Source organism: Mustela nivalis (assembly GCF_964662115.1).
Source record: "Mustela nivalis genome assembly, chromosome: 5".
NCBI classification, from domain to species: domain Eukaryota; kingdom Metazoa; phylum Chordata; class Mammalia; order Carnivora; family Mustelidae; genus Mustela; species Mustela nivalis.
The window spans coordinates 36,322,157-36,394,245 of record NC_139024.1 but is presented as its reverse complement, the minus strand read 5'-3'; the positions used below and the strand labels follow the sequence as shown (position 1 = coordinate 36,394,245).

Genomic DNA, 72,089 nt, shown 5'->3' with positions numbered 1-72,089 from the left:
AGCATAATTACTTGTCACTATAAAGAATTATGAAAATCTTGGTGACAAAGGAAGGAATTTTCGTTGAAATTTAGAGTTTTTAAATGTCACATTTAGTGATTTCACTTCCTACAAGTACACATCCTGCAGTCTGGGGTGAATGCATCTGCGATGATTGCACATGTGTGGGTCCATGAACTCCATGAGAACTCTACCTTAGGAATGCATGATGAAGTACTGAAACATCACCAGGTGATCAACCAATGGCAGTATGATTCATGGTTAATTTTTCACCTTGGTCAGACACCTTTAAAATTAGTGAAACCCTCTCTTATAATTAGTTTCTATGAATAGTAACTTTCTATTAGAGAAGAGTTTTCCCTTGAAATATTACTTTACATTCATTAAAAAACATTCTCCTATCTTTTCAAAGACTAATGCCTGGAACTAGATTTGCCTTTAAAAATATGTTCCTTTCAGCACAAATATTTTCTGTCCCTAGTAAATGCTCAATAATAAAGTTTACCCTTCACTGATTTATTCCTTATTTATGTATGTGGTATAAATTATACATGCAATTATTGTATATATAATGATTTCTTTTGCTAACTATTTCCATTTTGTTTGACATTTATTGTACTTAATCAACAATACATCCATAATCAATGTCTTTTATGGCATTAATTTATTGTATAAAGAAATTACCATATAAAATCATGCAGACAAGAAATAAAGTTAACATCTGTTATCTTTCCCCTTACATTTTATTAGAATGTATGCTTTCTAATTATGGCAAACAAATTTAGCTAGCTACATAGTTTCCTAACTGAAAGATTTTGTTTCTTTTTGTTTTTTCTGAATTAGCACTATTTCCCTTTTATAATAAAATGTAACAATCAATTATTTTTTACAATGATAATTTTTTTCTAATTTATTAAAAAAAAAGACAGGAATCTAAGTTTGCCAACCTAAAAGGAAAGCTATTTGTGCATAGGAAAGCATTCACATATGACATAGCTTTTAATAATTACATTATCCAAATAGTTTTGTCTTATGATTCTTTTTTGCACTTTTAATATATATTTTCATATTTTGTGGATGACTTCATGATTTTAATAGTTGCCTAATATTCTATGAATTCAGGGCAATCTAAACCTAATTATTAATTTGTTTGGGGATATTTAGGTTACTTTAATCTACTTAGTTATAAAATTTATGTTTCCTTCATTGCATATATCAATGAAGCAAATTTATTCAAGCAATAGTCTTCATTACCTTTGAAAAATAATATTTATTTTTCTGAGATAAATTCCAGAGAGTAACATACTTAATGTGAGCACAATCATTGAAAATATTTTGTTACAGATTTTCAAGCAATGAATAATCTATTTTATCAAATTCAGTAGTTTACTGGTATGGAATGAGATAATAAATCTATTTATTTTCCTAAATAATTCTTATTAAAAATATATCCCCAACCTGTTCATTTTTCTTATTATTGTTACACAGAAAGTTTGAAGTATAATCAGATCAGTGCATTTCTGTGTGATTTTTTACATCTCTAAAAAGTTTCAAGTTATAATTATATGAACTGATAAATATTCTATTTTCTTTATACTGTGTTTTGTATATTTTTATATGTCATTAGGATTCTATATTAATATTTTAATCCTTTGTTTTAATTGTTTCTAGGCAGATAATATCACATTATATATTCACAAAAGAGTATTGCTTCATAGAACTGTCAGGTTTTAATTTTACTCTGCTTAAGAAATTCAAAGAAAGTATCTTTTTCTTCCCCCTATCAAGGGATACCTGAATGGCTCAGTCCATTAGGCGATAACTATAAATACATATATTATATGATATATAGTTTACAACTATATAAAGTCATATACAAAACCTAATGATATGTAATTAATAATATAATGTATATTGTATTTTATAATTATGCAATAATTAAATTAAAATATAAATATACTTAATATATTTCAAACTCTTAATGGTTTTTCTGTTTAATATTTTTACTTTTACCAGCATAAATAGCTATTTACAATGTCAAAATAATTTAATATTTGTAAATATAAATTGTCATGTTAATCAAAGCTATTTATAGGATATAAATGTTCCCAACTTTATATGTGATGCTATTTTGATTTCTGTGCTCATGAATAATACAGTTTTTATAACTGTTTTCAGTAATTTTTCTTTTTTTTAAGGATTTTATTTATTTATTCATGAGTGACAGAGAGAGAGAGGAAGAGAGAGAGATTGGCAGAGGGAGAAGCAGACTCCCCACTGAGCAGGGAGCCTGATGCAGGACTTGATCCAAGGGTCCCAGGATCATGGCCTGAGCCAAAGGCAGATGCTTAACCATCTAAGCCATCTAGGCACCCAGTAATTTATTTATTATAATCAATACATGTTTTGAGATTTAGGAAGTTCATTTACATTTTTACTAAAATCCTTTGTAATTTTTAGATTTCATAATCCCCAATTGTAGGAATACAATTTTCTTTGCATCGGTGCTATGGAGGAGAATAACATAAATTGAGGAAGAATTATAAGGCATGTATAAATAAATACACAAGTTTCAAATTTGTTGGTGATTTAGAAAGCTTCTTTTTTTTTTCCTTTTTTAGTATTAAACTCAGTAAGAAAACAAAGTCAGTTTTCAAGTAAAGGGAGAAGTCAACTTTAATTGGAGTTCAGATATAACAACGGTGGATTCTAAGGCTAGGGGAAAATGTCAAAATCAGAAATCATAAGTCCAAGTCAGAAAATATACAGATGAATTTAAATTCTATTCTGTGTGAAATATGGGGCCATCCATATCTGGCTGAAACTCATGGATTCTGACATTTTTATTTTTTGATAATAGAATACAAGCCAGTAATACTTGAATTATCTTTATTCATCTTTGACTCCTTTTGTCTTCTAACCACATATAATATTCTCCATCCCCAAATTTCTAACTCCATTTTATTGATCCTGATTATGTTTGCAATAATCTACATTTATTGAAATCACATAATAAAATAATAAAATAAAAGTAATCATACACACAAATAAAATAATAAAATAAAAGTAATCATACTTTGAAGAATAGATGATAGATAAGGTAAGTCAAAACCAGAACAACTAGTAGAGAGCGCACACTTGTCTCTCTCCATTTTCTAAATAAATCATTTAGCAAAGTGTAGAAAACTCTCCCCATTACACATATATTCCACTATAACTCAGTTAGATATAAGCATTAATTTTGCAAGAAGTACAGTATTCCTATCATTCTGATACATTAAAAGAACCAGATATGTGTATTGCATCACTCTTACACCAGAAAAAACTCTACAAAAACAAGTGATAGTACTTTATAAAGGATCTTCTCAAAGAATATAAAACTAAAATAAGAAAAATGCTAGTCTCATAACTGAAATAATAAAAATAATGTGTTCTTAAAACCCACTCACACTCTTGGGAGTTTTAAAATTTAGGATATTTAGTAAGTTAAAAGATGGCAAGTTTATAATTTTACTCTAGAAGATATTTAAAAACAGGATATAATTTCAGTGTTCATAAAAGTTACATATAAATATTTGCATTGCAGTCTATTTTTAAATTTGAATGCCATACAAGTTAATGTAAAACTTTCAATCATGAGGGCAAAAAATAATGTACTTAAGAACTATCCTCAGTCCACAAAACAAAAGATTTGGAGAAAAATCACTGAAACAATATAGCCTAAAGCAAAAGCATAAAGCAATAAGACAAAGTTAATCCCAAATATTTAGTTTGACAATAAATATAAATGGTTTATATTTAAGTATAAACTTCTCCATTAGAGGGCAAGTACCCTCAGATTGGGTTAAAGCAATAATAATAGCAAATAAAGGCAAATTTCTATGCATCATAGAATGCATAGAAATAATGCAATGAGTGAAATGTAAATGCCAAAACAAAAAAGCAGGATCTTGAATATTAATATCAAATAGAATGAGAGGCAAAGTAGAAGTTTTACATTTGACTTTATATCACCAAACATATATACTTGATAAAGATGATAAAGATTGCTGCTACAAATGACATTACACTGAAAATAAAAAACAAAGTTGATTACAAATAAAATCAATTTTGGGTAGATCTGATGGACACTGATGAAACCTATAGAGGGTTGTTTAACATTTAAGGCATATAACAGATTTTATTTTTAAATTTACTTGTGTGCCTTGGAAACAGAGAATATATTTATTTTGCAAATGTTAGTCCAGTGAACAATTACAATGACTGATCATATTTTGAGAAACAATTTTAATTACAAAACATTAGAAATTCTACACAGCACATTTCTGACCACATGGAATATGACAAATTATCACAATTAAAAAAATTTAAAAAATAGAAACAAATTTGAATATACAAATCATGAAATAAAACTCCCATAATAAGAAAAATACATACAAAAAATTGTATGTAGAATGTGATTCAAACAATTACTGGCATCACAGAATGTCAGAATTTATGAGATTCAGTTTTAAAACTGATTAGAGAAAAAGATCATTGTTATATATATTTTATTATTAATATAAATTAAAATAAATGAGCTGGTTATTTAACTTAGTTGGATAAATGACAATATAGAAAGACTAAAGGAAATGGGAAGAAAATTTTCATATGACTAATTACTTGTGTTCAACTTTGACACCAATCTCTCTAACAACTGATAGATGGGTTTACCCAGAATTAGTATTTTTTTTAACTCTGACTTTAAGGAGAAAAAGATTGCTTTAAAAATAGACAAAAAGTCACAATATATTAGCAGTCTGAGCTGATTGTATTGATTTAACCAGGAGTTTAATTTGCCATGTAGGGGACTGAATTAATTCCATTTTGTCTCTCTTCCTCATTTTCTTCATTATTGTCTGTTTCTTTCTTCTTCCTCATTTTCATACATATGTCCTTATAGAAATTATAATTCCTCTAACATTCTTCTCACAGTTATGGAGTCATCCTTCCCAATGACCAACATTAATTTACAGTGTTTACTAATGAAGTGTGCCACTATCATTGCTAAATCCTAGCTTCAGTGGTTTCATGGATAAAATTTATTCTTCTTTAGGTTTCCTCTTTATATGCTGGACTTTATTGCTATGTTATGCTGTGCCTGGCTCCTCTCATGTTCATTTTTGAAAGTCATTTTTGAAATTTATACCACTTTGAAAAAAATTTACTTCCCATTATGCATTGAGTACTTTAGTGTGAGGCAATGTGGAAAGTAAATCCAGAAATGGAAAAAAAATAAAAAGAAAAACAAAAACAAACCAAACAAACAAACAAAACATGTCCTTGACCTCATGAAGCTGTAAGTCTAGTACAAGGTAGCCTGAATTTTCTTGTTTATAAAACTCACAGGGTATTTGCAAAAAATGCAGATTTTTATCAATAATCTTTAAAGATTCTAAATTTCAAGACGTAGTCATTTTTTACTAGGCTCAGAAGTTTTTATTTTTAACAAATAAAATACCAGGTGATAGTTAGAAGCAAGCAAGTTTGGAAAATCCATGTCCTTTGATTTTAGTCATTGATTATTTAACCTGAAATATACATGTATATTCTCCTGATATTCTAGGAATAATCTGCTTGGATTATCTGCTCAGGGGGTCAATGACCTATGTAGCACATCTTCTCTTTTTTAAATCATATTGATCACACTGAGGAATAACTGAGCTGATCAATCCAGCTTCTAAATTCCCCACTATGATGCTTCTCAGGGCACTTTACTGGAAAAAAGTGAACTTTTAGGTAACCTAGTGGTCTGGGGCAGAAATAAATACTTCCCAAAAGAACCTCAATTTAAAGAACTAGAATTTGGAAGAAGAAATTTTTCTTTATTTATTGTTTTCTTATTGATGTGATAATTTATTTTTAGGAATTTATTTCCACTTTTATAAGGCTTTTACTCTTAGCCATTTATTATCATTTGCTCCTTAATGATTCAGCTGCATTGGAATGAGCAGGGAAATTAAAGTTATAATACTAAAACTAAAACAGTCCCAGAGTCTCATACTCCAAAATTCTCACTCAGTAGGCATGGTTCGGGAAATAGTCAAATATTGTAGATGAACACTCTCTAATTCATTGATTCTAATGCATAGGCATAAGAAACACTTTTAGGTAGCCAGCGATTTCTCTGAATGAGTACACTTTCTCTTCAGCTGAGAAGAGATCTAGTCACATTGTGTAAGGAAAAACATAACTTTAGAAAAATGATTACGCTGGTTTAGATGCAAGTATTTTATATGTATGTTCCTCGGGCTGATAATTTTCATATGGACCATATATGTCTGTATGTATATACATATAAATATATGCAAATGTAAATATATACACACTCTCTGTACAAATAATGCCTACAATATAAATTGAGGGCTAAGACTGACCCTCTCCTCTGGTTCACTTTCCCTACTATGATTAAAGAACAGTGGTAAATAGTTTGTATCACTCATCAGGAAAATGGAATACTATTGAGGAAACATAGTAATGGGAAATGGAAAATGGAGGAAACAAATGAACAAGAAAAACAATATCCAATCCTCATCTTTTACAATTGTCCTGATAAAATAGTAAGATCACTCTTAAATCAATCATACCACACCACACATTATTATTCTAAAGTTCTCTGACACATGTATCCATATACCAAGCTCACAGTTAACATTTTGGACCTTCATTCTCAAATATTAGCAGAGTAAACATCAGATTCTCTAGTATAAAAGATAGAGAATAATATAACCACACCAATTCAGGCAAACAACAGAAGTAGAAACGACTGTTGAAAATTAAAATAACAGAGAAAGCAAAATTTACATACACACATAATGATATTACATCTATGCAATAAAAACAAGTTTTTATTACAGAAAAGAAATAAATAACCAGATAACAACAGAAACTCTCCCAGGTGTTAAAAGTACAAGAGCAGAAACTGAAAATTGAATAGAATGTTTAAAAGAAGAAATCAAGAAAATCTCCAGAAAAAGAAAACAGAAACAGAATGTCAGAGGAAGTAAGAAAAGTAAGTCAATGATTTATCCTATTAAATTAGGAGCTCTGGGGTTAAAAGAGCAGCTTGTTTGTGTGTGTCTACACGTCATAGATGGAGACAGAGGAAAGGGAGAGAGAATGAGTGAGAGAGTCTGAATGGGGGAAAAACCAGAAGCCCCATATAACAGAGCCAACAGAGAGAAAAGAGAACACAGAAGAGAGGTAATCTTTAATGAAATAATTCCATGACATTTTCAGGACTGAAGAGCATGATTTTACATACTATAGAAAGCTGAAATAATGCCCAGGAAAAACGGATTTTTTTTAAAAGCCCCACATCAAGGTGCATTTTTTTTTTTTTAATTTTCAAAAGATGGGGGAGAAAAAGAAGATCCTAAAACCTTTCCAAGATGGAGGATGGGGGTGGGGGTGGGGGGGTGGGGGGGTGGTATACAAAGAAAATACTTAAGCTATGTGAAAGACAAATTCTCACTGTATCCATTTGCTTTTGAACAGCTTTTCACACTGTACCTCTTCACTGATTCTCATTATAATATATCTTATTTCACCTAAAGAGTACAATAAAGAAACAAGGTCAGGGTGAGTGAGGGTGGGGTATGTGGATGAGGCACTACAGACTTTTTTGCTTTACCTTTGCTTTTCTCTAAGACACTCTGAATAATGCTTTATCTTTAATCCTAAAATGAACTGACCATTTTAGGATTCAGTTCTCATTTTGGCTTTGAAGTTTCCTTCCCGACTCTAATTGCCTTTGATGGTAGGGTAAGACTCTTGCACAGAAGAATTTATATACTTAGGTTAATATAGCATAAATTACAAAAAGAAAAAGAAAAAAAAAAAAAACCTTTTGCTTGAAGCAGCATTTTAAACTGTAAGGACACATCATATTGACACACACTCAATAATAACATTTAACAGCTTTTAACTAAGCTGATAAGTGTTCTTTTTCCCCACCCCCTCTTGGAGACAGCTGCCCCTTCCTGCTCATGTACTGTTTTTTTGCTGATAGACTGATGTCTTTATTTAGGGAGTTATAAAGAATTGCTTCTAGTCATCAGCAGTTTCAAAAACTAGCCATTGAAGGAGGGATAAAGCCTATTCAGAAGATGGATGACAGCTTTTCATTTGAGGATCATACAGAAGGATATTTCCTTCTATAAAAATAGATTCTACAGTGTAGCTCGAGACTTACATTTTGCAAGGGATAGCCACTCTAAAAAACAACACAAAATTGGAGACTAAAAGACAGAGACATTCTTTCTTTTCATGTAAAATGGACCACACAGGACAAACTTGCTTCAAATCAAGTTCTACGATTTAAAACACAAAAGAGGTTTCTGAAAATTGTGCTTACCATAATCACATTTTTCTAGAGTATTATATTTGAGGAAAAGTGACTAAGTTATATAAATAAGCATGTTGTTTTCTAGGACCAAATTCTGTCTAGCATCATTGTTTAGAAAACACAGTTTATAATGGAGTAAAAGGAAAAAGAAGCACATCACATTTATGAAGGCACAGAGTGTTGCTTTACGTTATTTTCTCTTATTTAAGAAGATGACAAAATTCTCAATTAGTAAAGCAGGAAGTACATAAATGCCATCAAGAATGATTAAAAATTTTGAAACCTGGGTAATGATAGTTTTCTCATCAGTTTCTTAGCAATTGGCTAATGGTCCCATTTTCTCTCAACCTGAAAATCTAAAGAGAAGAGGGAGTTAATGAATAAACTTCAGTGTTCTTAGGAACTCTCTAAAATGTATGCACAGTTTGGTGTGTCTATGTATGGAAACCTTTACTTGCTACTGATTATATTTCTATACAGGTTCTTATCAGCAGTCTATTGATATTATTGAAGTTTTTCTGTGATATCCACTTCTGAATCACCTCTCTCTTAAATCCTACATAAATCTAAGCTAATTCAAGTCCATCATGTGATTTGAATAGTGAAAACTATCTTCCCTTCCCAAGTTGTAGAAAAACATTACCTTGGTATTTCTGCTCTTAGATTCCACAAACCAAAAGCTGGAGATGCTACTCTATTTTTTTTTCTTTTCACTTATCACATCTACCAATAATAAAATGTTTTATTCTACGTGATAGGATACTGTTATAAGTCCCTTATCTTTTTATTATGTTTAAAATTTTAATTGACAGGGGCACCTGGGTGGCTCAGTGGGTTAAAGCCTCTGCCTTCAGCTCAGGTCATGATCCCAGAGTCCTGAGATGGAGCCACATCAGGCTCTCTGCTCAGCAGGAGGTCGGCTTCTCTTCCTCTCTCTCTCTCTGCCTGCCTCTCTGCCTACTTGTCATCTCTGTCTGTGAAATAAATAAATAAAAATCTTTTAAAAAATTTAATTTACATATAGTTGATATATATTAGTTTCAGGTGTACAATATAGTGATTTGACAGGGGTTTTTTTAAAGATGTTATTTATCTTATTTGAGAGAGAGAGCATGAGCTAGAGAGAGCAGGAGCAGGGGGGAGAGGCAGAGGGAGAAGCAGACTCCCTATTGAGCAGGCAGCCTCACACGGGGCTGGATCCCAGAACCCCAAGATCATGACGGAGCTGAAGGCAGATGCTTAACTGACTGAGCTACCCAGATGTTCCTGATAATTATATACACTACAAAACGCTTACCACAAGAACTATAGTTACTCCATCACCACACAGCTATTAGAATAGTAATCACTGTAATTCCCATGACTTATTTCTTTTACAAGTGGAAGTTTACCTCTTAATCTCCTTCATTTATTTTACCTATATCACCACCTACCTCCCTTTTGGCAGCCACTGGTTTATTTGCTATATTTGGGTCTGTTCACCTTTGTTGTTGTTTGTTTGTTCATTTGTTTTTGTTTTTTACATTCCACATATAAGTGAAATCATATGGCAATTTGTCTTTCCCTTTCTGAATTCTGTCATTAGGATAATATAGTCTAGGCTCGACCATGTTGTCATAAATGGCAAATTTTATTCCTTTTTTGGTTGAGTAATATTTCATCATGTAGATAAGCCATATCTTCTTTATCCATTCCTCCATCAATTGATACTTAAGATTGCTTCCATAGCTTGGATATTGTAAGCAACACTGAAATAAGCATAGGGGAGCATATACATTTTCTTTCTTTCTTTCTTTCTTTCTTTTTTTTTTTTTAAAGATTATACTCATTTTATTTGACAGAGAGAGATCACAAGTAGGCAGAGAGGCAGGCAGAGAGAGAGAGAGGAGGAAGCAGGCTCCCTGCTGAGCAGAGAGCCCAATGCGGGGCTCGATCCCAGGACCCTGGGATCATGACCTGAGTCGAAGGCAAAGGCTTTATTTAACCCACTGAGCCACCCAGGCGCCCCGAGCATATACATTTTCTAATTAGAGTTTATCTTTTCCTTAGGTAAATACCCAGAAGAGGAATTACTGGATGGTATGGTACTTCTATTTTCAGTTTTTGGAGGGATCTCCATATTATTTTCTGTAGGGGTTGCACCAATTTATATTCCCACTGTTATCTTTTAATGTAAAAGATGATTTTAAAGTTCCTTATCTTTTAATGTAAAAAGAGTGCGTATTTTTACCCTTAAACACCTTAGAATATTTTCATTCTAAGACTACAGTTCTGCTACAGTAGCCACCAATTTTGCCCACCAAACCAAACTGGCAAGAAATGTGACATTATTTTTCAAGAATGAAATTCAGTGTGCTAGTTCAAGTCTTCATTCCATCAGGTATCTAAAACCTGGCTCTGTTGATTCAGGATACCCCAGGCCCATGCTCCCACCCGCTTTCATAGAGCTCTATCTATATCCAGATAGCCTTTGCTACCTCCAAGACATTGGGTAGAATGCTTTTATATTAAACTGTATCATCTCTGGATGCTGACATTCATAAAACCCCCTTGTCCTTATCTAGTCTTCAGGATTGCTGATGTGTTGTTCCTTGTTTCTAAAGGTTTTCTAGGTCTAGCTCTCTTTCAATCACTTCTAAAGCACACTGAAGGTTGTCTAGAATTCTTTCAGAATGCTTGAGGCTCTTTATTATCTTTGTAATATCACACTCCAGCACATAGGGAATCAGGGTTGTAGATAAAATTATCAGGCTTTCTGGCCCATTGTCATTCGAGGACATGGGAAACTTGAGTTTTGGCCATATCTCCAAATTTAGCTAAAAGTAGAGTGCAGGTTCTTTCCACCATTAGGCAGAACTTCAAAACTACCTGAGATTACTTTGGGAGGAAAACTTCAAAACTATTTTAATACTACATCCAGATACTGGATTTTGAACATCGAAAGCCAAGGACTTAATTTATTTAACTGTAAGAACATCTTGAAAGACAGAAGACTTATATGTTATTGACTAGAATAGGTGAAGGTCATAGGTTTAGAGAAATGCAGATAAAGGAAAATCTACATCAGTAAATATGTCAATATATTATCCTACCACATAATTCCCATTTTTTTTTTTTTTAAATAGAGGGACAGAGAGCACATGCGCAGTGGGGTGGGATACAAAGAGAGAGAATCTCAAGCAGGCTCTATGCCTGGTCCAGCATGGAATGCAACATGCGACTCAATCTCAGGATCCTGGGATCACGACCTGAGCCAAAATCAAGAGTCAGATGCTTAACTGATTGAGCCACCCAGGCGCCCCCACATAATTCACATTTTTAGTTAAACACAACAATTGTAGTGTTTTTTAAAAATTGCCCTTCAAAAAAAAAAAATTGCCCCTTCCTACTTAATTGGAAAAAATTCATTAGCTAAACATTGAACATTATAGCACATAAAAAATTAGTTTTAAGTGGTGGTTCAGTACTTTGATTAATGAGTTATCTAGTAAGCATTTAAAAAAAAACTCACAAAATTTCACTTCCCACTTCTGCAAAATAGGGATAATAATGTCTAAATATTAAAAGTCAGAAAGATTATGGGGAGCCTGGGTGGCTCAGTGGGTTAAAGCCTCTGCCTTCGGCTCAGGTCATGATCCCAGGGTCCTGGGATGGAGCCCCACGTCTGGCTCTCTGCTCAGCAGGGAGCCTGCTTCCCCTACCCTCTCTCTCTGCCTGCCTCTCTGCCTACTTGTGATCTCTATCTGTCAAATGGATGAAATCTTAAAAAAAAAAAAAAGTCAGAAAGATTAAATGTTAGCATAAATGTAAAGAATTTTGGCAACCTTGGTATCTGGCAACTATGTCGGCTAGTGTAGCACACTCATACATTTGTAGGAGGCCCCTATGTAAGCATTTGACAGAGGCCAACAGGAAGTAGCTACAAACAAAATGACTTTGTGCTGAGGAGTGGAAGTGTCTTCCTGATAGCATTCAAACTAGAAATTATTCAAGTAAATTCCTGTCACCACATCAACACAGTGAACTTTCTACATAAAAGGAATTTGGAAGAGTAGAAATAATTTCATACTTTAAAAAGATCTGTTCTCCCTAGATTAGAATTTTTAAATTTTGCTTTAGCCTACACATTTAGGCATTAGCTAATAAGAATAGAAGAGTAGTAAAAGTGCCTTTGATAAATCTGAATATTTTTACTACTGAATTCTGAGAAATCATAGAGAACTGATAACTCTTGGTGATCCACATGTTAGGACTCAGGTATTGAGAAGGAGAGACGAGAGTACGGAACTTAAAGCTATTTAGACTGTGGATGCAGATCAGCTCACAAGACCAACAGGCTATTACAGGGTATTTCTGGCTTATATGAGCCAGAAAGAAGCCATTTAAGCAAGATCTTAGGAAGAGTGGACACTAGATGGGGTTTAACAGATGTAGACAGAATGGAGGCATCCAGGGGCAAAGCAGAAGACCATGGGCATGTAGTCAGGGAGTATACGGCATGTTTGAAGAATTCAGCAGTGATATGCTACTAAATGTTTAATAAATGGCTCTTTGAAGGAAAAAAATCAAATTGGATTTGTGGCACTTAAAATTTCCATGGTACAAATACCCTTATTATGGCTATGTTAAGTTAAAAATGTTTAATAGCTAGATTGCAAAATTATTGAAAATGTGTCACATATGTTTGGCTCTTCACACCAATCATGGAAAGGAATCATATCTAGGTGAACCATGTGGTGAGTCCTACTAGAAATGCAAGTGAGAAATATATTAAATTTCAGGCTAATGAATTCAGACTAATGAATTTGCTCTTCATTCTGTAGGAAATAATGACCTGTAGTAGGCTTTGAGGGGTATGATGTGTTCAGACCAGACTATTCATAGGCTTTATAATGTTAGAATGAGGTTAATGAATTATAAACTAAAAGCTAAAATAGAGCCATATATTTTAGATTGCCAGAGGAAGTACACACTGAATGTATAAATGTATTTAATGGGAAATAAATTCCTTTCATCATTTTCCTTTTCCTTTTCCCTCTAGTGATGTCTCTTTGAAATAAAATCTTGTATTAAAATAGATATTTTACCCTATTCTCTCTTTCCTTTAACTCTCTGTTAAACTCACTTTTTAAGAGATTGCACTTGCCTTGGCATACTGCAACTTCCCCATTTATGAAAATGGAAGAAACATAAAAATGCTGTTATTTTGCTTGGCTCTGTATCAATTAATAAACCTATTTTTAGGTAATAGTTCTAATATAGTTCTTGCTATACTTCCCAAAACATATCTCTATAAACATCCCTGAACTCATGTCAAACGTCTCTGTGGTAGGGGGGTGGTGGGAAGGGGAAAAAAAAAAATTGGAAGCAACTATGCAAAGGAAGAAAACCGCAATCAGAGAGGTACCTCTCCAGAGAGTTGTGTTTAAAGCCCTCATTAAGGAGACCCACTTCTTAACCTCCAAGATATGAAAGTCCCCATAGATAAGTGTTAGCTGTTTGATATTTATATTTATTTATGTCTTGTTTCTTATTTGGCCCAAATTAATGTAAGCTCTTGAGAGCTTAAGTAAATTTTTGTACTTTTTAGGAATTTTCCTGGATTCTATGTGCTGTGACAAATGATGGGTCTGAAATCTATTTTATTAGTATCTCTAATGATCTTACTCTGAGTTTAAGCAACTTTCATTAAAATGTTCAACTCATCAAGTCATGATAAGTAATTTAAAAACTTCACTTCTTTTCTTGATGAAAGACATGTAAAGTGTAATTGTATGCTATTGTGGTAGATAGCATTTGGTATGATTACTCCTGACACTTTGCTTATCACAGTACAATCTTCAGATAAATAAAATAACAACTCACTTCCCTTCGCAACAAAGAATATACTCAGAGATAACAATGATTGGGGAATTTTGAAACTCTACTAAATTCATATGTTAATGAACAGCTGTGATGTTTCCCAGACACATTACTAAAGAGAAGACAATTCCCAGGTTTCTGTATAATCTAAAAACTTTTACAAAGACTCAAACTAAGAGCTGAGAGCAAAAATATCAACAGATTTCACAATATGTCCATGTACCTTTGTGGTTCCAAGTTGTCATTCTGCTTAATTAAGGTCTAAGTATCATATTGGTATTTTTATTTGTTTATACTCTTTCACCTATATACAAAAGTTGATGCCTTCAAACACACAACACTGCTCAGGTTGTTCCAATTGTTTCCTTTGGCTCTCCAGAAACATTAATGGCAAAACTGAGGATGCATTACAATAATTATGCAAATAGATTTATAAGATAATTACACCCATTTGCTTTCTCTCTCCCTCAATATAGCATGGAGGTCTAACTATATACCAACTGATGTAATTAGTAAGTAGATACAAAGATGATTGAGAGTCCTCAAAGAGCTCTCAGTCAGATACGTACTTTCAAAAACATATTCCCTGCCATCGCAGATTTTAGAAGTTAGTTGGAGAGGCAAGACATATGTACATGAAATGTAAAATAACCATAAAAATTTGAAATTAGATACATTCTTATATTTCTTCTGTGACTAAGTCCTCTTGGAAATAACACTGAGGATTTATGATTTTCTACCTTTTAGTATAGATTATCATAAAGAAGTGATTTAGAAGGAAATATTGTGCTTTCATATCAGGATAGAGTATGGTAACCTGGTTTACTTTATTTCTAGCTGGTCTAAGTGCTAATATGGTTTGTAAAGGTTTGTTCACTCTGACATTCACACTGATAGGAGATTTTCAGTGGAAAGCAATTCAGATACTTCTCATTGTCTGTTCAGTCTGCTGTGCCATGAATATGTGAATTCATCCAAATAATATTATGTTAATCAAGTCTACCAAATGGTAGGTGCCATGAGAAATAGAATTCTGTCTCAAAAATTATATGTATCCACTAGTATTTGATTAAAAAAGATATTTCAAAGAGAGTAATAAATTTATATTTACTGTAGTTTGTATCTATACTCAACTTCTAGAACTTGGGACATTTCTCAACAAACCATATCTACAGTCTTGTCAAGGAATAACTTTATTACTTAATTTGAGCATCAGATTATATATACCCTTTATTTTATTAATTTAGTTTTTGGGGGGTCACAATCAGTGTTAGCTACTTCACTCTATTATTGCATATAGGGCAGGGATGATATCTAACAGATTTGGGGGGATATACTACCTTTCACAAGCTTAAATTTCATGGTAGAACTTCTTCAACCATTTGTTCTGTTGAATCTTCCTCTATCTGTTGGTTTTCCTCTCCTTTCTTTGTTTTCAACTTCTCTATATACTAATTGCTTCTCTAAGGTAACAAATGTGTTAAAGAGTCTATCATATTAAAGAATTCTCCCTTAATCCTGGCTTCCTCCCTGCCTCCTGCACACTTTAAGTTCACATTCCTCTTCTGCCTAAAACAAGTACTTCTAAGGAATATTTGACCCCCTCTGAGCAATTAGTTTATAGAGTCAGAACTGGGAAACCCCCTAGTGGAATTCTAATTGCCCAATTCAATATTTTCCATTTCATTCTTTAATTTGACTTCTTTTTAAAAACTTTTTATTTTAAATCCCTTTAGTTAACATATAGTGTTATTTAATTTGACTTCTGTGACATTTAAATATGTTTATCATTTTTTGAAACCAGCATATCTGAGTCTTTATTCTAATTACCTTCTGACCTTTAAATTCTCCTTCCTTTTCTTCACTAATTCCATCTCTTTGCTTATTTCTTAATCTGATATCTCCCAGGTGCAGTGCTTGGTCTTCCTCTTGGCAGTACTCTCCACTCAAGTGCCTTCAATCACCACCCAAATGAGGGAATCTAAATTTAAAGTGCGTATCAGAACACAGGGAGACATTTGCAAAATAGGATCTGTGTCCCTCTCCCACAAATCTGTCAGTAGATTTGGATTGGGTCCATGGTCTCTGTAAATGGGGGGGGGGTGAAACCAAGTGATTCTGATGTATGCTTCTATTTGAGAAGCCCTGATGAATATGGTTTTAGGTATTTAGGCTCCAAACCCATAGATCTAACTGCCTGCTGAACATATTCACTGTAAGCAACCAGAGATAATTCCAACTTGTCTTAGACTTAAAAAGAAATCATCTTCTCTTCTAATACAAAATCACTGAATCTTTTAAATTCCTTAACTTTGTCATTAGCATTATCATCTATGTAATAACCCAAGGCAGAAACATGGAGATATAATTGATTCTTTATTTTAATCAATCTTATAGGTAGTCTTTCCTCTCCATTCCTAATGTCATCTTTGTTTGCAATTTTCCCTTTGTATGAATGCCATCATTTCTCATTTTATATATATATGTATATATATACATATATATATAATATATTATATATAAATATATTTTTCAGAATTCACCTCAAACTCAATTTTCTAATAATATCTAACTTGTCTTTTTACATCATACCCTGCCCTCTTTTTCCTAAAATAATATTCTTGTTTGTAATTCTCATTGTTCTCAACATTATTTCTATCACTTTGCTTAAAATTTTGAAAATATCTATAGGACTATCTTTATAATAGGCTGAATGTGCCTTGATGCAGGAACCATTAGCTTTTATGATTTCTATTGATTAGCAGGATATCAAACCTACTCTAGAGACTTAAACAAATGTTTGATATGTATATGTGTGCATGTTGTGTGCATGCATTTAATATTCACATGGATATAACTAAAGATTCAAGGTTGTTTTTATAATCCATCATTTACACATTATTTATAGTTTTCTATACTTCTTTAAAAAGGCTGGGTTTTGAAACAGAATATATATATATATATATATATATATATATATATACTGAGATTGATGTATTATTTCTAGTTAATATATAACACACTGAAGTATAAGGAAGATTTACAACTTATTCAATTCCACATGGTACATCATTAGTAAAGTCAGAATGCTATCTATAAGACTTCTTATATCGTGCTATTTCAAATGTAAGAATAATGTCACAAATAACAGGAGTACCAAGATAGTTACCACTAGTTTAAATGTGAGATTTGGAAGAATTTTCAATAGACTCCAATAAGGTTGTGAGTGTCTCCATTTAAATTCTGCTTGAGTATTTAAAACCATTTAAAACCACCTGTTTGTGCATTCAATTTCTCATGTTGCACACATAAATGTGAGTTTTTGCAAGCAAAAACAGATGCACTCCTAAAATGTGTCAGCACATTTTCCAAAGCCTACTGAAAATGTGTCCTCATATGTCTCCAGACTTTGTTATAACTTACATCAGTGAGCTGTATAAATTGGTTTCTTGAATATCCATTAATGCAAATTACCAGGCCAAGAAAACACCACACAAGGACCTGTAAAATCACAAAATATAACATCTTTCCTAGGAAGGCACCAAAGAAAACAAAGTTATGCTGGAATTTTTTTTAATCCTCTAGGGAATCTTGGAGGTAAAGATAGCTTATTAGAATATATGCATATATATATATAGAGAGAGAGAATATATGCATAGTATATATGCATATATTCTAAGTCATAGATAGTACTACCTTTTTTGTCCCTCAGACACTCACGTATTTGATGATGCTGGGTGAGATGAAGAAAGAGCAACTACAGTTTTATTGTAAAAATAGAAAATGTGTTCCCCCATATCTTATTATAAGTAGACTGCAATGCAGAAAAAGGAGAAAATTGAAGTATAGAGGGAGGATGTTATATTTTGAGCAAAATATCCATTAGAACGTATTGCAGAATTTCCAATTATGATAAAAAAAATGTAAAGACAGTTAATCTGTAAAATATCACTCATGTTTCTTCAGTTGGTCATTCTTAGATAAGATCCATTAGTCTGTTCTTACCCAAATCATTACTAGAATGAAAAAGTGGTACTCAATTCCCACAAAGTTCACAAATTTAAGATAACTGAATACACCTCCCAGTATTAAGTGGCAAGTCGGAACATACCACTTGTGTCACTCTCTTTAAATCCCTGCTCTACCAAACTCCTAGAAAAATGTATCATATGCATCCCTCTTTGATTTTCTTCATTTTTTTTCACTACATCTTTGCATTCTATTTTTAAAACATATGTTTCAATGTCTTATTTCACCCTTTTCTTTTTCTCAAATGTGGTACCTGCGCTGGTTAATTTTATGTGTCAACTTGACTGGGTTCCATGGTGCCCAAATGCTTGGTTAAACATTTGTAGGTACCCATAAAGGTGTTTCCAGATGAGATTCACATTTGAATTGGTAGAAAACAGCAGATTATCCTCCTCAGTATGGCTGGACCTCATCCAATCAGTTGATGGCCTGAAGAGAATAAAAAAGCTGAGTAAGAAAGAATTCTCTCTTACTGCCTGATTATATATGAGCTGAGACACTGGTCTTTTCTTGTGTTGTACTTAGATACAAACTAGAAGGAGAGGCTCTTCTGGGTTTCCAGCTTGGCAACCGCAGTTCTTTGGACTTCTTAGTTTCCAAAATTATGTGAGCTACTTCCTTATAATAATTTGGATGGATAGATAGATAGATAATATATAGGCTATTGGTTCTGTTTCTCTAGAGAACCTTTACTAATATAGCAGCCTATAATATTTCTGACTTTACCTTTATCTTTCCCCACTGCCTTCTATCACATAGTCATGTGATATACAACTGACTAGGTCACCATATGGTGAATATATTGTTGAAATAAAAATTAAGGACTTATTCAGTTGTATAGCACATGTGTGACAACAGTTGTGACAACAACTATATAAAGATATGTATATATGTTGCATATATGTATATATACATATGTATATATACATATATGATAAGCTGTATATATGCATGTGTACACATATATGTATATACACATATATGTATATGTGTATATATATTCAAAGTATATATTTTTTGCATCTGCTAAGTAAAAATATTTTAGAATGAATATAAATAGTTTAGTTATCCATTTCTCCATGTGGACAAATATCTTGCCCCTAAGTCTTTGCTACAAAAAATGATACTGTGATCATACCTTTGAATCTGGGTCCTCAAATGTATTTCTAGAGCATTATCTAAAGAATAAAAGTGATGTGTCAAATTTATTTACACACTTCCTTTTTATAAAAGCTGCCAAATTGTTTTAAAAACTACTATAATTTATTATCCCATCAATTGTGCATGAGTGTTTCCATTTCCCCAAATCCTTGACTGCCTTGATATTTTTAATTGCCTACAGTTAAATAGAGCCAAAGTGAAATTTCCTTATTCAATTTCCATGTTTTCTTCTGATTTTAGTTAGTTTATGTATCTTTTCATAGGCTTGATAATAATTAGCAAAAAAAGCCTTGACATTATAACCAGAATAGGACAGTACAAAGACCCAAATATTTTAGGACAATTTCAAAATAAATCATTTACCAGTGTGGTAGCCAGAATAATTGCCTTTCAAAAGAGAGCTACATCCTAATCCCTGAAATGGGTGAACATTAACCTATATTTTAAAAAGGGGGAGAGGTAAGTCTTATTTTATATGGAAAAAAATATGTAATTAAGTTAAGGATTTTGAGGTGGAATAGTATCCATTCTGGATGGATTATCCATGAGCTGTAGTGAACACTGTATTGATTTCCCATGGCTGCTGTAACAAATTATCACTAAATTGGTGCCTTAAAAAAAACAGGTTTTTTTGGTTTTTTGTTTTTTAGAGAGAGTGTGCATACAAGTGTGTGCCCACATGCACGAGTGATGAAAAGAGGCAGAGGAAGAGGGAGAGCTCGAGAGAGAATCTTAAGAAGATTCCATGCCCAGCATGAAGCCCAATGAAGAGCTTGATCTCCTAACCCTGAGATCATAATCTGAACTGAAATCAAGAGTTGGATGCTTAACCAACTGAGCTGCTCAGTTGCCTCAAAACAACAGAAATTTATTCCTTTATAGTTCTGGAAGACAGAAAGCTAAAATTGGTATCACTGGGCCAAAATCACTGGCAAGGTCTTGCTCCCTCTGGAGGCTGTAAGGGAGAATCTGTTCCTTCCCTTTTCCAGATTCTGCAGGCTGGTGGCATTCTTTGGCCTGTGTCTTTTTTGTGTAAGTGTATGGGTTTTTTTGTTTGTTTGTTTGTTTGTTTTGTTTTGTTTTGTTTTGTTTTGTTTGAGGCCATTTCTTTCCAATTATTGGGGTATGGGTGGAAATCAAAAACAACCTTCAGATTTTCCAAATGCCTTACAGTGAACATAGTTTTTTTCCTTTGTGGATGCATCTAGAGTTTAAATGGATGGGCTGGTTCCTGTAGCATCAAGATTTTTTTTAGATTCTTTTGAGTTCAAGTAGTCATCAGAGGAATAACAATTTATAGGATGTCTCTTGGGTTTCCAGAGTCCCCACTAATAACTCTTCAAAGTGAATTTGCTTCTTCAGGTCTCAGTGTAATATCCCAGTGGTAAGTTCCAGATGTCCCAGTGGTAAATGATGATGATTCAAGTCCCTCTCACAGGACTATGCATGGATCCATTAAATTGTGTCTGTGAAGCATAGAGTAATATCTAAGTGAGGTCCTCTGAGTCTGGCATTTTATAATCCTACTTTGTGCATGTGTTCAGATTCACTGAGAAAATATTCCTTATTTATTTTTGAAGCAGCTTATTAAAATTCTTAATATTCTGTTGTGACTTCTACATTTTTAAGATTAATTTGGCCAATTATTGATATATTTGCATTATTGTGTTCTCTAATCTTCAAACATGGCATACCTCTCAAGCTATTTAGTTGTAATTTTATGCCCTTTAGAAAATTTAAAAGTTCTTTCTGTAATAATTTAGATATTGATTCTTTCATTCCTACATTTTATTTTTTTATATCCTGCCATATAAACAGGAACATCCAATAATGGATTGAACAATGTTAGTGTATAGTAGTGCAGATGTGGTTCAAGAACTTCAGAGCAAAAAGAAAGCAAAATGAAGTATATTCAGAAAAGCAAAAGAAACACAACAATAACAATTACTTGATGGGTAAGTCAAATCAATCATTCAAAAAAAAAAAAATATGGACGTATCATTCAGATGGACTAACGGTGCCTGTCTTCTTTCTCCAGTTTCTACATATCAGCTGATATTTTCATTCCAACCTAGTATATCTCCCAACTTTAAGATCCTTACAGAATGCTCTGTTAATGCAAAACAGTTTATTTTGGCTGCTGCCAAGATACTAACATACACTGGCTCTATATTATTTCAAGCTCCAATCCTTTGTTCAAGCCTAGAATCTAATTCTTTTGTCTCATCATCTCTACAAATATGACTCTGACTTACAAAGAAATAAAAGGCCTTTGTGGTTAAGAAAAAAAATTAATCAATTAACAAACATACAGACAAGGAAAAATAAAGAGTTCCTAAATAGTTATAAGTATTTTGAAAAATGGACCAAAGAGAGTTAGGGATTGACTCTACCACATATTAAGTCATAGTTTACAAAGTACAGTAATTCGATAGGATGGCATCAACGCAGAGATATTCTTATAGACCAATGAAAACTACTGATTTCTCAGAAAAATATATACCTTTTTTAGGACTTGGAAATGATAATTACTATCACAAGTCAGTAGGAAAAGAGACTAATGAACAACTGGTATGGGAAAGTCAGCTCACCAGCAGATCAAAATAAAGTTGTTGCCTACTTCTTACCATGTTTAAATAATCTCTAGATGGATTAAAGACCTAAATGTGTCAGAAAAACTGTATGACCTTATGCATACATGTGTTGTTGAAAGACAAAAAAAAAAAATGATGCACTTAACTGCATCAAAATTAAAGATTTATCAGTCTTTCCTCCACATTGAGGGCGAGGATGAATCTCATCAAGGACCTTGACCCTACTCATATCAGTCACCAACAGAAGCCCAAATCAACTCACATTACTTGATCTTAATCTTAATAAAGTTCCACACTTTACCCTCATTTCACCCTCTCTCATGTTTTCCAATCTTCTGAAACCTTGTCTCTTTATCATCTAGATCCCATGGTCAATAATCAACAAATCCCCTCCATCCTCAATCTCTGTGTCTTTTTGTTGTAGTTGAAAGCTAACTTTCACAGGATTCTGCTTCCCCAGAAGCCCTCTTGGGTGGGAGTGGTTTTGCTTCCAGATCTTTTGTACTAATGGGCTGCAACAGCCTTAAGCACAGAATATGTTCATTCATTCAATATTTATTGAATATAATTATTGAATACATCTGCCTCACATTTTCTTACCTAACTTTAATAAGTATCTTTAACTATTTAACCTATAACATTCTTTTGTACATTAAAATGCCAAATTATATTAATAAATTATAATTGTTTTTAGCAAGGAGTCAAAGCCAGTAGTACATGATTTATAAATGTGTCCTCATTGTTTTAGGCTGATTATTATAGAATAATGACTATCAACATGGCATCCAGAGGGAACCATGGGAACTGTTAGAAATGCGGAATCTTAGGCTCCACTACAGACCCACAGCATCAGCAATCTGTGTTTTCACAAACCCTCCTGGTGGCAATTAAATTTTGAGAATCACTAGAACATAGATTGATAATCACAAGATAGACAGATGTCGGGATTCTTATGCAGGTGCTTTACTGAAGGGAGTGTTTTGAAGGGAAAACTGCAGAGAAATGAAGGAAAGCATGTTGGCTAAGGTATGGATTCAGCTCAAGTCTAGCAACAATCTAAACCTCTGGGGAAACCTGCCTGGTCAATGAGTCCTAATTTGAGACAAATCTATAAAACTTGTTAATCCTAAATCATTATGGTTTTCCTAGAGTAAAGGTGTAGCCTTAAGGCCTTTTTGCATAAGATGGCTCTAGAAGGCCCAAAGAAATTCTCAGACTGTGGCCTTCAACACTCACAGAACTTTGGATTAGATGGACTGTTCAGAGTTCTTATACTAAGAAGGACATGCATGGAGCACAAATCTGTATTTTATACCACGTTTTATTTCAAATTCCTCAGAGAGAAAGTATTTAGGTTTTTATGCATACTTTCCTTTGGAAAACAATAAAAGAATATTTCATCCACAGACAAAATTCAAAGATAAAAACTTCCAGTGCCTTCAAGATAATTTTAATTAGCCCTTCAGTCAGGTGCATAATTTACAGTCTTTCTCAACATTTTCTTTAATTCTTGCCAATCCATTTTATCCTCAGTCTGAAAACTAAAAGGTTTTTAATTTTTTTAATTTAAAATATTTTTATGAAATGACCTCTTGACCACATAATGAATCTATCCTCTTATCTATTAATTCCTTCAAATCCTGGGTATTTTAAATTGCTCAAGCCCTATTTGGTCTGGACGATTATGCTGTTTCTTGTGATTTTACTCCTAAAAGTTGATAGTATGTTCATTTTAGAATCATGAATTAAGCCATAATCCTAAATAAATTGCTCAATAATAATTTAAGCTTCTGGAGGTCTGATTAAGAATGCTAAGGGATTATAAAAAGTGTATGATGACCAAGTATAGGGGGACAAAAGGCAATGTCTTTAAAACTTTTTTTTAAGTACCCATACTTGGGAATTAATAATATTAAATATTTTTCACACTTTCTCTTTCAGAAAGAAAATGCAGATGCAAAGCAAGTTCTAAATAACTATTTAGGCACTATTGAAGCCATTTTATAAATAAGCATAGGCATATTATAATGTCCTGTATTAATTTTAAAAATAGCTCCCAAAAGAACTAAAAGACTTTAAATTGCCATTTCTAATGATGTAGAGAACCAGAAATTAAATAAATTCTCCTGCTCCATTGGTAGGACCATCCCCGTCTCACCTCCTTTTAAAATAACTATATCTAGGGGTGCTTGGGTGGCTCAGTGGGTTAATCCTCTGCCTTCAGCTCAGGTCAGGATCCCAGGGTCCTGGGATTGAGCCCTGCATCAGGCTCTCTACTGAGCAGGGAGCCTGCTTCCTCTTCCTCTCCCTCTGTCTGCCTCTCTGCCTATTTGTGATCTCTCTCTGTCAAACAAATAAGTAAAATCTTAAAAAAAAAAATAGCTATGTTTAGTTGCTTTAATATATATATATATCTATATATATGATAGACACCTTTTTCCCCATAGCTGGAATCAATATATATCTTCCTGCAGGTTTATTTCAAATCCTCTTCTTTTTGGTATCTTCTTTCTTTCATTAGTTTTTCTTTAGGTTATGTATCCTTTTCCAACATGCTTTAGTGTTATATATTTCTCTTGTGATATAACCTAGAGAGGCCTAAAGTAAAATTATTTTAAGCATGGTTCTGTATCTATACTTCCTTGATTTCTCTCATTGACATTTATCTTTTTAGAATAAAGTCTAGTCTTACTGAAAAAATGGATTGGTCTCCATTTTTTCTACTCTTTCTTTATCTCCTCAATCCATGTAAACCTTCTGGTTTCCCTTTGTGAGGTGTTTATGCCAGTTTGGTTAAGAACATGCATTCTGGTGGGAAAAGCCTGGCTTCAAATTCTGAGTCCCAAGATGTGAGGCGTGGAGCAGGTTACTAAAGCTTTCCATTGCCTACCTTTGAGCTTTCCCATATGCAATTTGTGGATAGGTAATGTTCTACCTGTAGTACATGCTGTTTGAGCCCCACTCAGATTCCCTTTCTGTGGCCAGTGCATACTTTTGCACAACTGCTCTTTTTCTCTAGATAATACCTCTCTGCTGATAAGACCCCCTTATCCAGGAGGTTAACCACTTCACACCTTACCCCTTTTCCTTACAGCAGCTGATAAGCAATAACAGAGTATGGAAGGCTGATCACTTATCCCCAGGGGATACAACTCTGATAGAGATGTGTGCTCCAGAGATTTCTGCTTGCCCCATAGATTAGGCAAAGTATTTATGGACAGTTGAGGCCTCATCCTTGTCCAGTTCATTCCCTTTCTCTATCCTACTTCCCCCACTCCCTTATAGGTTTTACTGTAGTATGGCCTTCAATGCATCATGTATGCCCAAATTCCTGTCTCAGCCACTGCTTCTAAAAAGTCTTATCCAAAAATTTTGTTACCAGGTGTGGTTCTTTTTTTTAAATTTTTTATTTAAACATATATTTTTATCCCCAGGGGTACAGGTCTGTGAATCACCAGGTTTACACACTTCACAGCACTCACCAAAGCACATACCCTCCCCAATGTCCATAACTCCACCCCCCTTCTCCCAACCTCCCTCCCCCCAGCAACCCTCAGTTTATTTTGTGAGATTAAGAGTCACTTATGGTTTGTCTTCCTCCCAATCCTATCTTGTTTCATTTATTCTTCTCCTACCCACTTAAGCCATGTTGCATCACCACTTCCTCATATCAGGGAGATCATATGATAGTTTTCTTTCTCTGCTTGACTTATTTCACTAAGCATGGTACCCTCTAGTTCTATCCATGTTGTCGCAAATGGCAAGATTTCATTTCTTTTGATGGCTGCATAGTATTCCATTGTGTATATATACCACATCTTCTTTATCCACTCATCTGTTGATGGACATCTAGGTTCTTTCCATAGTTTGGCTATTGTGGACATTACTGCTATAAACATTCGGGTGCACATGCCCCTTCGGATCACTACGTTTGTATCTTTAGGGTAAATACCCAGGAGTGCAATTGCTGGGTCATAGGGCAGTTCTATTTTCAACATATTGAGGAACCTCCATGCTGTTTTCCGGAGTGGCTGCACCAGCTTGCATTCCCACCAACAGTGTAGGAGGGTTCCCCTTCCTCCGCATCCTCGCCAGCATCTGTCATTTCCTGACTTGTTGATTTTAGCCATTCTGACTGGTGTGAGGTGATATCTCATTGTGGTTTTGATTTGTATTTCCCTGATGCCAAGTGATATGGAGCACTTTTTCATGTGTCTGTTGGCCATCTGGATGTCTTCTTTGCAGAAATGTCTGTTCATGTCCTCTGCCCATTTCTTGATTGGATTATTTGTTCTTTGGGTGTTGAGTTTGCTAAGTTCTTTATAGATTTTGGACACTAGTCCTTTATATGATATGTTGTTTGCAAATATCTTCTCCCATTCTGTCAGTTGTCTTTTGATTTTGTTAACGGTTTCTTTTGCTGTGCAAAAGCTTTTGATCTTGATGAAATCCCAATAGTTCATTTTTGCCCTTGCTTCCCTTGCCTTTGGCGATGTTCCTAGGAAGATGTTGCTACGGCTGAGGTCGAAGAGGTTGCTGCCTGTGTTCTCCTCAAGGATTTTGATGGATTCCTTTATCACATTGAGGTCCTTCATCCATTTGGAGTCTATTTTTGTGTGTGGTGTAAGGAAATGGTCCAATTTCATTTTTATGCATGTGGCTGTCCAATTTTCCCAACACCATTTATTGAAGAGGCTGTCTTTTTTCCATTGGACATTCTTTCCTGCTTTGGTGTTGATTAGTTTACCATAGAGTTGTGGGTCTATTTCTGGGCTCTCTATTCTGTTCCATTGATCTATGTGTCTGTTTTTGTGCCAATACCATGCTGTCTTGATGATGACAGCTTTGTAATAGAGCTTGAAGTCCGGAATTGTGATGCCACCAACTTTGGCTTTCTTTTTCAATATCCCTTTGGCTATTCGAGGTCTTTTCTGGTTCCATATACATTTTAGAATTATTTGTTCCATTTCTTTGAAAAATATGGGTGGTACTTTGATAGGAATTGCATTAAATGTGTAGATTGCTTTAGGTAGTGATACAGAAGACCAAATGACAGAGAATAAAGAAGCTGAGCAAAAGAGGGACAAACAGCTATTGGACCACGAGGGGAGAATTCGAGAGATAAGTGACACCATAAGACGAAACATTAGAATAATTGGGATTCCAGAAGAAGAAGAAAGAGAGAGGGGAGCAGAAGGTATACTGGAGAGAATTATTGGGAAGCATTTTCCCAATATGGCAAAGGGAACGAGCATCAAAATTCAGGAGGTTCAGAGAACGCCCCTCAAAATCAATAAGAATAGGTCCACACCCTGTCACCTAATAGTAAAATTTACAAAGAGAAAATCCTGAAAGCAGCCCGGGAAAAGAAGTCTGTAACATACAATGCTAAGAATATTAGATTGGCAGCTGACTTATCCACAGAGACCTGGCAGGCCAGAAAGAGCTGGCATGATATTTTCAGAGCACTAAACAAGAAAAACATGCAGCCAAGAATACTATATCCAGCTAGGCTCTCATTGAAAATAGGAGAGATTAAAAGCTTCCAGGACAAACAAAAAATGAAAGAATTTGCAAATACCAAACCAGCTCTACAGGAAATATTGAAAGGGGTCCTCTAAGCAAAGAGAGAGCCTACAAGAGGAAGATCAGAAAGGAACAGAGACCATATACAGTAACAGTCACCTTACAGGCAATACAATGGCACTAAATTCATATCTATCAATAATTACCCTGAATGTTAATGGGCTAAATGCCCCAATCAAAAGACACAGGGTATCAGAATGGATAAAAAAAACAAAACCCATCTATATGTTGCCTACAAGAAATTCATTTTAAGCCCGAAGACACCTCCAGACCAGGTGTGGTTCTAAGAAGCAGGCACATAGGATGAGATTCTGGAGCTCAGTCATCTATTGGACAGCAAGCAATGCAAACACCATCACTGGTGGTCAGTGAAGTACTGATAGACCTTAGAAGTGTGACTGCTAAGATTTTAACCTGTAGTGAATAAAGATGGGATACAGGTATACAGTACATATAAGGTGTACTTGCGTGTGCAATGTCTCTGGCCTTTTAGAAATCGTGAAGAAATAGTAATTATAAGCAGTAGGGATTTGTGACTACTGCTAAATATTGTTAATGCTTAAAGCAGGGAAAATGACAGGCTTGGGGAAATCCATCATTAATTTAAAACAAAGTGTGATAGTCAGAGTGTCTCCTTGGCAGCCTTTAAAGAGACCCATACCTCCTGCTGTCCGAACTGAAAGTCAAGTGTTGAGTCATCACTGAATTCTAACTAGTACAATAACTACTTGTATTGGTAAATAAGCAACCAAAAATAGGTTAAATCATGGTCTGTATTCTGTGTTTAAGAATTCAGGTAAGCACAGAATATTGTATGGACCAATTTAAATAAAAAATGTTAAGTTTCTTGCTGAAAAAGATTTTCATTAAGTATTAAAAATAACTGAGTTTTAGACTGCAGTGTTGTCCTCATTTTGCGGAAAAGAAAGGAGTATTGCATTTTTAAAAAAATATTTTACTTATTTATTTGACACAGAGAGAGGGATCACAGGTAGGCATTGAGGCAAGCGGAGAGAGAGGGGGAAGCAGGCTACCCACCGAGCAGAGAGCCCAATGCAGGGCTCGATCCGAGGACCTGAGCTGAAGGCAGAGGGTTAACACACTGAGCCACCCAGGTACCCCATTATTGTATAATTTTAATGCCTGTGCATTATATGTGATCATATTTAATTTTCACAAATATCCCAAGGAGGCAGATACTGTTGTAATGACCATTGTACAGATAAAGAATAACAGGCAAAGAATGGTTAAAACTTCTAAAGGTCAAGCATGGTGGTAAGTGGGAGAACTAAAAGTCAAAAACAAGTCTTGATTCTACAAAATGCTATGTTGTTTGCCTATGTAGTTTTTTCCTTTTCTGAACAGCTGGAGAATTTTCCAATTACAGTTTTTTTATTGTTTATTTTTCTTTGTTGGACATGGGGGGAATGTGTAGTATGTATATTTAAGAACTCAGAGTAGAGGAAAAATGCCTAAAAACCTAGTTAACTTTTAGTTAATCAGATATGAGCAACATAATTCTTTGGGCTAAAAATAGCAGTGGCCTAGATTAGAGATAGAGGTGTCCTCTTAGATACACAGAATGGTTCATTTGTATTAAAAGTGAGGAGTGTCCTGGAAAATAAATCATCTAAGGCAGGGGGGTGAGATGAGGGTGGTATGAGATGTTAAAGAACAATGGAAAGCAGAGGATGTAAAAGAAGGAAATCTAATTGTGGTTTGCTGTGTTGATAAGAACTTTTGGGTTCAGCATCTGCAAACTCATTCAGATATTAGTAAGAAATGGGAGATATTACTATAAAGATTCACTTAGGTTGGAACAGAGTCATTTGGAATATGAGACACCTTTATGTTATTATCTCAAGTCCTATAAGGTATCTTTATATCCTGTTTTCTTGCATCTGTTCTCTTCTCACCAATTTCCATCATAATTTCATGTCCAGATTAATTGGCTTAGTTCATTGGTTAAATGCCTAGTGGGTAGGGTTCTTTTTAGGATCACTGACAGGTCTCTATGACATACCTGTGTATCAGATGTTCAGCCTGGTCCAAAGAATGGCCATCTTTGCACATGGTACTTTTTTTTTTTTTTTCATTTTCCTAAGCAGATGCCTTGGCATTGGATAGGCAGTTTCAGATGGGAGTATTATTTTTAGCAGCAATATGACTGAGACATTAGTATAAAAATTACATTACTCTAATATTTTGGTGATCATGTACTTCATCATCAAAACTAAGTAATCTCTGAGAGTGAAATCAGTGCTCTTAAAAATTAGATCAATAGACATAATCAAGACTCTCTACCCCAAGATGGAATGCATACCCACTTTTCCTATGGCCCTAACTTTTATTTTATTTTTCTCTTCTTTTGAAGTTTGGAGGCAAAGAAATGCCACACTTATCTGGTGAGAGTTCTAAGACAACATGGTATCATCAATGTTAGTATCTTAGCTCAGGTCAGTGGCTTTAGGACTGTTCAAGATTTCAGCTGTTGTGCAACTTTGTGTCTTAAATATAGGTCCATAGACTTATAATCCTCATATCATGGAGATATTCTTTGTTGGTTGGCAGACACAAAATGCTGTAAAACAAGGATTATTAAGGAGTAATAGAACTGAAAATGGAAAATATTTCTGAGAAATGTCCCATTCTCTATCAGTGCTTGATACACTGAATTTCTTTGTGTTCACTTCCTGATGGTGGTTGATAAATACAAAAAGTACAAATGTATGCAAAAATGTACACAAAATACAAATGTATACAAAAAATAAGTTTTTTGAGGCAACTAGTAAGAAAATCAATAGGATTCAGATGAGTAAATTCCTAACTGTGTGGTTTTAGTCAAATCACTTAAACTTTCTGGATTTCAGTAGCCTCAATTAAAAATTTATCACTCTAATATGAGTCTTAAAGTATTTACTTTGATAGGCTAATAACACTGGAAAGAAGTAATTATGATATCAGATAGAACTGATCTTATGAATGAGACCAAAGCCATTTTTGGAGTTATAATTTGCAACTTGTGTTACTCTGGTTCCTCCAAGAAGCAAACGTAAGAAGGAATTCAATGTGCAATGACTATATTAAGCAATTGCTTGTGAGAGAAATGGGGATGGATCTGTGTAAGAGTGGGAGTGCTGCCAGATAATATAAGTCTGATCCAAGAGAAGGAGAGAGGGAGGGATGGCTGGTAGAAGTGTCCTAGACTTCTTTTAAAGAAGATTTAGTTAGGTTCTCAAAGAGAATGCAAAACAGTCTCAGTCATCCAACGATTGTGTCTACTTTAATATTAATATATTGCTGTGTTCAGACAATGGCTTTCAACAACCCACGGGAAACATGACTTTGGTGCAAATGTGGCAATGGATTCCATGTTCAGAAGCTTTGCTAGAGGTCTGTTTCTCCAGAAAGATTAAGGATCAACTCCTTCATGGTTCTCTTGTGCCCTTCTTTCTGAAAGGAAGTTTATTGTGATAAACTACATCTCTCATTTCTGCTGTTGATTTCTGGCTTGTAACTGGTACTCATGTTGTTTTCCACTATCTCCATGCTAAATTCCCCTAGGCTTAGTGATCACCTGGTTATATATATATTATATATATAAGTTCTGGTTATATACCAGGTGATAACCTTCATTAACAAGGTATTCCTGTCCTTGGTAGTTGTACCCTTCTCAGTCCTGCACAGGACAATTCACATGTATAATGGGGCAAAGGAATACCAGGACGTGCTCAAGTAAATCTTCTGTTTAACACATATTTTCCCTTGTTCCCTTTGTATAAAAGCATCCCTAAACAACAAAAACAATAACAACAACCAAGAGAACAACAACAACAACAAAATCTGGACAATATCCTTATGCTGTTCAGTGTTAATTACATCTGCCAGGAGGGTGACTATTGACCTTGGTTATCTGTCACTGGGCACAAGGATACCAAACTTGTAGTTTAGTGGGACTGTTGCTGTGTCCCCTGGTAAGCTCTTGCATAGGGGACTCAACACTCCACAGAGCTCAGTCTACAGAGCCCAAAGCTGACAGATAGAAGGTACAAAACTCCCACATCAGTCATTAGGAGTTATGGTAAAAGAAGTACTCTAGCTTCCATCTTTTAGTTGCTGGGATCATGTATCCCTTTAACTAGAAATGTGGTGCAAAATGATTCTCTGATCTAATAAGTGCACCATATCCTGAAGGATGGTACCCCATCTTTTCAGATATTATAGTTTCAGCTTCACTTTTAAAAGGTCATTCTAGTGTTCTAGGAACATGGTATGGTATGTGTTACAATAACAAATTCCATGGTCATAGGCCCACTCCAATACCTCCTTCACCATAAAGTATGTCTTCTGTCCATACCATGTCTTCTGTCCATACCATTTTCAGGCATTCTGCAAGCCCCAAGGATTTGCAGGCAGGAAAGGAAAATTCATACCTAGAATAGGTTTCTCATCCTGTCAGAACAAATGTAGGGAATTTCTAGGGAAAAAGGGAATCAATATAGACAACTTGCCAAAAAAGGGTGGATTGATCATCTAAAGAATTAAAGCCCTATTGTGTTGCTGAAAAGATGGATACTTGCAATATAATCATCTCATGAAATAAAATATATGGCTCACTCAATCTAGCATTGTTAAAATCAAATCCATGAATACTACTCTCATTCATGCCAGTAACCAAGAAGTTCTTGCAATTATTTAGAAATGTGGTCTCTTTCCTCTACCAGCCAAGCAAGTTTCCAGATAGATTATGGTGGAATTTTACCTTAATTTTTAGCTTGGCAGCCAGGAGAATCAAGGAAGGGAAGCTCCTGAAAGGGATATATGTTGCCTTGTGTGGGAGTGGTTTCTGCAAGTTCTTCTACCATATAGAAGTAAAAGTAAAAATGTAAAAGTAAGAGCTATTATTATAGAAGGTGGTCCTTGTACAATTTATAAAGTTTGGGGGAAGTTAAAAACTCAACATCTTCAGGGATATCCTTTTATATATTTCCAGTCCCTTTTATATTATATTTTATACACACACACACACACACACACACACACACACACGTGTGTATATAAATGTGTGTGTGTGTGTGTGTGTGTGTATATATATATATATATATATATATATATATATATATATATTTTTTTTTTTTTTTTTCAGGATTCTGGCCCTACCAGGGCCTGACTTCAAGTAACTTGGCCTTGGATGAGCATTCAGATATCTCTGAAACGCTGTGACTCTAGCAATTAGGATCTCAGCAATATATTTCAGAAGATGAAGGCCACTTTATAAGCTATCAGAGAGCCCTCCAACTTAGCCTTTAACTGAATGTCACCATCCCCAAGTTTCTGGGCATTCTTCTGCATGAAATCAGTACAATAGCAGTAAATACCCAACTCTGTTGTAGGCACAATTCTATCCATAATTTTCAAATTCCTGTATCATCACACCTATTACAAAAAACCACTCTCTGTACCAGGACATTCTCCTAGGTTATTTCCCATGAAGTCTTTGACACTGAGGTGCCATTTTTTCCCCAGTAATTATCCATGCCCCAACCTATGAATGAGACCACCAGCTCACTGCCTATTTTCTGTGACAATATGTGTACACACATACACACAAGTAATACCAAAACAAGTAGTATCTGTACATAGCATTTGTATACTATATATTATATACATCATATTTGATTTTGAGTGAAGAAAGAAAGAAGGCCATGTGGAAACATCCTAGACCACTATGCATTCCTACAGTCTAAGAAAAGTTTGGCAAGGCTGTCCTGAGACCCTCATGCCTAAATCAACCCTTAGAAGAGTTTCAATTTTCTGGAATGAGCTTGCTATTCCTTTTGTAAATGAGGCTATTTTCAAAAAGAAAATGCAACTACAGAGAAAATAAAGTTTTAAGCATGTGTTTTCTAATATACATGATTTTCAACATATATAGTATATTTATTGAAAATAAAAAGAAATTTGAAGGCCTGCACGATGGCTGGTAGAATCCAGTGATCTTTCGAGCAATAAATAGTAGGGTTACATTTCCTATTTGATTTGGAAACTTAAGAAAAGAAAAATAAAAACTTTAATTATGGAGAGAGTTTAAAAGAAATGAAAAGAAGCAATAAAATATCATTATTAGTATCCTGTGTATTTTAGCAACTTGTGTGGAGTGAAGCATCAGGAACTCATCAAGGAAGAGGATAGGCAAATAGGAAGGAAGGCAAATTCCTATTCTGATTATGTGTGGCTTAACAGACGACTAATGTGTTTCTACGTCTTAATCATGTGTATCTGTATCACAAACACATGTCTCTGCTTGTTTAGCTATGTGCAATCAGAATACAGACTTGCCTCTTTCTGTGATATATATATAATATATACACATATATATACACATATATACACACACATATATATACGCACATAAACACACAATATATATGCACACACACACATACATATACATCCATATACTTTGGGAGACTACTGTAATTGTCAAACTGAATAGGTATTTATAATGTTTCACTCCACCATCTTAAATTATCCCTGCTGTACTGTTTATTCGTCTTGAAAGGAAATGCTATATCGTATTTTATTTGAGATTCCATTGTTCTGAACCATTGACTATACATGTTGCAATGTAGTGAAAAGCAATGGTGTATGTCTTTTCATAAAAGTTTTAGATAATAAAGGAAGCCAACTGTCTGCAAAGAGTAAGCAAAATGGATATCCTATTGTAAATAAGACCTTGGAAATGAATGACAATCCTATAAAATTTACTGTCTATTCTTTGGCTACACTTCTGTAGTAATGTCTATGAAAAGTATAAACTTATATGTGTGTGTGTGAGCACATGTACACATACATTTTATGTGTAAATTTCACACTTACATTGTTGTTAGAAAAATATTTTCCTGAAAAATGGAAGCATACATTTTTCAGTTAAAAATAAAGAAAATGAACTTTAAGAAAACTGATGCCCTGTAATGTAGTTAGTTCTGTGTTTCTAAAAATAAAGACCACCCTAGGAGAGAAAAGTCTATGTCTGAGGACATATGGACTGGCTAGATTCCATGGCAGAGTTGCTATAGGACCTTAATAAGTAATTTAGTCACCTTGCTCCCAAGATAACTTACTTTTAAAATTAAATTAAATGAATTACAAGTTACATCATATTCACAATAAATAATAAAAAAAAAAATCCCAGAACGTTTACAGAGCTACAAGAAGGAGTATAACAAAAACAAAACATTTTTTTTCAGTGGTGTTAATAGTGTAAATTACTTTTCCATGACAAAACCAGGATTTCTAATTCAGGGCCTATTTAGTTCCCTGTTCCCTCCTCTTATAACTCTTTTTGATTAGCCCACAACCACCTTTACCAACCAACATTTAGGTCTTCCACTCTACTATGTTCTATCATTCTCCTCATCAAATAATACCACTAATTTTTTTTTTCTAAAACAGCTTAGCCATATTTTACATTTTATCAAATATCTTAGGAATTCATCATTGACTCTTGAAAATATTTTTCTAAACACTCACACTTCTGTACCAAAGTGAAGTGTTGGAACAGTTAAGATCCCACCCTCAAGATACAGAATTCTATCTGTAGATAGAGGATTCTATCTCCCATTCCTTCCCAGTGCCATAGTGTTGGGTTCTCACATTTATTCAAGAACCAGTAAGTACTTAACTACAATTAGATAAGATTACACCTAAAATGTCAATGACTTAATTTCCATATGCTTCACCCTAAGCAAGGCATATACTTTGCCTGTTTCTGCCTTTAGGTATATAAATTAGAGTAAGATATATAGTGTAATATTTTACTATTAAATATATATTATTAAATATATAACATATTAAGTGAAGTTTTATAAACCAAACATAAATTATATAAATATGTATATTTATTATGCCTAATTATTCTATATAATTGTGAAAGAATTGCTTACCAATTGTCTTCAAGACATCCACAGTGGCAGGATTTATGATGGAGAAGATTATATACCAATATCTTTAATGTATGAATGACAAGACCAAGTTCTGAGAATAGCAAGGAATAAGAATAAAGATGATATTGATGGGCACTAGCTCCTACTTCAAAATTTATTAATTCTTTCAGTCTGCAAAGTTTACTTTGTGTTCATTTGTTGCTCTTACTTTTTTTTCTAAATTTTATTCCTAGTTACATATTTTCAGTATTTCTTTTTTGTTTTAGCAACTTGACTGAGGTGTCACCAACATAAAATGTACTCTGTATATTAAAAGTGTACAATTTGATAAATTTTGACATATGTAAACTCTTATAAAATTATCACCATAACAAAGATAATGAGCATACCCATTACTCTAAAATAGTCACTTGGCTTATTTACAATCCTTCCCACATGCTCTTCCTCATTGCCCCCAATCCATTCTCAGGCAACTGATGATATGCTATCACTATAGGTTAGTTTGCATTTTCTAGAATTTTATGCAACTGGAATCATATAAAGTACCCATTTTTGTGTTACTTCTTTCATTTATCATAATTATTTTGGGGTTTAACTGTGATGTTGCTTGAGTTGTATTTTATATAGTAGCTTTCCATTTCAAGTGTGGACATTTAGGTTTGGGTTTTGATTTGTCTTTTTGTCTATTTCAACTTAAGCTTTTATAAATATTCATGTACAGGTCTTTGTAGACATACGCTTTCATTACTCTGGCAAATATCAAAGAATGAAATAACTGGTTCATATAGTAGCTGTGTATTCTTAAGAAATGATAAAATGTTTTCCAAAGTGATTATACCAATGCATATCCCCACTAACATTGTATGAGAGTTCCAATACCTGCACATACTTACCAACAATTGGTATGACAGGCTTTGTAAATTTAGCCATTCTAATAAGAATGTAGTGGCATATTGTTTTGGTTTTAATTAGCATTTCCCAAATGACAAAGTGTGTTGCATTTTTTCATGTACCTATTTGCCACCCCTAAGTCTCCTATGGCAACACATCTTCGAATACTTTGCCCATTTTTTAAAAAAAAATAGGTTTTGTTCTTGTAATGGAGTTCCATTATTAATTAGTTTTAAGAGCCTTTTTAGATTTGACAGAATGTTCTACAAAGATAATCTTATTATCCTAAAAAATATTTTAATTTTGCCTTCCAAACTGTATGTGTTTCACATCTTAATTTTTGCTTTATTTTACTGGTTAGAAATTTTAACACAGTGCTGCAAGGAGATGAGGAAAGCAGAAATCCTTGTCTTGTCCTGATGTTAAAGGTGATAGCACCTAGTCCTTCACCATTAAATATAATAATAGCTGTTAAAGGTTTTTTTGTTTCTTTTGATCTTTTTTTTTTTTTTTTTTTTACACATATAGAGAGAGACACAAAGGAGGGCCAGAGGGAGATGTAGAGAGAGAATCCTAAACAGGCTATATGCTAAGCATGGAGCCCAGCACTGCAGAGCTCAATCTCACAACCCTGAGACCATGACCTGAGCAGAAATCAAGACACAGGCACTTAATCAACAAAGCCACACAGAGCCCCAGCTGTTGGTTTTCATAGCTGTCCCTTGTCATGGGGAGGACGTCTGTATGTTTCTAACTTCTTGAGAATTTTTATTTCAAATGGATGTTAGATTTTTTTAAATGCTTTTCTGCATGAAATCATCACATTTTTCCCCTTTATAGTTTTGTTATGATGAATTACTTTGATTGCTTTTCAAATATTAAACAAACTTCAGTCTAGAAATAAATCCCAGTGAATCATTATTTAGAGGCTTTTTATATGTGGTTGTATTACATTTGCTAAATTTTGTTTAGAATTTTGCATCTAGGGTCACATATGATAGTGACCTATAGTTTTTATTTTTCTGTAATTTCTTTGATTTTGGTTTCAGATTAAAGATCAGCTCATAAAAAGAGTTGAAAGTTTTCCCACTTCTTTGAGTTCCTTCCTGTAAGATTTCCTCCTAAGTGTTTGGAGGAAATGCGGAATTCACCTGGAAGTTATTTGTATCTGAATTTTTCTTTGTGGGGAGCTTTTTTATAAGTTTAACGTCTTAAATTATTTATTTATTTATTTTCTTAATTTTAATGCTAGTATAAGCAATGTTCTATTAGTTTTAGGTCTACAGCATACTGATTCAACAATTCTATACACTACTCAATGTTAATCATGCTAAGTGTATTCTTAAGGGGTTCACCTGTTTCACCCATCCCCCCACGTACATCTCTGGCAACCATCAGTTTGTTCTCTGTGAGTCTGCTTTTTGTTTTGTCTCTTTTTTCTTTGTTTTGTTTCTTAACTACCACATATGAGTGAGAGCATATGGTATTTTTCTTTCTCCGACTAACTTGTTTCACTTAGTATTATTATGCTCTAGGTCCAACCATGTTGTTGCAAATGGCAAGGATTCATTCTTTTTATGACTAATATTCCAGTGTATATATACATACACATCACAATTTCTTTATCTAATCATCTACTGACGGACACTTGGGCTGCTTCCATAATTTGGTTATGTAAATAATGGTGCAGTAAACATAGGGTTGCATGTATCTTTTTGAATTAGTGTTTTAATATTCTTTGGGTAAATATCCTGTAGTGCAATACTGCATCATATAGTAATTCCAGTTTTAATTTTTTGAGGAACCTCCATACTTTTTCCACAGTGGCTGCACCAGTTTGCATTCCTACCAACAGGGCATGAGAGTTCCTTTTTCTCCACATCCTTGCTGAAATTTGCTGTTTCTTGTGTTTTTGATTTTAGTCACTTTGACAGGTATGAGGTGATACCTCATGGTAGTTTGATTTGTATTTCCCTAATTATGAATGATGTTGAGCAACTTTTCATGTGTCAGTGGCCATCTGTATGTTTTTGGTTAAATGTCTACTCATGTCTTCTGCCCATTTTTAATCAGAATACTTTTAGCTTTAGTTTTGAGTTGTATAAGTTCTTAATATATTTTTGATGCCAAACTTATTGGTTATGTCATTTGCAACTATCTTCTCCCATTCAGTAGGTTGACTTAGTTTTGTTGGCTGTTTCCTTAGCTGTGCTGAAACTTTTGATGAAGTTGTAATAGTTTAATTTTGCCTTTGTTTCCTTTGCCTCAGAAGACCTATCTAGAAAAATGTTGCTAAGGTCAACGCCAGAGAAATTACTGCCTGCACTCTCTCCTAGGATTTTTATGGTTTCTGGTCTCACATTTAGGTTTTTAATCCACTGGGGAGTTTATTTTTGTGTATGGTATGAGAAAATAATCCAGTTTCATTATTTTGCATGTAGCTGTCCAGATTTCCCAACACATTTAGTGAACTGACTTTTCTCTATTCTATGTTCTTGCACCATGTATCAAAGATCAATTGACCGTATAACTGTGAATTTATTTCTAGGCTCTCTATTCTATTGATCTGTATGTCTATTTTTTGCCAGCATCATACTGTTTTCATTACGACAGCTTTGTAGTATATCTTGAAATCTGAAATTGTGATACTTCCAGTTCTGTTCTTTTTCAAGATTGGTTTGAGTTTTGGGGTCTTTGGCAGTCGCACACAAATTTTATTTATTTATTTATTTATTTATTTTGTATACAAATTTAAGAATTTGTTCTAGTTCTGTGAAAAATGCTATTAGTATTTTCACAGGGATTGTATTAAATCTATAGATCATTTTGAACTGTATGGATATTTTAGCAATATTTGTTTTTCCAATCAATGAGCATGGAATATATTTCCATTTGTTTGTGTCATCTTCAACTCTTCCATCAATGTTTTATAGTTTTCAGAGTACAAATCTTTTACCACCTTGGTTAAGTTTATTCCTAGGTATTTTATTATTTTGGTGCAATTGTAAATGGGACAGTTTTCTTAATTTATCTCTCTGCTACTTCATTTTTAGTATATAGAAATGCAACAGATTTTTGAACATTGGTTTTGTTTCCTGTGACCTTACTGAATTAATTTATCAGTTCCAGTAATTTTTGGTGGAATCTTCATGGTTTTCTATATATAGTATCTTGCCATCTGGAAATAGAGAAAGTTTTATTTCTTCCTTACCAATTTGGATGCCTTTTATTTCTTTGTCTTGTCTTATTGCTAATACTAGAACTTCCAGTATTGTGTTTAAGAGTGGTAAGAGTAGACATCCTTGTCTTGTTCCTGATCTTAGGGGGAAAGCTCTCAATTTTTCACCATTAATATGATGTCAGCTGTGGGTTTTTCATATATGGCCTTCATTATGTAGAGGTATGTTTACTCTAAACCTACTTTGTTTTTGTTGTTCATCACACATGGATGTTGTACTTTGCTAAATGCTTTTTTTTTTTTTGCATCTGTTGAAAAGATCATGTGATTTATATCTTATCTCTTGTTGGTGTGATGTATCATGTTGACTGATTTGCAAATTTTGAACCACCCTTCCATCGCAGGAATAAATCCCACTTGATCATAGTGAATGATTTATTTAAGGTATTGTTGGATTCAGTTTGCTAATATTTGTTGAGGATTTTTGCATCTATATTAATCAGAAATGTTGGCTTGTAGCTTTCTCTCTCTTAGTGTCTTTCTCTGTATCAGGGTAATGCTGGCCTCACAGAATGATTTTGGAAACTTCCCTTTCTGTGATTTTAAATAGTTGTTGTTTTAAATAGTTGAGAAGTATAGCTATTAATCCTTCTTTAAATGTTTGGCAGAATTCACCTGTGAAGCCATCTGGTCTTGGATCTTTGTTCACTAAGAGTTTTGATTACTGATTCAATTTCATTGCTGGTAATTGATCTGTTCAAATTTTCTGTTTCTTCCTGCTTCCATTTTGGTAGGTTCTATATTTCTAGGAATTTGTCCATTTCTTCTAGGTTGTCCAATTTGTTGGCATATCATTTTCCATAATATCTCTTATAATTTTTTGTATTTCTGTGAAGTCAGATTTTATTTCCTCTCTTTCATTTCTAATTTTGTTTATTTATGTCCTCTTACCCCTCTTCTGCCCCCTGTTCTGAGTCTGGGTAAAGATTTATCAATGTTTTTTATCTTTTCAGAGAAGTAGCTCCAAGTTTTGTTGATCTCTTCTAGTGTTTTTTTAGTTTCTGTTTTGTTTATTTCTGCTCTAATCATTATTATTTCCCTCCTTTAACTAGTTTCTGGTTTTGTTTTTACTTCTTTTCCTAGCTCCTTTAGGCGTAAGGTTAGGTGATTTATTTGATATTTTTCTTGCTTCTTGAAGTTGGCCTGTATTGCTTTAAATTACCCTCTTAGAACAGCTTTTACAAATGCCCAAGACTTTGGACCATTGTGATTTCATTTTCATTTGTCTCCATGTATTTTCCTTTTTTTTTAATTTTAAATTTTTAATTAACGTATAATGTATTATTAGGCCCAGGGGTACAGGACTGTGAATCGCCAGGTTTACACACTTCACAGCACTCACCATAACACATACCCTCCCCAAAGTCCATAATCCAATCACCCTCTCCTTTCCCCCCTCCAACAAGCAACCCTCACTTGTTTTGTGAGATTAAGAGTCTCTTATGGTTTGTTTCCCTCCCGATCCCATCTTGTTCCATTTTTTTTCCTTCCCTACCCTCCTGTTGCCTCTCAAATTCTTCATATCATGGAGATTGTATGATAATTTTCTTTCTCTGACTGACTTATTTTGCTCAGCATGATATCCTCTAGTTCCATCCATGTTGCAAAAGGCAAGATTTCATTTCTTTTCATGGCTGCATAGTATTCCGCTGTGTGTGTGTGTGTGTGTGTGTGTGTGTGTGTGTGTGTGTGTGTATCACTAATTCTTTGTCCTTTCATCTGTTGGTGGACATCTAGGTTATTTCCATAGTTCGGCTACTGTGGACATGGCTGCTATAAACATTTGGGTGCACGTGCCACTTCGGATCACTGCATTTGTATCTTTACAGTAAATACCCAGTAGTGCAATTGCTGGGTCATAGAGTATCTCTATTTTCAACTTTTTGAGGAATCTCCATGGTGTTTTCCAGACTGGTTGCATCAGCTTGCATTCCCACCAACAGTGTAGGAGGGTTCCCCTTTCTCTGCATGCTCACCGGCATCTGTTATTTCTTGACTTGTTAATTTTAGCCATTCTTACTGGTGTGAGGTGGTATCTCATTGTGGTTTTCATTTGTATTTCCCTGATGCCAAGTTATGTGGAGCACTTTTTCATGTGTCTCTTGTCCATCTGGATGTCTTCTTTGCAGAAATGTCTGTTCATATCCTCTGCCCATTTCTTGATTGGATTATTCTTTGGGAGTTTGATAAGTTCTTCATAGATTTTTGGATACTAGCCCTTTGTCTGATATGTCGTTTGCAAATATCTTCTCCCATTCTGTCAGTTGTCTTTTGGTTTTGTTGACTGTTTCCTTTGCTGCCGAAAAGCTTTTGATCTTGATGAAGTCCCAATAGTTCATTTTTGCCCTTGCTTCCCTTGCTTTTGGTGATGTTTTCAGGAAGAAGTTGCTGCAGAGGTCAAAGAGGTTGGTGCCTATGTTATACTCAAGAATTTTGATGTATGCCTTTCTCCCATTGAGGCCCTTCATCCATTTGGAGTCTATTTTTGTGTGTGGTATAAGGAAATGCTCCAGTTTCATTTTCTGCATATGGCTGTCCAATTTTTCCAACACCATTTTTCAAAGAGACTGTCTTTTTTCCATTGGGCATTCTTTCCTGCTTTGTCAAAGATTAGTTGAACATAGAGTTGGAGGTCTATTTCTGGACTTTCTATTCTGTTCCATTCATCTATGTGTCTGTTTTGTGCCAGTACCATACTGTCTTGATGACGACAGCTTTGTAATAGAGCTTGAAGTTTGGAATTGTGAATGCCAACATTCCTCTGGCTATTTGAGGTCTTTTCTGGTTCCATATAAATTTTAGGATTATTTGTTCCACTTCTTTGGAAAAAAATGGATGGGATTTTGATAGGGTTTGCATTAATGTGTAGATTGTTTTTTGTAGCATAGGCATTTTCACAATATTTTTTCTTCCAATCCATGAGCATGGAACATTTATCCATTTCTTTGTGACTTCCTCAATTTCTTTTATGAGTACTTTATAGTTTCCTGAGTACAGATTCTTTGCCTCTTTGATTAGGTTTATTCCTAGGTATCTTATGGTTTTGGGTGCAATTGTAAATAGGATTGACTCCTTAATTTCTCTTTCTTCTTTCTTGTTGTTGGTGTATAGAAATGCAACTGATTTCTGTGCACTGATTTTATATCCTGATACTTTACTGAATACCTGTACAAGTTCTATCAGATTTGGAGTGGAGTCTTTTGAGTTTTCCACATAAAGTATCATATCATCTGCAAAGAGTTATAGCTTGACTTCTTTGCTGATTTGGATGCCTTTAATTTCTTTTTATTGTCTGATTGCTGAGGCTAGGACTTCTAGTACTATGTTGAATAGTATAATGTTGAATGATAATGGACAACCCTGCCATGTTCCTTACCTTAGCAAAAAAGCACTCAGTTTTTTTCCATTGAGAATGATATCCGCTGTGGGTTTTTCATAGATGGCTTTGATGATATTGAGGTATGTACCCACTATCCCTAGCTATGAAGTTTTGATCAGCAAAGGATGTTTTACTTTGTGAAATGCTTTTTCAGGATCTATTGAGAGTATCATATGGTTCTTTTTCTTATTCTTTTATTAATGTATTGCATCACATTGATTGATTTGCAGATGTTGAACCACCCTTGCATCCCAGGAATAAATCCCACTTGGTTGTGGTAAGTAATCCTTTTATTGTACTGCTGGATCCTACTGGCTAGTATTTTGGTGAGAATTTTCGCATCTGTGTTCATCAAGGATATTGGTCTGTAATTCTCTTTTTTGATGGGGTCTTTGGTTTTGGGAACAAGGTAATACTGGCCTCATAAAATGAGTTTGGAAGTTTTGCTTCCATTTCTATTTTTTGGAACAGTTTCAGGAGAATAGGAATTAATTATTTTTTAAATGTTTGGTAAGATTCCCCTGGGAAGCCATCTGGCCCTGGGCTCTTGTTTGTTGGGAGATTTTTGATGACTCCTTCAATCGCCTTACTGGTTATGGGTCTGTTCAGGTTTTCTATTTCTTCCTGGTTCAGTTTTGCTAGTTTATATGTCCCTAGGAATGCATCCATTTCTTCCAGATTGTCAAATTTGCTGGTATATAGTTGCTTATAATATGTTCTTATAATTTTTGTACTTCTTTGGTGTTGGTTGTGAGTTCTCCTCTTTCATTCATGATTTTATTTATTTGGGTCCTTTCTCTTTTGTTTTTGATAAGTCTGGCCAGGAATTTATCAATCTTATTAATTCTTTCAAAGAACCAGCTCTTAGTTTCGTTGATTTTTTCTATTGTGTGTTTTTTTGTTTGTTTGTTTCTATTTCATTGATTTCTGCTCTGATATTTATTATCTCTCTTCTCCTGCTGGTTTAGGCTTTCTTTTCTGATTTTCTCCAGCTCTTTTAGGTGTAGGGTTAGGTTGTGTATTTGAAATCTTTCTTGTTTCTTGAGAAAGAGTTGTGTCACTATATATTTTCTTCTCAGGACTGCCCTTGCTATGTCCCACATATTTTGAACAGTCGTGTTTTCATTATCATTTGTTTCCATGAATTTTTTCAATTCTTTAATTTCCTGGTTGACCTATTCATTCTTTAGTAGGGTGCTCTTTAGCCTCCATGTATTTGGGCTCTTTCCAAATTTCCTCTTGTGACTGAGTTCTAGCTTCAGAACATTGTTGTCTGAAAATACGCAGGGAATGATCCCAATCTTATGATACCAGTTGAGACCTGATTTATGACCCAGGATGTGGTCTTTTCTGGAGAATGTTCCATGTGCACTAGAGAAGAACGTCTATTCTGTTGCTTTGGGATGGAATGTTCTGAATATATCTGTGATGTCCATCTGGTCCAGTGTGTCATTTAAGGCCTTTATTTCCTTGTTGATCTTTTGCTTGGATGATCTGTCCATTTCAGTGATGGCATGTTAAAGTCCCTTACTATTATTGTATTATTATCGAAGTATTTCTTGATCTTTTTATTAATGGGTTTATATAGTTGGCTGCTCCCATGTTAGGGGCATAGATATTTAAAATTCTTAGATCTTCTTGTTGGACAGACCCTTTGAGTATGATATAGTGTCCTTCCTCATCTCTTATTATAATGTTTGGCTTAAAATCTAATTTATCAGATATAAGGACTGCCTCTTCAACTTTCTTTTGATGTCCATTAGCATGGTAAATTCTTTTCCACCTCCTCACTTTAAATCTGGAGGTGTCTTTGGGTCTAAAATGAGTTTCTTGTAGGCAGCATATTGATGGGTTTGGTTTTTTATCCATTCTGATACCCTGTGTCTTTTGATCAGGGCAATTAGCCCATTTACATTCAGGGTAACTATTGAGAGATATGAATTTAGTGCCTTTGTATTGTCTGTAAGGTGACGGTTAACTGTATATTGTCTCTGTTCCTTTCTGGTCTACCACTTTTAGGCTCTCTCTTTGCTTAGAGGACCCCTTTCAATATTTCCTGTAGAGTTGGTTTGGTGTTTACAAATTATTTTAGTTTTTGTTTATCCTTTTTATCTCTCCTTATATTTTCAGTGATAGCCTAGCTGGATATAGTATTCTTGGCTGCATGTTTTTCTCATTTAGTGCTCTGAATATATCATTCCAGTTCTTTCTGCCTGCCAGGTCTCTGGATAAGTCTGCCTCCAATCTAATATTTTTACCATTGTATGTTACAAGACTTTTTTTCCTGGGCTGCTTTCAGGATTTTCTCTTTGTCACTAAGACTTACAATTTTTATTATTAGATGACAGTGGTGGACCTATTCTTACTGATTTTGAGGGTGGATCCTTAGTGCCTCCTGGATTTTGGTGTTTGTTTCCTTTGCCATATTAGAGAAATTATCTACACTAACTCACTAATATACCTTCTGCCATCCTCTCTCTTTCTTCTTCTCCTGGAATCCCAATTATTCTAATATTGTTTTGTCTTGTGGTTTCACTTATCTCTCGAATTCTCCCCTCATGGTCCAGTAATTGTTTGTCTCTCTTTTTCTCAGCTTCTTTATTCTCTGTCATTTGGTCTTCTATATCACTAATTCTCTCTTCTGCCTCATTTATCCTAGCAATAAGAAACTCCATTTTTTAGTGCACCTTATTAATAGTTTTTTGATTTCAGCTTGGGTAGATTTTAGTTCTTTTATTTCTCCAGAAAGGGCTTTTATTTCTCCAGATAGCATTTTTCTAATATCTTTCATGCCTTTATCGAGCCCAGCTAGCACCTTTAGAATCGTCATTCTGAACTCTAGATCTGACATATTACCAATGTCCATATTGATTAGGGCCCTAGCCTTCAGTACTTCCTCTTGTCCTTTTCTTTCATTGTAAGCTTTTCCACCTTGTCATTTTTATCAAAATAAGAATATATGAACGAGAGAATAAAATACTTTTCCTGGTGGCAAAGACCCCAGAAAATGTGCATTAACCAAATCAGAAGAGACCCCAAAACATGGGGAGAAGAAAGGGAGTAAGAAGAAGTTAAAATTTTTTTAAATTCAATATATATTTAATTATATATATATATATAGATATAGATATAGATATAGAGATATATCTCTATAGAGAGAGAGAGAGAGACTGGTGAATAGAACATAGCCACCCACTTGATTTGGGGTGTATTTTGGTCTCTTAGAAGAAACTACCTCCCAAAATTTTAAAGAAAGAAAAAAATATATATACAAAACTTAGGGTAAATATGATGAAGAGATGGAATATGCCTGTAAAGATGAAAATTTTTAAAAAATCTAAAAAAAAGATTGAAAAGTTTGTTGAGAAAAGAAAGAAAAACAAAGTGCAGAGAATTTGCTTAGGCTAGAAACTAGAACAAAGCCCTATGCTAGATTGAGCATATATTTTGATCTATTAGAAGTTGTATCTCAAAATCTTTCAGAAGAAAAACTCTATATGTGTACAAAAAATAAAGTTAGATACAATGAAGGATAAAATGTGACTATAATGAAGTTTCAAAAAGATTTTTGTTTTTAAGAACTGTATTGTTAAGATAAACTAGTTAAAAAACATTAAAAGAGGAAAGAGTAGAAGTTTAAAAAAAGTTAGAATAAGAAAAAAGTAAAATAAAATAAAAATTAATTAACTTTGCAAGACTAAAGAATCATGAGGAGAAAGTAATGAATTCCATTCTTTGCTTTCCCCTCCTCTGGATTTCTGCTGTTCTCCTTGATCAGTGAGCTTGGTCTTGGCTAGATGGTCTTGCTGATCTTCTGGGGAAGGGGTCTTTTATAGGGATTCTCAAGCGTCTTTTCCCGAGGTGGAATTGTGCTGCCCTTGCCAGGGGCTGGGCTAAGTAATCGGCTCGGGTTCTCTCTCAGGAGATTTTGTTCCCTGAACGCTTTCTGTAGAGCTCTGGAGGATGGGAATGAAAATGGTGGCCTCCCAGTCCCCGGCCCAGATGACCCAAGAGCTCAGGGTCCCACTCCCAGTGCACCCTCAGAGAAAAGTGCTCAATCACTCCTGTCTCCCTGGTCTCCAGCCACACACCAAGCTCACCTGGCCTGTGACCAAGCGTTCCTGTCTCTGGCACACAGCCCCATTTGGAGTCTCCAAACCCAGCAGATTCCTGTCACTCTGCTTTTCAAGGGGAGTCTCCCTGGATCTACCTCATGTGGGGTTCCTGCTCAAAAAGCAGTGGTCCAACTGTGCCATGGATCACAGTTTAAGGTAACCCTGAGCTGAGAGCTCACTCCTTGGCTCCGTCTCTGTAGCTAGCTTCTCTGCTTTAATATCTGCGAGCTCTGCTACACTCAAACCTCCAATCCTTCTGTGACCCTGTGGGACCTGAGACCACGCTGTCCCCATGAGGGCTCTACCCCCACTTAGTCTTTGGAGCAATGTCCCTCAATGAAACAGACTTTTTAAAGTTCTGATTTTGTGCTTTGTTGCTCCACCCTTTCCCAGAACCGGCCCCTCCATCCACAGTCTATCTCCCATCCCTTTGGATTCACTTTCTGCACATCCTACCTTTCAGAAAGTGGTTGATTTTCTGTTTCTAGGATTGTTGCTCTTCTCTTCAATCTCCTGTTGGATTTATAGATGTTCAGAATGGTTAGATAAGTATCTAACTGAACTCCTGTGACCTGATGTCATCCCAGCCTGATGTCATCCCAGCCTTCTACTCCTCTGTCATCTTGACTCCCCCCATCTCCATGTATTTTTGATTACCTCTTACATTTCTTGGTTGACCCATTCATTGTTTAATACCATGTTATTTAACCTCTACATATTTGTGTTCTTTCCAGATTTTGTTGTTGTTGTGGTTGTGGTTGATTTCTATTTTCATAGCATTTTGTTGGAAAAGATGCATGGTATGACTTCAGTCTTTCTGGATTTGTTTAAACTTATTTTGTGGCCTAACATGTGATGTATTGTGAAGGATGTTCTATGTGCACTTGCAAAGAATGTGTATTATGCTGTTGTAGGATGAAATGTTCAGAATATATCTGTTAGATCCACCTGTTCCAATTTATGAGTCAAAGCCACTATTTCCTTGTTGATTTTCTGTTTGGATGATTTGTCCATTGATGCAAGTGGAGTTGAAGACCCTTACTATTTTATATTATTTTCAGTTACTTCCTTTATGTTTGTCATTTGTCACTATACATATTTGGCTGCTCCCAGGTGAGGCTTATAAATATTTATAATTGTTATATCTTCTTACTGGATTGTTCTCTTTATGATTAAATAATGTCCTTCTATGTCTCTTGCTACAGTCTTTGTTGTAAAGTGATTTTTGTCCAATATATGTATTGCTATCCTGACTTTCTTTTCATTACCATTTGCATGATAAATTCTTTTTCATTCTTTCAGTCTCAATCTGTAAGTGTCTTTAGGTCTGAAATGTGTCTGTTATAAGCAGCATATAGATAAGTCTTGCTTTTTTATCCACACCATCACCCTATGTTATTTGATTAGGACGTTTAGTCCATTTGCATTCAAAGTAGTTATTACTAAGTATGCAGTTATTGCCATTTTGTTACTATTTTATGGTTGTTTTTGTAGTTCTCCTCTGTTCCTTTCTTCTCTTGCTCTCTTCTTTCATGGATTTCTGGCTTTTTTTAGTGATCTACTTGGATTCCTTCCTCATTATTTTTTGCTTATCTATTACTGTTTTTCAATTTGTCATTACCATTACAATTATATATAATTTCCTTCACATATAGTAGTCTACATTAAGTTGATGGTCACTTAAGTTTACACCCATTCTTTACTCCTCTCCACACATTTTAGATATATGGTATCATACTATATATCTTTTTATTTTGTGAATCATTAACTTGTTTTTATAGATTCTAATTGTACTGCTTTTGTGTACTACTTTTCTTACTCCTAATTATGGTCTTTTCTTTCCATTCAAAGACTCCCCTTTAACATTTCTTGTAGGTCTGGTTTAGTGGTCATAAATTCTTTAACTTTTGTTGTCTGGGCAATTCTTTACATTTCCTTCTATTCTGAATGACAATCATCTTGAACAGAGTATTCTTTGCTGCATTTTTTTTTTTTTTTTCTTTCAGCCCTTTGAATATATCATGCCACTTTCTTCTGGCCTGCAGTTTCTGCTGAAAATCCACTGATAGCCTTATGGGATTACCCGTGTTTGTAAATTTTTTTTCCTCTTGCTACTTTTATAATTCTTTCTTCATCATTGTGAGTTCTCTTAATCTATTTTCCTTTTTATTAGTCTTTCTTCTCTCTCCTGTTGAGCTTGATTAATTTCCATTACTCTGTCCTCCAGGTCACTGATCCACTCTTCTGGTTCCTCTAGTCTATTATTTATTTCCTCTAGTGTATTTTTAATTTCATTTATTGAGTTCTTCATCTCCAATTGGTTCTCACTGAGATCATCCACTCTTTTCTAAAGTCCAGTGAATATCTTTATGGCTATAACTTTACATTTTCTATCAGGCATATTACTTATTCTGCTTCATTAGCTCTTTTGCTGTGATTTTTTGTCCCATTCTTTTCATTTGGGGTATATTCCTCTGTCTCCTCATTTTGTCTAAGTCCCTGTGTCTTTTCTATGTGTTAGGAAACTCATCTACATCTCTGGCTTTTGGAAATAGTGCAGTTTTCAAGAAGTCCTGTAGGGCCCTATAGTGCAGGGTCCTCTGTTCACCAGAAGCTGGTGCTTTAGGGGTTTCTCCTATGTGTGTTTCTTGCACCCTATTGTTGTGGCTGAGCTGCATTTTCCTTCAGTCCAGTTGTCTGCAATGGCTCTCCTTCCTTGTTTTTAGAAGGATTTGGTCTCTGTGTTGTTAGTAGGCCAATCTGGGCCCTCCTTGGGCTTGAGTTGAATCAGATCAGGCATTTGCTAGAGATTCAGTAGCACTGAATAGCACTGCAGGGCATTTTCCCCATGTTATCTCCTAAGAATTTCATTGGTGGGTTGCACCTGCAGTTAGACCATGTGCCTGCCCCTGCTACCACTACTGGGGCCACAGTCAGATGGGTGTGTATGGTTATGTATCCCATTCCCTTGGGCAAGAGTCACTTTAGAATGGTGGGTTGGAACTGTCTCTCAGAGCCAAGTCTACTGATTTTTAAAGTTCCTGGTGTTAAGCCCTACTTATTGTTAGGCCTTTCCGGTTCTCAAAGCCAATTTTTATGGAGGTTTGTCTTCTCTGTGTTGGTCCCTTATGTCTGGGGTGCCTCATGTGGGATCTGGTCCTCTCCCCTCTCCATGCCCACGGTGTCTCTTCATCCTGCAGATAGTCCCTTGGGTCCCTTTTTCTCCCACTACATTTCAGCCTTGCCTACTGCCTCCTGGTGGCCTCTTCTCTATATTTAGTTGCGAAGAGTTTGTCTGCCAGGATTTGGGTCATTTTCTGTGTTATTTACATTGATATGTGTGTTATCTAGTTGTATCTATGGGATGAGGTGAGCTTAGGATCCTCTATTCTGCCATCTTCCCCAGAAGTCTGCTTATCTTTTTCTTTTTGAGTGAACTTTGATAGTTCATGTTTTTTTTTTACAAAATTTTTCATTTTATCTCAGTTGTAAAATTTATTGATATATATTATAATATTAATTTATTATTTTAATTTTTGAAGAAGCTGCAATGATATAATTTCTTTTGATTTTTTTTTCTTGTTATGTTGGTAAGTTTTGTCAGAATTTTATTCAATGCATTTGATGTTTACAAAAAACTGGTCCTTGGTTTCATTAATTTTCTCTATTATTTTATGTTTCTTGTTTTATAAGTTTCTGCAATGGTCTTTACTATTTACTTTTTGCTATTTCTTTTGGGTAGAATTTGCTCTTTTTGTTCTTGTTTATTAAGGTAAACAAAAAATTAATAGAGCTGTTCAATGATATAAATTTTTCCTTTGTGTTATTTTAGCTTTATCTCACAAATTCTAATATGTTGTATTTTCATTTCATGCTATTCAGAATATTTTCTAAAGTTGCATTTTGATCTCACTAACCCTATGTTATTAAAAAATGTTATTTAATTTCTAAACACAGATTTTTCTGGATATCTTTCCATTACTAATTTCTAATTTTATTTTATTGTGGCTAAAAAACATACTTTGTATGATTAAATTCTTTTAAATTATTGTGAATTCTCTTCTGACCCAGACAGTGGTACACCATTCTTACTCAATTACAAACTCACCACAGTGTGAGTGTCCATAAGTTTTTATTTTGGGAGGTTTGAGTTTTCCTCTGTAAAATAATGAATGGCCAAATTTTGTGAAACTTACATATTTGTTTAATCTATAATTTTCATTCTTTTTAAAAAGTCTTTTATTTAGTTATTTCAGAGATAGAATGGGTGGAGTTGGGGGGGGGTGTAGAGGGAGAAAAACCCAAGCAGACTCCCTGCTGAACACAGAGCCCAATTTGGGAATTGATCTCACAACCATAAGTTCATGACCTGAAGCAAAATCAAGAGTCAGACACTTAATGAACTGAGCCACCCAGGTGCTCCCAATCTGTAATTATTTGAGAGGATGTTCTTACACTACAATTTCAGATCAATCTATTTCTCTTTGTAGAATTCTAGTCTCTGCCATGATAGAATAATTCATAGATGGCCTGCTTCTTCCAGCCATAAACTGTAAAACTTGATAGACAATATGAAGCAATTTTTTTTTTTTCTTTTGAGGCATTGGAAAGCAGATAGTACAAGGTTATGATCCTAAAGAAGGAAAACACTTGATTTGAATTCCACGCTCACCTTCTCTTCTGGTGCAATCTGCAAACTATGGTACTGGGAAATGGTACACAAATAAGATCATCAGGTTATCAAGGTGGAAGTGACAGTAATCAGATTCCAGATATTATGATGAATTTGATATTTGTCCGTCAGGGAACTGGAGGTGAGGAAACTATATAGAGAGGAGTCTCACAAATTTGCATGGGTTTTCCTCCTGAGTTCTGGCCAAATACTAAACCTATATGTAGGTCAGGCAAAGCCTGAAAGAGAACAGTCACTGGGAGACTAAAAACTGGATGGAGATTTCATAGGTCCCACAGTGGTAAGAGATACTAAAGCACAAGGAGATACCTTGTTGATACAAAAGGAATTTGACTGAGAAAAAAGAAAAAACACACTGTGAGCCAAGGGCTAATCTGGTCTTACACTAAGGATTATAGTAGATCCATCTTAAACATAACCAAAACTGAATGAGGCCTGGCTAAATGATAGTAATTATACTTCTTTCAAAATAAAAATCAACACTCTTTAAAGGAAGACAATATAATCACAATACTCAGCAGCATAATAATGCAATGTACATTAAACAACAACAACAACAACAACTGGCATTTATGAAGAATGAAAATGTAACTCATTATGAGGGTAAAAAAATCAATAGCAACAGCCATAAAAATAACAAAAATCTTGTTATTGGCAGAACATGAGCTTAAAACACCCACTAAGATACATTCAAGTGTATAAAAAAAGAAAATATCGATACCACATGTTAACAAATGGGAACCTGAGTCAGAGAAGTTAAAACAGAAAAACCAAATAATCAAATAGAAATTCTAGAATTTAAATCTTAATATCTGAAATAAAAAATGCAAGAGATGGACTTACTATAGATTTAATACTACAAATGAAGAGATAATGAAGTTGAAGACTGTATAAACTAATTTGGTCATATTTATCAAGTCTCTTATTCTTTTAAATTTCCTCTTCCTTTTTCTTGCCATGGATTTATCAAAGAAACAATAATTTTTCCTATATAAAGTTCTACATTTTGGACTTAAAGAACACTCTCATTCCAATATCTGATATTTTTCATTTTTTTCTAGTGTTTCTTTTCTACTCAGTTGTAAATTCTACTCCCAGTGTTTTCTAATGGAAGTCTCTATCAGTTTCTTGGAAATATTCTGAGATATTTCTGAACCTCTAAAGCAGCACCATATGATAGCATGATATGAGTCATATAAGCTCATAAAAGCTTTAACTTTTCTCTTAGCCACATTATAAAAAAAAAAGAAAGAAAAACTAATTTTATTTTATTTATTTATTATTTTTTTAAAAAAGATTTTTTATTTTATTTATTTGTCATAGAGAGAGAAGCGAGAGCAAGCACAGGCAGAGTGGCAGGCAGAGGCAGAGGGAGAAGCAGGCTCCCTGCCAAGCAAGGAGCCCGATGTGGGACAGTGGGATCATGACCTGAGCCGAAGGCAGCCGCTTAACCAACTGAGCCACCCAGGCGTCCCAAGAAAAACTAATTTTAAAAATCAATTTTAAATATTTGACTTATCATAAATAATAACATTTTAATTTTAGATCAAAATAAAAACTTGGGATATATTATGTGCTCTTATGTTTTTCTTTTGGGAGGCACTAAGTCTCCAAAACCTGGTTTATCTCATTATGAGTTAATTTTAATCCAGACTTGTTCAATAGCCATATATATGGCTATATATAGCTACTGGACACTCTATGTGACACCTGGGCTCTTGAGATGAAACTACCCCTGATATTCATGCAGTTTAGTGTGGCTTGGGGAATATTTTTAAGCTCTCACCCACAAATTATATCCTATAGATTATTTGTCCTGTTTCTCTCAATTTTCTCAGTATGTGGGAGAATATACGCTGGGATTTTCTGGATTCTAAGACCTTAGAGCTATTAGAAAACTCCTTTTTTCTTGTCCCACCCCCATTACTTTTGCACAACTATTAAACCCATGAGAGGTCTATGACAGATCTGCTGTTTCAGTCATGTTCTGGCCATGACTGGGTTGGAGGAATAATTTATAACTTACTTTTGTTGAAACTTAACTGCTTGGGTGTTTTCTTTGCTGTTCCAATTGCTATTTGTTTCACTGTTAAGTTTACAAAGCAAACAAAGCATCATTATTTTGTCTTATTCAGAATTATATCTCCTTAGATTTACCTACATTTTCTACCAATTTGTTCAACAAATCAAAACCTTTTTTCTAAGATTTCTTTTAATGCTTAATAAATTCACCATTGAAAAGTTTCTTTTGTGAATGTTATCTGGTGTTTGCTTAATTTTATTTTATTACGCTTCATTGGTTTCTTGGTTCATCTCTTTTTTCCCAGTTTTTAATTATATCTTTCCCTCCTTATGATGTTATCATTTTGATAAAGTAATCTTTGTATATTTCCTTCAAAGGTTTTTTTTTTTTTTAAACAAATCAAAATCTTATTTGGTTTTATTTCTCCTTAATTTTGAATGTCAGTTCTGTTGGACATTTAGTTATTAATTTGTATTATGATTTTAAAGATATTTTTCTATTGTTTCCTGGCAGCAAGAGTTGTTGATAAAATGTCTGATATTTGTTCTTTTGTAAGAAACAAGAATTTTGTTCATGGAATCTTTTAGGAAATTTAATTTGTTATTCTTGGGATTATGAAACTTCATCAAAATGTATTGGCTATGATACTCACTTTCTTGGAACTAGGTGTGCCCTTTTGGTCTGAAATCTCCCTCAATTTTAAGAAGTTTTTTTTTTTTTTTTTTTTTTTTTTAAATTCTGTATCTGCTTTTTCCTGTTTTCTTTACTTCTGTGACTACATTTGATTGATTTTGGAATTTCTGTACCTATTCTCCGTGTTTCATTATTTTCTTTAATTCTTCCATTTTCTTTTCCTTTCTTTTATCTTTTCCTTTCTTCTCTTCTCTTCTCTTCTCTTCTCTTCTCTTCTCTTCTCTTCTCTTCTCTTCTCTTCTCTTCAACTGTGGTTTATTTTTAGTTAAGCCAGAAGAAAATACCACCTAATGGGTCTAGAAGATTTCAAGATCTTCAAGATCTTGAATTTTGGGGAGTTAAGTATGAAGAGAGTAGTTGTACCAAACTTTAACTGTTTTTTTGTTTTTTGTTTTTTGTTTTTTTTTTTACTTCTAGGCATCCTAAAAGAAGGAGCCAAGAGAAAGAAAAAGACACTTTTTAAAATAATAACGAACCAATGGAATAGAAAATTAAAGGAAGCCTAAGAGGAACCGGACAGTCGTTCTTCTAAGTCAAAAAGGGCAACAAAGGAAAGAAAAGGAAGAAAGAAAAAGGAGACGAAGAGGAGGAGTGGGAGGAGGGAATGGGGAGCTTGGGGAGAAGAAGGAACAGGAGAAGAAGAAAAAGAAAAAGAAAAAAATGGTAGGTCTGAGATGCCCTGGCTTCCAGATGAACTAGACATCAATGAGAGGAGGATTATCAAGGCAGAATGCCAAAGAAAGTCTTACCAAATGTGCAAATAAATTATAATAAGTGTGCTGTACTTTAAAATATATGTGTCTTAAATAACTTAACGTTTCTTCTCATTCTAAGTTTTTTTAAGAAGTCTTTTTTTTTAACTGCTATAAAGTCATTTACTAAAAATAAATATTATGCTTTCATTACATCATTTTCCTAGTCTTTTTTATATTACAATTAAAAGTCCTACAAATTATGCAAACATATTTACAAAAAACTGAGCCAGCATCATTTAAACACTCCTGTTTTTCAAAATTCCTTGTAAACGGTTTCCAGAAACTCCCCAAAGATTGTTTATTTTTCTCTCTCTTCTTTAAGGTTTGTGTAGGTGTGTGTTTGCATTGTTTAGTTTTAAGATGAAAGTTCCCAAATCTCTCTTGCCTGGAATTTCTCTGGAGCAAGCAAGGAAGATGAGTGATATGGAAGGGGTTGAGGGATTGAGGAGAGAAGGCAAGCATGTATCCAGATCCTGTGTAAGAAAGGCGAGGGCTATCAGTGGGCCTTTCTGCCTGTGCAGCCTCCACAAGTTGTGGGCACCCATGAGTCTGTAAGTCTCGATGAGTCTGGCCTGGTCTTAGGGGTCAAGGACTTCTGACAGCATTCATGGGGAGAACAGATGAGCACTGACTCAAAACTCTACAAAAGTATAGTCCTACGACATCTGGGATTTTAGCAGTAATGCTAACATCTATAGTTTTTTTTTTTTCCTTTAATTTAAAAAAATGGTTTTTTTTCTGATTGTTTTCCTATTATATGGTTATTTTAAACTTCTTTTTAAAAATTCTGTATAATTATTATGATTTTAAGAGGAGAAAGAGAAGCATTTACAGACTTTTCACAATTATCTTGTTTTGTTAGTCCCTTTTTTTTTTAGATTTTATTCATTTATTTGACAGACAGAGATCACAATTAGGCAGAGAGAGGGAGGAAGCAGGCTCCCTGCTGAGCAGAGAGCCTGGTGTGGGGTTCGATCCCAGGACCCTGGGATCATGACCTAAGCTGAAGGCAGAGGCTTAATCCACTGAGCCACCCAGGCGCCCCTGTCAGTCCCTTTTTTAACCTCCTCCTTTTCTCATACTGCACGGTTAGTGAGCTTTAATATTTTTGTTGCTTTCCCCAAATATCCATCTATTTGTTCAGCTTAATAGCTCCATCCAGACTTACAATATAGAAAACCATAAGAAAGTGTCATAAACTTGATGGAGGGTAATCAAAGACTTCTCAAAGTATCAAAGAACTATTAATTTGTTGTTTTAAAAGCATTGAAGCTTTGTTTGTTTTTTAGTTTTTAAATTTCATTTTTTTATTACATTTTTCAGGGAATCACTCTAAGCTGTTTCAAGAACAGCGATGAGGAGAAAGGAGGATCTCGTCCACCCATCCTCTATTTGACATAGAACTACACATCTGCAATAAAAACTTTGGTCTTTTACTCCCAGAATAGCTAAAGGAATAACAGAGATGCTCAGCGGCATCTTCCCAGCTGCCCCATGGGAACCAGGCCTGCCACACGTGCCCACAGGCTAGTAAAGTCCTGGCGATCAGTGAGCAGCATTTCTCCTCAGTTCCAGCCCTTCAGCATTCCCATCTGGTCTCAAATTATTTTGTTGTAAAATTGTCCCTTTTTGTGCGTTTTTCCTTCTCAGTTTTCTCCATCTTCTTCTGTATGTCATATGTATTTTTCACCCAAACATGTGCCCTCTGAACCCCCAGATTCTATACTTTCCTTAATGAAATGTTACAATTCACAAAGTGTGTCTGGAGTCTCCAGCTTGCTTGATATTAGCTGGTATGTCAATGGTTCTTATTTTTAGTTTGTGTTGAGAGGGGCTTGTTTTTTAGTGTAGCCTGTTCAGCATCCTGCCCTGTTTGAGTCCTGGTCTCCCCCAGGCAGAGGAAATAGACCCCCAGAAACTAAGTATGGGTAATTGGCCTCTCTGGGCTGCTTCAGCTGCACTTTGAGCCTCTTCATGCCCATTTGGAAGCTGCTCGTGACCTGGTTGGCCTGTTTGTTGGAGCCTTCTCTCTATTGCTGGCAGATTACTGGAACTTACTGAGGACAGAAAGACCTGTCTTACCTGACTATCGTCAGCACGGTGGTCGGCTGGACATGCATACTTCTGACTCCAGCGTAGGGGACTGCACTGGCGGGGCTGTGTGCTGGGTAGGGCTGGATGCCTTTGGTAAACACAGCTTGCACTGCAAGTTGCCCACTGATCTGTTTCGGGGAGGTTGGTGAGAGGTTCGCCCCAGTAGGGGATGGGATGCTAGCCATGCACAGCTGGTGAAGTGATGCTCCAAGAGGTGCTGCTGCCTGAGGCTGAGGTTATGTGCGAAGGCACCAGGCATTCATGTTGAGGGTCACCATCTGCTGCATCTGGGCATCAGTGAAGGTAGCCATGGGGTTCAGATAGCCATCCTGCTTGACTGACGTCATTAGTACTGCTTGCTGTTATGTCTGTGTCTCTGTGTCAGTGCCATGGGCACCAAACAGGATGGTTATGGGGTTGAACACGCCCATCTGGCCAGCCATCCATCACATTCGCTGGATCATGTTTTCCTTGTCAGTGTCGGCAAACTTGACCACCAGATTGGGTGAGGCTCCCAGCCTAGTCTAGCTCTTTCCATCTTTTTTAAAATGTGTTTATAACACTAAGAAAATTCTCTTAGAGACTTTCTTCCATTTGATTAATTTGATTTCTGGTATTGGCCATTTTTCTCTTCTGCCTGTTAGTTGAAATAATCTTAATTTTACCTTACCAAATTTATTTGCAGTTTATAGGAAACCTAATTCTTTTTTATAAGAGAAATATTATCCTAACCACTCTGATGAAATTACTTATACTTAGAGTCTTTGCCTTTCTTGTTAATTCTGTCACTTCAGCTGTTAATTCTTTAGTCTGTTAATTTTGGAACTTAAATTACTGTTCTTTTCTCAACTTTTTTTCTGAACCTTATGCTTTTGTCCAAATTTTTAAAAAGATGCTCTTTGCTTGAGGAATTGCCTTCTGCCCCTATTCACTTTTCTGTGCCTTTCTGTGTGTTTTAAGGAGTGGGAAATGATATTTCTCAGAGTTCCTTGCCAGCTGACTTCTGGCTGGGCTCTACCAATATTTGGAGGAGGAGGACTGATATCCATGTTAATAGAACAGTAGCTGACACCTACTCTGGAAAGAGCCTCTTGCCTACAGTCTGCAGTCAGAACCAGCCCTTTGTCTCCCTTGGTGCTCTTGTTATCCCCATTTGAAACCTTTTCCAGTGTTCATACTTTGATTTGGTTACTTCCTTTCCCATGCTACAGTATCAATGGCGAGGCCCCTTGTCAAGGTCTAGGTATAGCCATGCAACCTCTCCTGTTTATTGTGGGCTTTAGGGAAATAAACCCTTCCCATTTGTCCCCCAGCTTTACAGATCATAGCTCTTTCCTGCAGTGACTAATATCTAAGTTACTTCACTATTTCCCTTTTGTTCTCTTAGGCCTTCCAATAACCATGTAACCATTTTTCTGTATCAGATTTTCTCTGAAATAGATAAAATGGGTTCTATTTTCCTGGCCTTTGAATCTATTCTCTATCCTCTATATGTCTTTGGAAGCCTATTATATAGAGTTGCCAGATAAAATACAGGATACAATATGTAGTATATGCTTATAGTGAGAAATTGTCCATTGCACACCTAAATTTAAATTGAATTGAATGTCCTAAATCTTTATTTGTTAAATCTGACAGCCTTATGGTTATATTCCTCAACAACCTGCTCTTTTGGTCATGATAGATTATGGCTTGGAATACACTGCTAAGAGAGATGTGCCGTTGCTGGTCAGATATGAGGCTTCTTGCCTATTTCTTGAGGTAAATATCTATGTGAGGCATTGTTTTCCCTATCAATTCTACCACCAGCACTCATTGCCTTAGACCAGCAACAAGTGCAGATGCTGCTACAAAAACAGTGCCCTTTGGGTTTAGGGTATCATACTATGTTGGAATTCATCATAAGAAATCATTAATGTTAAGGGACAGTTTTCTTAAAATAACCCATATGGGTTTATCCTGAGTAATTTTTTATTTGAAAATTTATAGTTTACACTTCTTCCATTCAATTGAGTTGAATGTGTGCATCTGCTTATTGGATGGTTCATATGTGAATCTACTTGAAACACTTCATTTACCAGACTCAGAAATCAAGGTTACACAGTGAGTTAATTGAAGAAACAGGACCAGATGCAATTTGCTGGACATACAGAAGAAGTCTGGAATAGATGTTTAATAAATGTTAAAAAATAAATTATGTTCCTCAGTCATATGCGATGTTTCCATTAAGCAATGTGGAATATGTCAATATGGAACAAGTTTCTCATCCTATACCTCAATCATGACATCTATGATTTAGAAGAGAGAAGAATTTTATTGATGGGGAGAAAATAAAAATTTAGTGGTGCCTGAGTGGCTAAGTCAATTGAGCATCCGACTCTTGATTTTGCATCAGATCATGGTCACGGGGTCATTAGATGGAGCTCCATGTCAGGCTCTATGCTGGATGTGGAGCCTGCTTAAGATTCTATTCTCTCTCTCCCTCTCTCTCTTCCCCTCCCCCTGCTCAAACACACTCTCTCTTTCTCAACAACAAAATTAACTAGATATTTCAAAATATAATATGGATTTAAGCAGTTATGTTTTACACAATAATATTCATTTGCTATCAGATGAATATTTTCTATGATTTATAGATTTTTCCAAGACAGTTAAGTAGCCAGAACTACTAATGCACCCTGTTCACAAACACAATATTCTTCCAAAATCTCAAGTAAGTGAATATCTTCACTTACTTGAAGATCAGTCAGAGGTATCAACTACTGATGGTTCCTAAATTCTTGTTTTAGAAAGAGAGGTGGAGCCTACAGCAAACACAGAGTTAATAGCTAAATAAAAAGAGCTTTTGCAGTTACGTATTGGGGTGTCAACAAACAAGGTAAGAGCACTGATATCCTTCATATTGATATTTCTTCTTTAGTTTTAAACACAATTGTTTTGTTCTTTCGTGATAACAGTTACATAGAGCATGTGAACAAAAAACCTATGTTAAATCTTTTCAAAGTGTACCTTTATAGTATATGTGACAATGCAGTAAGTCCCTAGAAAAGTCTAAGGGAGGAAATATCTTCTGTATATAAAATCTCTAAACACTTTTTTGTTGCTTTTGCAACATTAATAAAGGTCTCATTTCTTATACATTAGTGCATAATTTAATAAATCCATCAAATGAGTCGTATGTTTCCTTTTTATCTTAATAAAATACTTGTCGCTCTCGACCCGCAAGAACGAACCGCAGACGAGGTGAGTGGCAAACTTCTTTATTGACAATCTTCAGCCCCGGGACCCCGAACACCGATTACAGCCCCAAGTTATAGGATACAGTGGATAGAAAGCAACCAATCACCACATAACACAACTACTATAACATCCAATCAGAAGGGATACAGATGACTTCAATCCAGAGCATGCGGGGAGCTCGTGCCTACCGACGTGAGCCCCCGAAACTTATTGTTCACTCTGTTTTTGTGCCGTTCCCATGGTCCCTGGTTAATCTTATACTAGTCCCGATACTCCAGTACAGGTTGTGCGTTGCCTGGAGCGCTCCCACATAAACATTCACCTGCCCTTCTCCTCAAGCCTCGCCTAGTACGTGACTCCCAGCTTCTGCTGCATGGCTCTCCACAAATACTATAGAAATTTAATACTTTCTAATAAAGAGAAGTATAAATACATAAATAAAAACAGAAGAAAGGTCATCTTCTTCTGTGAATAAATTTAATATGGCTTTATTTTTATATCATTTATGGTATGGTAACAATGTGAGAGTACTTATTTAGGCTTGAATAAAATATAATTATTTACTTTTCTTAAAGAGTATCACTATAAAAGAAAATAAACATTAAACACATGTTAGACATGTAGAAGGGTCCTCGCTTTTAGCTTTACAGGAAGGGAATACTAAAATTCTAAATATGGGAGTAAATTTTCTTTAGTGTTATTTGATACTAAGGAATAAGTTAACATATCTTTCCTGAGTTTGTTTGTAGGTGCTTTGTAATGTCTATTGATACATTGACTTTGCAAACATTCAAGTCTGCCAAGTGGTTTTCTCTCACTTTCTAGGGTGTCCTGTGCAAGATTATTTAGTAAGGTTTTTGTTTGTTTGTTTTAAATTTAGAATAATTTTGTTTTTCCTTTCAATAGTACCTGAGTCCAGGGTCCAGGGTTTTATTTTGTTGCTCTATGGGGTTGAGACAAAAGTAATTTCTCCATACTTTTTGGTTCTGTGATTGTTAATGAATTTTAATTTCCAAAGTCCTTTGGTGATCTGTCATATTAAAAAAAAAAAAAGTGGGAAAGAAAGAAAAAAGTCCTGTTAAAGCTATGTTTAAGGAAGCATCACAGCAGGGCTGAGTTTAAAGAGTGGGATCTGACCGTCCACTTATTGTTCTAGGGAGCAAAGTATACTTGATTGATCTTTTCTTTAGTTTCCTCATATGTAAGTGGTACAAATTCGTGTCAGAAAAGGATGCTGTAAGAATTAATGAGCAATTCCATTAAAGAGCTCCATGTCTGACAACTTGTAAGCATTTAAAAATGCTTGTTGTATTATTGTTGTCATTGTTACTATTTTGATGGCTCTGTTGAAAATATTCCTGACAGCAGTTCAATTTCTCTCATGAAAAAAAGTAAATAATCAGGAAAAAGTTTTGAAAACATATAAAAGAAGATGCAATAAATTGATCCAATGTATTTTCATCTGGCAAAATGTATTTTGTACTTGACAAAAATGGAATTGCAAGTATTCTAATTACTAAGCCCATTGTACTTTCTGACATTACAAAAATAAAAGTTTATAAACAATTACAGATTAGCTGATAATTCTTTAAAATGAAACTTTGGCCTTTTGATACTTCTCAGTACCCATTATAGATGTTTAGAGGATGGGATGAAGACAGGAGGCTAAACAAATTATAGAAAATCTATATTAATATACAAATTCCTGCAGCAAAACTTGAGTGATTATTAAACTGAAACTGCTGTTAAAACAATTTTCCCGAGTTATCACTGGACACAAAAATGTGCTCGTTCTATCAGAATGTTTTTAGGTGGGAAACTGTCATCCTTTTCTGGTGATCTCTTTGCAGAGAACACAAAATGCAACCAAAAGGTCTGAGTATAGGTGCTCTTCAGAAAGGCCTTCTGAATCTCTTGCCTTCTCTTTTATTCTCTAAACACATGAAAAAAGCTAACAAGTATATAGTGACCTAAAGGATCACATTACAACACAATAAATTAAACGATATTTATATATCTTTTGATAAAACCCATGTGTTGGTACACACACACACACACACACACACACACACACACATGCATGCATGCACACGCACACCAGAAAAGCCAAAATAAACTTTCCATCTGAATTAAATTCTCTAAGAGCAGAATTCTAAGAACAATATATTTGAAGTTGTATAACTAGGTCCCTTATTTTTTGTCAAAAAAACTTATTATATATCATCAGAAATTTAGGTCCTGGATCAGAATAGCTTTAGTAAATATGAGAGGCACTAACAAGTTATGTAAAGAGATAACACAAGGAAGCTTATTTTAATCACTAGCAAGCAGCATCAGCTATTCCTTGAGTAATAACTATCATTCTCCCCAGATTTAACATGTAAAGTCAAAATTCATTTTCATCCTTAACTGTACTTCTATTTCCTATCTACGCTAAACAGTGCTGCTTCTTTCTGCTCTGTAATTTTTGGTCATATTGGCTTCAATCACTATACAACTTTGTCACAATATTCACTCTGAATCTCTTATTCTCTTTGAAATTAAACTTAAATTTCATGAACATCATAGTATGCACTTTCCTCTTCAAAGCACCTGTGTGTTTTGCACCTGTATATATACACATGTGTGGTTCTATTTGTGTGTGTGGGTGTGTCCACTGGAGGGATGTCTGTTTAAAAGCATGATTTCTTGAAAACAATGCACAAGCATATAGCCCAGACCAAAGGAAAAAAAAAAAGGGAAGGAGAAAAAGATGATGCATTGATTAATGGTGTAAAAATCTTTGATACATGGCTGCATCACTTACAGAAATAGGGAAGTGGTAGAGTTAATTTTGAAATGAAGTTTAGACAGCTGATACTATGGCTGTTGAGGTTGAATGGACTAGCATATTGGCAACCAAATAGTGTTTCCCCTCTTAGTTCCTTTTATTTTTAAGTTTAATCAACTCTATTTTTTTATGCATCTAACCATATAGATTCTATATGTACAAACTAGACAGCTATTGTTTAATAAACATTTACCATCTGAATAATTTCAACAGGCTATCATAATAAAATATATTACTCTCCTACATTATGGTAAATATTTGGCTGCTATACATAATTATTAGTTTTTTAGTTATTAGAGTTCTCTATTTAAAAAAGGTTTTTATTAAAAAAAAACTCTTTTCTATAAACTAATTTAAAATACAGGCATTACTAAGGCATCTGGGTGGCTTTCTGTTAAGTGTATAACTCTTGATTTCAGCTCAGGTCATGATCTCACAGTGATGAGATTGAGCCCAGAGTCAGGTCCCTGCTTGGTATGGTGTCTGCTTGGGATTCTGTCTCTCACTCTCCTTCTGCCCCTCACCCCCATTGCCCCTTGCTCATCTGTGCTTCCTCTCTATCTCTATCTTACTCAAAATAAGTAAATAAAATCTTTAAAAAATAACAAATAAAACCCAGTCATTATTATATAATGAAAAATAACCTTTGCTGATGATTTAGTAAATGGGAATGGGAAAGTGGCCCTCACTTTCCATTCTCAGTAAAGATGAATGATTTCTTACAATATTTTATATTCTTTTTTTTTTTTTAAAGATTTTATCTATTTATTTGACAGAGAGAGATCACAAGTAGGCAGAGAGGCAGGCAGAGAGAGAGAGAGGAGGAAACAGGCTCCCTGCTGAGCAGAGAGCACGATGCGGGACTCAATCCCAGGACCCTGAGATCATGACCTGAGCCGAAGGCAGCGGCTTAACCCACTGAGCCACCCAGGTGCCCCAATATTTTATATTCTTGAGTATATTAACCCTTTACCTGGAAATGCACCATTTAGCCAGTTACTCCAATACTTTGTGCATTTTAGTTTGTTAATTGTACTGGATATTCTCTGGTTACTCCTACAGATCTGCTCTCTACTCTTCCACTTTGCTCTGTCCCCCGGAAAGCTGATCTTTATGAACTGCATCAAATGAATTCCCTTGCTCTCTGGCTTCCAGTTGGTTTGGCCAATGGAACTACTAGCAGTGTGTTAGTGGTTGAGTAGAAAGACAAGTATAAAGCCAGATCCTTCACTGCCTAGTTGTAAGTTGATGATGGTGGAGACCTTCTCTTAAAGGGTCAGCAGCCCTATCCTATAGTTGTAGGTGTTACAGAGTTCTGGTATCAACTTCCCCCTTGTCACTTCAACCATATAGGTAGTAACAGATGTCTGCTAAAACTATCCCTTACTGGTCTTTCTTAACTCTGTCAACAGCTTTGTAAAACAAAGCATCTTAATATTAATCTCTCTTGAATCACCCCTTTTGAGTGTGCAATATTTCCTCCCAGGAATTTCAATGATCACATTGGATTAATTTTTTTTTCTCTCCAAAATTTTTGCTCCAAGTCACTTTTTTTTACAAAATATTGAGAACTGATTTTACAGCACCTGAGTTTTTTATTTCAGATTCTCAGGTGTGGGTTTTCTATTGGAAATGTGAAAAATGAGGTCTTTTCTACATGATGATTTCAGGTTATTGCAGAAACAAGAGGGGCAATGAGTATGAAAAAGCAATTTTAAGCTTGAAAAAATAAACAAAAAATACATTTTGATAATTTCCTCATCATTTAAAAGACAGAAAAATATTTAGCATTATCATTCTTATCATTATTAAATGTGGCTTTAAACAGAAGATTTTAGAGGACTATGACTCTCATATTCTTGTGAACCTAGTTTTCCATCTCACTGAAAAATTTCCTATTTCTTTTCCCCACCCCTTAATATTTTGCCATAACACTGAATAAAATTTGAATTATAGAGTAATTTCACAGATATGGATCATTTTCTTGTCCGAAGACATTTAAAAACCTCTGGGCCAGAAATCCTTAATTAATTAAGAAGACAAAAAATGTTGGTCAACCTATATAAGTCAGATGAACAAAATATATAAATAAGAAGTCATGGAAAAGATCTGGTTTTCTCTTAAAGTTCAGGAAAACAGATGCAAAATATAATATGTCAGCTAAAAATAAAAATAAACGGCAGCTGAGGAGGGATTTAAAATTCAGAATAATCAATTTAAAATAAAATATATTGCTTTGGGCTTCCTGTTATACATAAAGCCAAAATCAATAGTTATTATTATTTTGCCTACAACTAAGTCTAATAATCATATAACAAATGGCATTATTGCATTTGAATTCAACCATTTACAGAGTTCAACCATAGGAAAGTCAAGTAACTAATCAAACCCAAACCAACACAAACCAGTAATTTCATCTGCAGATGCATATGAAAATCAAGAACATGTAGCAAGGTAATGTTTGCCTCATGATTCTTATTTAAGCTTCCATATGCCAAAACTGAATTTTTTTCATTCATAAGTTACATTAATGATCTAAGTGCTACCCTAGATCCCATTTATATTCATTTTGAGGTTTTAATATTGACCTAAAGAAAATGTGCAGGATAAACAGACATTCCAACTTCATTTAGCTGGTTTGAGTTATCTCTGTAACCCTAAGAAAAGCTGTCAGTGTTTGAACAAGAGTTGAAGTGTCAGGGAGGAAATGTCTGAAATAGAGTTTAGACATGAATGAAATGAGATTAAAGAAAGTCTACATTGTTTTTTGTAAACTTAATCTCTACATAAAAACTAACAACTGAAGAGTAAATCTATGGAGTATTGCCAAGCATGTCTATTAATATGAAGTGGGAGAATGAGTGAAACATTTGCAGGTTTCATGAGAAGTAAATACATGCCTTCAGGAGTGAAAGACATTAACATCTTATGGTTGGTTTGTTTGTTTTTAATAATATCTGTCAATCAAAATTTATGAATTAAAAAAAAAAAACCTGCTATGCCAAACAGATTAGATACAGAGACCTAAGAAAAGGAAGATGGATAGAATTATTCATGGGGCAGATAATCTTTCCCCTTTCTTGCTAAGAATAAGCAGAGCTGCATTTGTGGAAACTTAACTAAGCAGAAACCTGCAGGGTCTGCTCAGTGCTGCTGACCTGCCAGCTGGAGAGAGCGCTGAGTTTAAAGGGTTTAAGCTCTCAAAGAAGCCAAGACTTGGCTGATCATCTTGGGCTCAGCATATTGTGAGGCATATGAACACTCTCTTCAAAACTGGCAGGGAAAAAGGAAGGAAAATTGAAAATCTAAACACAGTAGCCAGCTAAAATTCAGACAATTGTAAGGGTTGTGTTTTCTCTGAAGCATTTGCTTATACTGTATGTTATCGAATAAAGAAATAAATGGATTTACTTTGGGGGGAAAGAAAAGAAGTATAACTTGAGATTACTGCACTACTCTTAAAGTGCACTGAAAAAAAAAGGCAAAAAGAGAGAACATATAGATATTCTAGTATGAAGTACAGAAATTTGTGTCATTTTTCTTCATGTGATCATTTTTTCCTCTGTCCCTAGAAATATGTTTATATTATTTGTTAACAAATTTTATTATTAATTTTAACAAAATTAAAAAAGTTTAAACACATTTAACATAATATTGGCCATCTAATGAATAAACTTCAGAGGCATGCTTTTTGAAAGAATATGTGTAACAACCCAAAAATTAACAATGGCTTCATTAAAAGTTAAAAAAAAAAATTGGCTCGAAAAAAGTTAAAGATACTACTTTGTATTCTGTTTTCTAGTTTAACATTTCTGGGTTTTCTGTATATGAGAGAAAATACAATGCCCCTCACTCCTGGGAATGTAAAAACATGTTGCCAACATCTCAAACTGACTTAGTTTGGATTTGTTGCATTGATAGAAAAAAAAAAAAAATACTAAAGACATTCAAAGTTCACCACTCTTGGGTACTTCATAGGCTGAGGGCCTGAAGGACACATGCAGCCCATATATCTGCTATCAGAATTTCTCCTGATTCCACTCAGAACTGCTGAGCTGCAAGTTGAGAACTGAATGCTTATTGGTCACATTACTGACAAGTTTTTGCAAGGTTATGGATAAAGCATTCACTGAAGTTACAATAAACAGTCTTTCACATTATATTTACATCACAGTTCTAGGCTAAAACTAAAGTCCAGTTTCAATGCAGAAAATGTCTTTTCCTCAAGAAAATGAGAAACATACAAGAATAAAATATATGTATCATCTGAGACTCAATTCTGAATGATTTCAAATATGCATCTGAATATTAGGAAACTTTTAAATATTTCTTCTATTTACATAAGACTTCTTTTTAGCTTAATCTCTTTCTTTCTTTCTTTATTTATTTATTTTTTAAAGATTATATTTATTTATTTCACAGAGAGAGATCACAAGTAGGCAGAGAGGCAGGCAGAGAGAGGAGGAAGCAGGCTCCCTGCCAAGCAGAGAGCCCGACGCGGGACTCTATCCCAGAACCCCGAGATCATGACCCGAGCCAAAGGCAGAGGCCCAACCCACTGAGCCACCCAGGCGCCCCTAGCTTAATCTCTTTAAATTACTCTTTCAGTTTTGGATTAAATCTAATCAGTGTTTCAAGATACTATTATTCTAGAAATCAAAGTAGAATTCAATATTCTACAAGATTTCTACCATGTGTAGAAACATTAACTACATCAGTAAGGCAGAAAAAAAATGAAATTCTTATAAAGGAATTTAGACATTCTTTACTATTAATACAAATTCAAGAGGAAAGGAAGGGTAGGACTTTTTTATTACCTCTGGCCAATAAACCAAATGTTATTTTAAATAGCTCTTTTATTTGAGAAATATATCCTTTTCTAGGAAATAAATTTTCTTTCTGATATGGTCTTGCTCAAAATCTTTTCAGTTGAGTTGTTTTCATTGTGCCAAATTGAAGTTTTTATAAATTGTTTATGGGTGTCAAAGCCCCTTAATAGTTCAGTTGGTCTGTTTCCTCTCCAAGCAATAGTAAGTAGGCAACAACATTTCTGTCAGTGTTAAAAGTTGATCTGCCAAGTTTTAATGCATGGCTCAAGCAGGAGAAGCAGTTTGGTGGGAAAGCAAGCTGTCCAGTACTTGACAAGATTTAGTTTGTCAACAGTATGGCTGAAGGTGTTTGACATGATACATTCTCCCTCCATCAGACTTCCAGCCCTATGTCAGAATGTATATCCTCACCTGGACTCAATGTGCTGAATTCTTTTCACCTTTAACAGGAAAAGGAAAACTATGATTAAGGAACAACAGTAAAGGATATTAGAGTTTTTACACATTGATTTTCAATGAGACTGTGACTAGAGATAATGAATGCTTCTTTATATCCAGCAGTAAATTCCCTCATCTAGTCATATGAAGAAAAAAAAAAAATCTATCTTAAAAAAATTATATCATAAGAAAATCTACATCACCAAACTAAGAAAAACTGCAGACACCATGCAACTGAAGGGATTTCTCTGCAGTCTGAAATGGCTGTCTTACTTGGCTGTAAATCTCTCTCACACAATGCCTGGGGTCTTGCTTGCAGGGAAGTAATGAAGTTACACTGCCTGAATGAAAATTTTAAAAACAAATTAGGGCAGAGGACCTTGCCAACTATCCCTGATTTGTGGTAGGGCTTATCAGTAGCCAGTGTGCGGTGATTCACTGTGAGAACACCAAATCTCTTTGTCGCAGGCCGCCATTTTTCACTCCAGTGTCAATGTATCAGGGGAAATGAATGCAAAGCTGTAACAGTCATAGTTAGTGTCAGGCATGTTTGTAACACATGCACAGAGAAATTTACAGCTGGGAGAAACTATGACACATCTCCTAGTGACTTACTTTATAGAGTTCTACTTCTGACTGATTCAGTAGCAGCGACATACCTTTAGACATGGCGACCTCACTGATCTTGAGTGTTTCCAACATGGCTGTACGTGTTAAATTACTCTATAAACCAGGGTGTTTAGAATTATCTTATGGTATGTGTTTAAAGTGAAGTTCCTCAAAATTCACATTGTTTTTTTTTTTAAATAATAATATAGTAAGTTAACTCATGAACTAAAACTTTGCTAATTTAAACTTGGTAATAACTCAGACCAAGAACAATACTCTTTCCTATTATCTCTAAAGAAATAATGTTTTATACCAATTATATGTTATATTATATTAACATCATAAATTTTTTTATTTGTTTCATGATTTTGCGGAAATAAAAAACTCTTTCCAGGTACTGGAGGTAATTTAGAGACATTTTCCTAAATTGACTATTAGCTTAAAATTATTATTATTAATATGCTTAAATTCTTTGCTAGCTTAGCTAAACTTAATTGATATAAAGCTCATTTTCCTATTTTGGAGAACACATATCAGAGTTAAAAGACTAGACACTTCAGCCAACTCTTCTGTGTATCCAGGCACATTCTTACACACATGAGATTTTTGTACACCCATGGATGCTGAAAGAGGCAATTGCAGGATTTTAAAAACAGAATTAGAATGTGTTATAATTGGTTAAAGAAAAAAGGAGGAGGGTGCTATCCAAATAATGAAATCAATGTTAAAGCCAAACAGAAGCCTCATGGTTAGTAAAAGAAAGTGATCCTAAGCACTTAGAAAGAAAAGCATATTCGATCAATGGAGCAATTAACCTTTATTTCCAAAAGTGGCAAAACCTGATCCTTGATTCTGTTCAGAAAGAGCATTCATGTAACAGGCCTAAAACTGTCCTCTCCCAAGCTGTCTACTCATGTAATCTTCAGATGCTTTTTCCAGTATAGTAACAGAGTTTTCTGAATATTAATATCTGGAGAAATGACACAATCACTCACTTGCCTCAAATAGTAGCTGAAAAGAGATCAAATTAGAAGACTTCTCCTTGAACAATTCCTGTGGCCTCTATATCTTTAAAGTCTCTCTGAAAATTGACACTCACCTTTTCTCAGGTTTGCATTCCATTTTACAAGTATACAAGGAAATATATGTAGTCAATTTGAATGTGAATCCAGTTTAAGAAGTAAGTCTATCAGTTGTCATAAGCAGTTCCAATTTTAGCTAATCATTTCTGATATTTGTGTAAACTGTACATTTTACATTCTATTGGATTGAGGATAGGTGATCTAGACATGGTCAGCCAGTATATACGGTGGATATTCCTCTTTGTATGGAAAGACCAAACCTCTTTTTAAGAACACATTTTTTAAGATTGCCATAAGATGTTATTCAGGTACTAGACACACTTGGCTCACAAATTTGTTTTTATTTTTAGTGGCAAAGATAAATGTCACAACCAAGAAGTTGAGGCCAAAGCAATCAATGTCCATCTATCTAAAATCATTTTTCTGTCTTATTTCTCTTGATGTCACTGGAATTCAGGAAAAAAGACATAATGCTACCCTTTGCTCTTCCTTCTCCTTCTCATCAGCTAAGCAACTGACACATTATAATCAATGATTCCTCTATATTTTTGTCTCCCCCAACCTCATTTCCAACTCTATGATTATCTAAAGCCTCACTTTTGAGTTACTTCAACAATCTCATATTTGTATTTATTGACTTCAGTCTTTACAGGACACTCTGTACAACTACAGATTTTTTTGTCCTCTAATCATGTCATTTAACTACATCTTGCAAGTTTTGATTTGTAGTACTTTGAATGTTTTCTAATTTCCAGTTCAATTGCTCCTTTGATCTAACAGGGCAAAAAGGAATTTTTAGATGCTGGCTATGTTTTATTTCTTGACTAGTGTTGTGGTTATATGGTCTGTATTCATTATACATTTATCTACTTTTACGGAGTATATTTATGCTTGCATACTTTTCTGTACTGAGCTACCCTTCAATTTAAAAAAAAGTTCATTTGAAAAACAGATATATTGTTAAGGAACAGAAATGCTTCAACTTGGGTTGGTGAGGTTAGAATGCAAAACGTGTTTCATGGCAACCATCATGTTACACAAAGTAGGACACCTCCTGAGAATGGATCCAATTAAGGGAAACCAGAGTTGAAAAGTATGAAAAAGGCATAGACCTAGAGAATATATTACCTTATTTATCTTTAGATACAAAGCACAAATTGTATGCTGTAAGATAGTAACTATAAATGTAAAAGTCTAACATTATATGCCAAGCCTTTATTAAAACATTTAAATAAATAAGCATTTTTTTATGTAATACTACTTAGTTAAAAGAATACTCCTTAATTTTCAAGTATATTACTACTTATTAGTTATCTTTTTGTTACTGATTCTTGGGTTAATTCCACTGTGATTAGAGAACCTACTACGTGCGTGTATTATCAGTCCCTAAAAGCTTGTTGAAGTTTACTTGCTTCGTGGGGCAGCATACGGTTATTTTTATAAATGTACCATGAATGGATAAAATAAATGTGTTTTCTGCAGTGTTTTTATATAAAGGCCAATTAAATACTAAGGTTAGATAATTATGCTGTTCAAATGCCTATATTTCTCCTAATATTTTTCCCATGTGCCAATCCATAGTTTAAAAGTTGTATTGATTTGTAGTTTTAGAATCC

The 72,089-nt window shown here is 34.7% G+C and overlaps 1 long non-coding RNA gene across 1 annotated transcript; it reads left to right on the top strand.

The window, feature by feature from the left end:
• The first annotated feature begins 22,874 nt into the window (after positions 1-22,874).
• On the top strand, positions 22,875-55,351 carry LOC309864289. The gene is made up of 3 exons (XR_014311436.1): positions 22,875-23,058; positions 43,303-43,349; positions 55,014-55,351. It is a non-coding gene; the product is annotated as an uncharacterized lncRNA (long non-coding RNA).
• The last annotated feature ends 16,738 nt before the right edge of the window (positions 55,352-72,089 follow it).